Below are 70,441 nucleotides of genomic sequence, written 5' to 3' on the forward strand. Positions count from 1 at the left end.
GTTTTGAAATGGTCATCGGCAGGGCAACCAGGGTGTCGGATATCGCCCGTCCTGAGGACCTCATGGCCTCCACTTCTAGGTCCAAGGCTGATGTTGGGACATGCCCAGCGTCGTTGCAGGTGCCCCTCCTGTCTGTTTTACGGGCCTTGATGGGCCAACAATTTCCCTCACAAAAAGCAAGGCACAAGTGGTCTTCATCATGCAGAACAGTTTCTAAAATGCATAATAGAAAGCAAGTCTTCTGTGTGGGACCCTCCCCTCGTTGGATCAGAGGTTGGCCATGAGGTTGAGCAGTGCCCGTTTTTTTTGTGCCCAGTTAAGGCCTTAACAGAGTACACCTGGTTAACAATGGCCATCATGGAGTCTGATCAGCTCTTCATCTGCTCTAACCTTAGGCATTTGGTTAGACCCTTAAGTCGCAACCATCTCACTTGGTTGAGGATGCTATCCAGCATGTTCCAAAAAGTGTGTGCTCTTGGGTTTTCCTGCCCCATAGGAATTCAAAGTGTGGCTGCCTCGTGGGCAGCTTCCACACGGTCAAGTCCACACTTCCTGGGTTCTACTATCTCAATTTGGCCAGCCCCTCCTCTGGTAGCGGCCAACCCCTCCTTTGTGTAGGGTGTACCTCATCTGTAGACAAGGGTGCCTCCTTGGTCAGTCTGGCGGCTGCAGGTTGCCCCAAGTAGCCTCTCTGTTCATGGGCTGGTGGATGCTTTGACCCGTGTTTTTGGATAGGCCTTGCGCCTTGCGGACCAACTAAAGCAGCCCCTCCGCCTATCAGGTGTGGTTCTTGCAGCCTGCAGGGCCTTACCCTTCTTGGCACATTGGTGTAATGGATTTTGGGCGCCAGCATAGGTGCTTTATAGATGAGCTGTGGGGCGTGACCGGGCAAGCCGGAATGTCTTAAAGTAATATCCACAGATTCTGAGCAGGGGGTTATATCCCGTACATGTAATGTATCTGGGTGGAGAGATAATCCCTTCACCCACAGAACCAAGGCTACAATGTAATCCTACATTAACATGAAATAAAAAATATTTTTCAAGCATATATTTCTTGCATTTACTGCGCCCAGCCTTTGTGACAATGACAAATTCCGACGTTATCCTTAATGGTATAGTGGATTTTTTAAATTTCTTGTCTATGGTTGCACTTGAGGGCATGTACTAATTTTTCAACTAATGAAATGCTTTATTCAATCTGTAGTCACACCCACATTGACACTTATTTATTACATTCATAGTCTGAAGCGTAGGACCTACCAGCAGATTAAAATTCCTTGGTTGCTAAAGCATTTGGTTTTCCTTCACCTTGCCTTTCTCAAGGAGTTTCAATTCCCAGAAATATTTTCCCCAACTTAAAGAAAGTCCAAAATCTTGAAACTGATGTATGTTAGATAGTGTTGTAGTCAAGACCACACTAACCGAGACCAAGACATACCTGAGACCAGAATTCTCAGAAACCAAGACAAGACCAAGACATTTAGGGATCGACTGAGTCAAGACTGAGACCAAGGCAGGGTGAGACTGAGACGAGACCAAGACCATAAATATCAATGAAAAATCTTGTGTACAGCAGGCATGTCACTCACTTAGATCATAACATCGGAAAGGTTGCAGCCGTAACCGGGGGATAAAAATCTAATTATGAATGGATTGAAGTTATTCGTTCTTTTTGAAAGGGGCGTTTTCTTCTGAGGAAAAATAGCCTGTCAGTTGTGGTCTTGACCAGTCTTTAAATAGAATCTGGAGTCCGCCCAGTCGGAGACCTACAGAGACTACTTATTCAACACATTTATCCATCCGTTCTGTTTTACAGTAAATGTGTAAATATGATTAATAAAATAGCACTTTTCCAGCCATTTAAGGGAAACTTCTTGTCGATATTGGCCTTAAAGCTGACATTGGTTTGACAACAAGGTGAAGCGTGATCTATGCTCAAACTTTAAACTAGTGGAATAAAATGTTTATCTACGAACTCTTGGTGAGCTCAGACCCCAAGTTGAAAACCTCTGCCAAATAAATATTCAAGGATAATATGTAGACCATTTTTGACAACTCAGAACGACGGTCTCCCATAATTTGACAACATCCTAATTGAGCATTAGAATAAATGTTTATTTCGGATGTTTTTCTAACAGATAGTAGAGACGGATGAATGTAATAACACTGATCCTAAAATGCAATTGGATATAAGGAAATGGGGCACAGATGGCCTAGTAGTTAGGTCACGCCCCATGTACAGAGTTTATATTCCTCCAAGCAGGCCGCCCAGGCTCACTCATATCCCACATGGCATTTATATACTATGTATGTGTGTGTGTGTATATATATATATATATATAGCCTATATAGCCTACTAAAAATATGTAAAATGTTCTTAAATTGCCTCTGTCTTGTTAGTGTGATTTGACAACAAGGCGCCAATCTGAGAAAAGCGAACTTTTTCAATCTAAAAGAGGGCACTGCTCTAATGCATTGCAAATACAAATAGGTATCGACCCACTGTGTAGAGAAGAGAGGGAGAGGAGGGAGAGGGGGAGGGAGGGAGAGGGGGAGGGAGGGAGGGAGATGGGTGGATGATAAAGGTCATAGGAGGTGTGTGCTGCATTCGTTCATACCTTTTGCCAAGAGTCAAACACACGTCCCATACTTAACCGCATTTGTGTGGGGGATAGAGGATGGAGACAGTCAGGATGCCACGAGACACGCTCCTCTCTCTTGCAAGCAGACAAACTGTTCCCCAAGCCCAAGGACAGCCATTACCTGAGGGGGGAGAGAAAGGCGGCATGTGTGTGAGGGGAAGAGATGCTTATACTAGCGCTGATCTTGAAAGGGCCTGGCCGATCGATGGCATTAAGCTCCCTGCGAAAGAGAGAAATCAATATGTTTTTAAAGGCGAAGCAGACTGCATGTGGTGTATGCGTGTGGGCTTCATTGATACCACCAGACATGTTCAGGGAGAACTGCTCCTGAAAAAGAATGATCACATTTTGAGGTCAAGTGGTTTTGTTTACAATACTTATCTACAAAAAAATGACACTTATGAGAGCTATATAAAGTGTTTTTGTATCCAAGTTTGGGTTTACATTGTTTACAGCAGAATACTGGTCAGTGCATTGCAAACAGTCTGATACATACTGACAGGAATTGCTTACAGAGGTTCTTCACAAGAAGATTGAGTGGGAAGGAGGTCAACAACAGCTAAAGAAAAAGAACGAAAGAAGGGAGAATAAAACTAAGGAGGCAATTTAATATCCATCAATAGTCAAACACTGCTAATCAATACCAAAGACACCCACTCTTGAACACTTCTTCTTCTCTCATCCCACTCAGGGCTTCATTTCTCTATAGCTCTCTTTATCTATCTCTCTCATACACACTCACAGCAATAATTTACTCTTGACTTGGCATCTGGGACAGGGAGAGTGATCTACTAGAGGCAGAAGAGAAGAGGAAATCCAGATCTGACACAGTGTCCTCAGTGTACCTGCACTGATACTAACACAAACCACTGTAGCTGTTAAATAAATCAGTGTTTAAGAGAAAAAGAAACATGGTACTGAAAGTAATAATGAAGAGAACAAACTCAAGGGGAATAGGAGATCCGAGAGAAACCACTGCATACAGAATACAGATACAAACAGATGATACCACCACCAAGATAACGACTTGTTCCTTTAACATTTTTAACTGACTTAAATGTTTTATTTCTTCTTATGTAGCAGCCGTATGAAGCTCAGGAAGTTCTGGTAAATGTCCTAAAAAAAAAAAATTAGATTCAATAAAATTGTAGTAAATATTTGACAAAAACACAAATCAAAGTAGTGTAGTAAGGATAGAGAGAGCAGTGATTTTTGTCTACTTTGTTAGAGAGCAATGTGCTGCAGAAACATGCAACCAACACTTTGAACTGGATGAAATCTAAGAAAAGAACCCAGCCTGCCATCTAGTGGTCATAGGGAACGACATAAATTCATCATACTTGTTAATTGCTAAAAAGCCATAAAGAATATTAACTCAAGCACTGTACTAAAGTGGGCGTACAGTTCTGAGGGCTTGTTTTTTAATTGGATGAGTGGACATTATTTACTCTATACTTAGATTCCCCTTTGATTAAAGACAAAATATTTACAGCTTTACTCAGCACATTATGATTTTAAATAAACACACATGTGCAGTTGTGTTGCTGAGATTTGCTGGTATTATTGCTTTATTCATGTTAAACACAATCATTGATTGTTCGCTATGGCTGGACTTCTGTGGTCAGAGGAGCACTGTGTGTAATACAGAACTACTGAAGTATTTATTTGAAAAACCTAAGCACGGATAAATCGAAATATGATCACTAGGCCTGTGTTAAAAAAGGAGCATATACCAGAGATAAATTCTGAGACATTATGGGAATTGTTAAACCACTAAATCTTTGAAGTTATAGTGTTTATTTTTACTGTGAAAAACAAAACTGTAAGGTGCCCTAGCAGCCAAAGGACATGACACATTAAAAGTAGTTGTGGCATTCCATAATGTACATTATGAACTTTACATTTCATGGTCATTTTACCTCTCTGACTCGAAGTGAATCTGAAAGTAAGTGTAAGGACTTTGACTTATAAAGGAGACTTTTATGTTGTTGTATTAAAACATTCACTTTTACTTGAACAAACTAAGGGGAATACAACTAAACGTTTGAATAGACATTTAAGGAGTTAACCATGGAGCTACTGTCTAAATAAATGATTTAGGCGCTTCATAAGAGGATAGCACATAAATCTCTAATCATTTATTGCTTTATGATTTTTTTTTTGTCTTAAGATAAATCAGCAAACCTTTTGGGTTGCCAGTCTGTGAAATAGCCCTTGAATTTATAAAAAAAAAAGAAGTATTTACTAAACAGGAGAAAAACATTCCATTGGGCAGAACATCAATTAAAAATGATATGAAAGGTCCATATAATTGATTACCAACATTTAAAACTGCATTACTTATATTCTAATGATGGGTAGTGTCTGAGTAAATGTACAAAAATGTTGTAACCAACTTGAATACAGTTTCAATGAACTTAAAAGTCACTTTCGTATTAACAGTGTTTTCTTCTTGAAAGGGTACTTATTTCTATACATAACATGAAACAATATCCTAAAAACATGTTATCATCGTATTGAATCCCATATAATCAGCCTACACACATTCAGTGTAGAGGGATTTCTGTCACTTATAGACATTACTATCATCATTTTCATTGTGAAATAGGCTACTATTCATCATAGAATAGAAATATGTTCACATACCAATGCATCAACATTTAGGCTATAGCCTACTAGTTCACAGTAAAATGTTACAGATACGTGTCTGTTTTGATAGCCCTACTGCAAACCACTTTTTGCTTAAAGGTGCACTATTTGGAGCTTAGGTAGTGAAATTTGAAAGTTGGAGAAGTGAAAAAATTCTATAGCCTACTATATATTCTGAATCAAATAGCCTACACAAACTTTATTCAATGGAAAAACGGGTCTCTGAAACCCTGTTTGGAGCTAAAAGCTACCAGAGTTATGGTTTCACTGTGACATGCCCCCCACCACAACTTCTCCGTAGCATTTTATCTTCAAACTGTGTTCCAGGGACCAAATTTTCCTCTGAGGACAGTTTGTGTATCGTTAACATATAACACTGTACATTTCTCCAACTTTCACATTTCTCTACCAAAAGTAGGCTACATTAAATACAAACTTTCAATGAAGGGCCCCAGTGCGGGTGTAGACTAATATGATAGTTTTACATTGCCTTTATGTAGGCTGAATTGTAATTTAAACTGCCATGGCCACCAAAAAAGATGTTCTTATTAGCTTTGAACTAACAGGCAGCCATTTCAAATATAATCTGCAACCATTGATTGAGTTATCAGTTTCAGCACATGTTCATATAGGTAGGCCAATACGTTTTTAAAGCGTGCCTTGCCAGAAAATGGCCACAATTGGTAGACTACGTATAGACAGTTAGGTCATCACTGTTTTCTATCACACATTGTCAAGACTTTGACAAAAATAGCCTCTGTGCGAGGTAAACTTGGACATAAACACAGTTATTATATGATTACATCAAATGTCATCATGGGATAGTACAATTAGCCTTTGTGTGGACGAACAAGCCCAGACCTACTGTAGTAGTAGTAGCAGTAGCAGTAGTAGTAGTAGTAGTAGTAGTAGTAGGAGGAGGTAATTCTTCCAGTGAAATCCTCCACTCAGCTGTTTACCTTGACTGCCCATATTTGGGTCGGGCGGGGTTGTCTCTCCGGATGGGAGCCAGTCAGCTCTTGCTCACGTCGCTGAGTAAAGGAAGTGAGTCACGCTGACGGTAATGTTACGTCTCTGTTGCAGCAGCACCGAGAAAAGATCGGAGAACAAGGAAGCAACATGTGCTGACCATAATAACTCCTACACATCACACACCAGCACAGCCAGGAAAGCACGAAAAGACACAGCGAGCCGAGGACAATCATCGCCGAGTCACACTGTTTTAAAACTGTAAGTAGCCTACTATTTCGTTTACTTCGTTTTTCTTATTTTGTAGAATTTTATTAGAATTTAGTTTTCCATTTATCTTCTTCTAGCGCACTCTTAATTGGTTAATATGTCGATGTTGTGTTTATAATGCTTTAAATGATCACTGGTTTGTTGGTACACATTTGAAGTGTGTCATTGTCTTTGTTGTCTAAGTTTAATTTGGATGTTTTATTGTTGTTTCACTCGTTAAACGTGTGGGTCAAAGTGGTTGTTCATACCTGTGAAAAGTTGTTCATACCAACCTTTTATAGCCTAAATATTGTAGTTTGAACACAATGTAACACAATGGCGCTAAATTAACTTTATTAACTTGGAAAAACTCGAGAAGTCATCTTCCTTTATCGAAATTACACTGAACACTTTTAACTACTTATTTCCACCGGGGGGTTTCCGCTCTGTCGCAAACCAGAAAGCGACATTTCCAGTAGCCTATGCAATATGCCGAGTGACGTTTCCTTCATCAAAGAACACAGAAAGAAAGTGAAAAGTGGAGAGTAAATTCAGCTATTCTTCGGTCTTGAGTCTTTTGTTCTTCTTCTCTCAGTATTGATTGGATATACATGAGCATCTACACACCAACACGTGTCCTCTGCTTGGGTCACACACGGTGAAGTCTTCGTGGCTTTGTTGTGTCTCATTTGTTGCACGCAGGCGCGAAAACAAGTTTCGTTGTCAGCCACAGGGAATATAGACGGAACTAAGACAGAGGACCTCAAAGGGGTCTTAAATCATCACATGTGATTGCCTGTCAATTACATTTTTCAGCTTTCTAAGTCATGATGACACTGATTATGATGGCACATGTCAGATTTGTAGGCCTACTTTGGTCAACATTTTGAGGTAGGCTAATAACAACAACAAAATTATAGGCTAAATGACACAGGGAAGAAATGATGTGCTACTTTTTTCCTCAATGAGCCCAAATACAGGTACAGTCATAATGTGTAGGTTAGGTTCGACAGCTGTGACTATTCATAGTCTGCAAACAGGTGAAGTTGTTGTCTGTCTGCACACATCCAATACAAACATTATGGCAGTCAGGGATAATGGCAGTAGGTCACTGTTCAGAAAAACATGGGAGCTTTTTAAGGCCGTCACTGAACACCCTGATTAGATTAAAGAAAGATACACTTACGGGTGGAGTAAACAAACATCATTACTATCTAGAAACATTTCTCATTATGATGCAAGCTGGTTGTAAACATGACTCTTAACCACTATCTTTATCAGTATACATTATACTCGCTCAGATGAAAATGCATGGGATGTTACATTTTCAATGAACTGGACACAAGACGTGAAACGACTTCATAATAATCAGATTTTATAATGGAGAAAATCACAAAAATATCTTCAAATCACTGATTTCCCCTTCTTATATATTTACATGATGTTTTACCTTTATTTGTAAGTCATCTATAATAGCTTTCTTTTGGTGTATTTGTTAGTTGTTGGTAGCTTGTAATTATGGCTTTTAAAAAACATTTTATTGATCAGCTCTAATAATTAAGAATGGGTCAAAAATATCATCAAATACATTTACATGAGTTGCAACCTTGGTTTATATTTTTTAAGAAACTGGCTACACGTAACTTTGATTTTGTTTACAAAAGCTGATCATTGAAGATCAAGAGGAAAATTTATCATTCACTGTCCTGGAAACCCAGAAATACGATAAAGACTGAAAGCTCAGTCAGTCAGCTAAAACACTTTGTTTGTGTTGAATTCCTGTTGCCTCTTTTAGTGTTGAAGTTGGAGGAGTTCAAGTACAAAACAACTTTAACATTCTTAGCAGTTGCGGGAGAAATTTGAAAAATGGAAAACTGACCAGAAAAACCTGTGTTCTCGTCTGTGTCAGGCAGCGTGACACTGTGCAGGTCAGCATGACACAAGATTCACAACCTCTCGCTGGTGGAGACTGTAGGATCAAAATGTTTATTATCTCAGTTGAAGAAGCCAAGTGTTGTCATGAAATACATACATTTGGACCCTGTTTGCAGAATATCAAACCTTTTGTCTGATCATAAAGCCGTTATAATAAGGATCCCACAGTTAAGTTCATGGAAAATATAGACTATTTGTTAACAGTTAAAAAGTAACTTCTACTTCATTTGCGAGTTGTGTGTCATATCCCCGTCACTTCTCTAAGAGCGTATGCTGTGGCTACGTCTAGCAGGGCAAACAACAATTTTCTCACCAAACACATTACACAGGATGAAGATACAGTGGTGTGTTTAAATCCAAAATAACAAATCACTGTCAAGCCTAGAAGTTAAAAGCACGACTCTCTCTTGCAGGGCCATCAGCAGCATGTTGGCATGCTGAGCGATAAAAGTTTGTATTACCTTGGTTTTTACTGAACACGCTCTTCTCTCTGGTCAGGCTGACCCACACAGAAGTGCTATCAGAGGATAAACTGTGTGATGACATCATTGATTTGCATTTGAAAATACCTACATGGCAACACACCAGCGCTAGTTTGCATCTTGTTTGCCTGAATACAAACTCTAGCCTTTTGTTATCTGTGAGCCATGCCCTGTAGCTGTAAAATGCCTGGTACTCTCAATACACAGCTTCGCTGAAGGTTATAAAAATAGAAAGCTCAGGGACAACTGCACAGAGAAGTGCTGCTATCACCCCCCCCCTCCCTCCTGCCAGCTCACTGAAGGGAAGTCAGCTTGTAACCCAAATCTTAAATCACTCTACTTCTCTGTATGTTGTTTTAAAAAAAAAAAAAGGAATGCCATATTTGTGATTTGCCAGAAACCAAAATGACATTGCTGGCTGCTGACCTCAAGTTAATTGTTTAATCATTTCTTCTTGCAGTCATAATGAAAAGAGAGGTAAAGGCTGGAGTCGACTTCCTCAAGCGCCTGGTATTGGCTCGTGGCAAGCTTGATGAAACCAAGGTAGAATTGTTTGCTGAGAAGCTTCAGAAACTCTTGTGTGACAAATATGAAGACCACTGGTATCCTGACTACCCCAGCAAAGGCCAAGCCTACAGGTACAGTTATCAAAAAGTCATTTCTGTAATTTGTAAAATTGATGGCGTAAACCCATGGATTGCAGAGTAACCAATCTTTAATGCTTAAACCCTCACAGGTGTATCCGGTTAAATAACGGAGGACCCTGTGATAAAGAGGTCCTGAAGGCATGTGAGGAGAGTGAGCTCACACACAGTGAGCTCGGCCTTCCACATGAGATCACACTGTGGATCGACCCACTGGAGGTGTGCGCAAGGTGAGTCACCGGCTTGTCTGCTGAGTCGGAGGCAGAGAATGTAACAGACAGACACGCTGTAACAACAAAGAAGAACTTCTCAGTCTAGTATTCTGTGAACTGACAAAGTGTAAAGCAGGAATATTTGTGGCAATTGAATTAGAAATAAACTGTGTTGTTTGGTAATAATCCGCTTATCTTTACAGAGCTGGGGAGAACAGCAGGCCCTTTGAAATAGCCTCGTTTGATGAGGACGACACGGAGTGTGTGAAGGGAGAACATGATGACTCCTCAGTGGCATCTATAAACCTGGACACGTCAGACTACCATTCTGCTACCTCTTCAGATTGTGGCTCCACTGCCTCGAGTGACACAGAGGAGGAGGCAAAAGAAGGCGAGACGGGGAGAGAGCAAAAAAAAGAGAAGGAGGAGGTTGTCAAGAAGAACGAGGCGGCAGAAGACGACCCCTACCCCATAGTGATGGTGCCTAGGGTTCGGAAACGGAACGCAGATGGACCAAATAAGGTCAAATACGTCAGAAATATGGTAATTATTGTCACCTAACACTTAAGGGCTGAGGCATGGAATATTCATCATTGATCTTTAAGAAATAAACTAATGTGTATTTTTCAAATAGCCAAAATCCTGATGTAACTTATTGCTCCTAGCTGTAGAAAGTGATGTGATGATATGTCAGTGAGCCATGCTGATGCAATGTAGTGTGTGTCACTCCCACATTCACCATCCTTCTGCTGTTATACTTCTGCAGATTAAATCAAATTAATCTGCAGAAGAAACGGTGCACAACAAATTGACTTGTGTTTGAGTTACGGTTGCTATAAAACAAGGTACCAGCTGATTTGAGAACTGAGCCTGAAGAAAACAATGAAGTGTAATATTTGTGACCAGCTTCTACAGATTTCTGTTAGAAACGGATGCATGGTCCACAGAGAGGGTAGGGCAGTCTGAAAGAAAGACGTGTGCATTATTGATTTAGGTCTTTATATGGTGTGTGTCAACAGTGTGATAAAGTTTCCGCATTGCATGTTCTACAAAGGAAAGAACCATTGATTCCTCTTGTATGGAGTATTTTACCAGTCATGCTAGAAGCTCTTCATCTTCCCCTCCTAATCTCTCATGCTCCTTCCAATCTCTCTCTGTTCAGCTCCCTGCTAGCCTCCAGTACTTCTACCAGCCTGCACCAGTCTGGCCTCAGTACAAGAAGGGTGCTCCCATGTTTCTGAACTCGGTGTGCGTGCCTCCAGCGCCGCCTCCTCCTCCACCGCAGCAGGTATTTGGCTACTACATCCTGCCCCAGCCGTCTCCACAGTTCATCCTGCCTCAAGCTGCCCTGCAGCCGTGGGGGGCTGTGAAGGGTTAGACCGGCCAGGAAGTTTTAGGTGAAGATGGATTTGAGCAATACAAGATCCTTCAACTGAGCCATTCCATGTCAGATCTCAGCTGTGTCAGAGTTTAACGTTGGGCAAAAAAAGGAGAGCTGAAGGTTATGCCTCGCACAACTTCTTTTAATTGTTTTATTTTTCCTGTTTCACAGTTTGTTTGTTTTTTAGAATCTATCAAGTCCGCACTGCTTGTTATTTGTTAATTTGGTTTACAGTAAGGCTGACTGACTCAGGAACTCTTGGAAATATCTTCAAAGCCAAACAAATGTCTATTCAGGGGTTTTATCTCTTATTATAGCAATCTTTGTATGTTTTCTCACATTAAGGGTCCTAAAGTGTAAACATTATAGCTAATCAATGTAAAATGATATTCAGGGTTTTAATCTAATGTAGCTAGAGTGATGATATCTGTATATTAAGAAATATATTTTTTACTAAACATATTGTAAATAACACACAACTTAGACACCATAGACTGATGCACACTTTCTAACCTTGCGGTTTTGTCATTGTTGTAATTTATATGGCCACAACTGGATGGCAATCACCTCACAGCTTATATTTGAACTTTTTATGAAATTGTATATATATTTTTTCATTACAGTGGCAGCTGTATATCCAACGTCATGGATCACAAACATGTTTTTGGATGGCCTTAAGTCTTTCTGCTGTAAAGTGAATTTGTTAAACAGCTTCCTTAGAGCTGTGTTTTTAAGGCTGTAAATAATTTGCTTTATCAGAAATACGCTACAGCTATAGAAAACGTGAATGGATGTTTCACCCTCTGATTTTTATCTGCTTTTATTTTTTGTTTGTGGAATGATATTGATATTTGTTTTATGTCAATGCAACTTGCAGATTATTAAATCAACACAAGCCTGAAATGATCACTTGTGTCCTCTTGTCTTATTTGCTGTTTGGCAAACTCCTTCAAGAGGCAGAACACTCCACTTAATGTCACAGAGCAGTAATGACCGTCACACTTTGAGCTCTCAGGATGCTGCAGCTGAAGGACTCCTGTACGCTCAGTGCGTCATCAGCTCAAGGTCATGACGCTGTTCCTTCTGAAGGACGTGGGGACAGAGTTTGTGCTCTGTACCTAACTCCCTTTTAGGCCTATGGAGGGTTTGCAGGAAATGAAGGAAGTATTGGCAAATCAACTGAATACGTCTAACTAGGGAGTCATTTGCAGCAGTTAGGCAGCAAGGACACACTATAAAGAGAGTGTGCATATTTACATTGATAAATATTCTCAAAAGGCCTTCCTCACGTTTGAAATAAGATGACTGAAATGTGAAGGCCAGTACAATGTATGCAGACCTTGACTTGTGTTTTGAATAGGCAGCAACAAGTCGATGGTTGACAGTTCAGCCACGAGAGGTCACTGTGGTGCTGTTTTGAAACTCAACACCGTTGCAGTAGGTTACCAATACATAAATATACATAGGTGTTAGTTATCAAATATTTGTGTTTGTGCACTATTATTTGAATCACATACATTTTCTTATCTTGTTTGACCTTGACCATAAAAAAAAAATCAACTTACAAGCTCTTACTTGTGCAAATGTTGTAGTCCAAAGAAAAAAAACAAACAGTTTTCCTATTTTATTTTTAACTTTTTTTTTCTGAGATTGTATAGTGCAACAAAAAAACGTTGTGGCAGACAGAGTCATTCTCCAAAAATAATAAGCAATGATACAAATAAGGTAGCCTACACAGCCGACTGCGCCGAGCCCCTGCAGTGTGCAAATGACATCAGTGCTGCGTCAGCACGCCACGCAGGTTAGTAGGAGTGTTAAGGTGAGGGTGTAGTAGAGGCAAAGTGTTTAATTGAACCTGCTACTTCAATGAGCAACCCACGGGAGGAGAAGGGCCTTGAACTCAGAGCGCCCATCGGACTGTGCCTTCCCCGACTGTGGGGGGAAGCAGCAAGGGGAGCGGACAGGCGAAGGACGGGGAAGCGAAGGGGGACCGGAGTGAGACAGGCACAGGCGGCTGCGCTCTCCTCAAGTGCGCTTTGGAGATGGAGATGACGAACCGCAGCCTACACGGAGATTTAAAAGTGGATTGTGTGAACTGCGATGGCTTGAACAATCGAAAAAGTAACGATCTGGCAGAAGTATCCGTGTCGCTTACAGGGAAACGGACAGCTCTCATGGAGGGAGACAACCTCTACAGACTACGGGACCGAAAGTTGTTGGTTGAGCAGAAGAAGCGGCTCTGCGCATTGTCCCTGGGAGCTGCTATGCTGGGGATACTGCTCATGATCATCAACGCCGAGATATGTCGCTATGATCCGGTACGTTTGATACATTAACTCTACAGTAATAGCGAGAAGGTTGAATAAATCAGATTATGACAGAAAATTAGTGTTTGAGGAAAAACTAGTTTTTGTTTACATGCTTGCCTTACAGTGTGTTGCCTATCTACAGCTCTGTAATTCTCATCATGTTAGTAAGTGTCAGTCTCACAAATCACAGAAAACTTAACTAAATTCCGTCACTTTCAAACATGTCTTAAACGTGCATCTGCAAAGTTCAACTTTTAGCACAACTATGCATGCTTTGTAAAGCAGCCATTTTTCTTTTTTTACTGTATTAACAACATTGATTCGTGTTGTTTTGCAGGCTTGTCATAACATTTTAATGAAAGACTACGGGCTTGAACTTAACATTAAAGCTACTATGAGGAGTTTTTAGCTTGTTATGAAACAGACTGAAATTAATCCTGATGAGTCTGTATAAGCTACAAAAACAAACGAAACCATCAGCAACAAGATAGCATTTCTATATGGTCATTTTGAATGCCTGTAAATTCAACGGGGTAGATGTCAGATGAATTGATTATCAGCACCCCCTCTGAAAAAAATCCCACAGCATGTTACCTAATGAGTTTTACATTAGACTGTTAGAAGAAAAGAGGGAAGACATTCTTTTTTTGCTAAAGAAAAAAACTCCTTTTATATGTAGGCTACAGAACACAATCATCAGGAGTTCCTCACAGGAGCTTTAAAAATAGAAAATTGATAATGTCCTTGCTTTCCGTATCATAAAGGTAAACACAAGTGTGTTCAATGATGACAGCATCCTGAAGTAAGGGCTCCAAGTAACTTTTCACCCAGACAATAGGCTACTAAAACAGCTGCAAACAAATGAATATATTTAGGCCTATAATAAAATATGTGAAATAACTTTGAATTTATTTTTCTCATTTATTCCTGCATTTTTCAGTAAATGCAACAGAAGTGCTCCTTAACAATTTCCTTGATTAGCTGACAGCCCCGACACAATCATGCAGCACCCCAGCAGAACCTGCACCTGGGTTTTGACCTCCCCGACCCGCTGATTAGTTCCTCCATTTCCAGACACACAATTTGGTAGCTCGGCCTCATGACATTAACATGCAGATCTCAGTGGATAACAATGCCAGGCCTCACAATCAACAAATTATTAACTCCCCCCTGAGCTCCTCTAGCACAGCACGCGCCAGCTCCACATGTGGAAAAAAGTTCTCATCCGTGCCGCAAAACATCAGACCACCTCCATGCTGTGAAGTCAGTGATTGATTACAGTGTCAAAGAACTGCACATTTCTCACTCAGGTCAGCGAGCATTTTGAGGAACCTATTGAAATAATGCCTTTGTTTAGAGAGTTGGACTTGGAGAAACATGTTTGTGATATTAATGGTGCTGGCATGAATATGACATTGCTCTTCCAGTTTATAAATCCAACCAAGAACAGGTGTTGTCTGAGTCCTCTCAACAACAGGAACAAGCTAAGGTACCATGGAAATGCTGATGCACTGGAAAAGTGTTGCATGCCACAGTTGGAGCATATTATTTTGGAGAGGCTGATCTAACGGCTGTCAGCGTTCATCTTTACACTCAATGTGGTGTCAAAGGCATGAATGTGAGCTGTGCCATCTTCATCCCAAGCAGTCACACAGAGGCTGTCTTAACAAAGCTTGACATCTCTGCAGGGCTTTCAAAGTTCAGGCAGTTCTACAGTTATATTCTAAGCATACCTTTTCATGGAAATGAATGAAAAACAGGGCTATTTATGGAGCCTTTTTCCACATTTAACCTCTTCCCCTACAGCGAGATTGCTGCAAGTACTTCAGGCTATCTTTCCACATCATTTAGCGTCTAATTAGTGTGTTTGCATGGCCAGTCCAAAAGTCTATCTGTCTTGAGTTTAGCTCAACAAGAGGCTAGAGTGTGCACTAGGGATGTTACGACTCACGATACTGGGTTCACGACACGATTCTCTCACGATTTATTTTACAAAATGAGACTGAAGACAAATTATGAGATGACTGAAAAAGATTCTTCTAATTTTTTTCATGAAAACACTAATGCACCTCGTAATCTCTTTGGCTCTTGCACTCGTTTGGGCGAGCGGGGCTGCAAACCCGCTTGTTAGTGTGGTTTGGCGCCTGCTTGTTACAATCAACCACCTCTGCTCTACAGCTGCTGACGCTCACCATATTACTGCAATCTACTGATACTGATTAAATCATTTCAGTCATTTTTTTAATACCTGAAAATGCTGCTGTTGAGTTATTTGAGTTGTTAACAACACGCTGCTGAAACTGAATAACGTTGTTAATTGCAAAGATTGTCAATACAGGGATATATTTGACTGTTAAGACATTAGAGTAAGAGAAAATGAAACACTGCATATAACATGAAGATGTTGCCATTGCTTACAGGAAACGGCCCTGACAGACTGGCCCATAGCTGCAGACTTCATGCTTCTCTATTGTATAAGTTTCACTGATCATTGCATCCACATTTAGTGGACAAGAAATATTAAAATGAGTGACAGAAATTATTTGTGATAACACCAACCTGTTTCCTATCTGGTCATGAACTCCTTCTCCCAATCAAAAGTAACTAGCTTCATCGGAAAGAAGACCAGCATTGTTGTCTCCCTTCCTATCACTGTCTCTCTTGCATGTATAATATTGTTAAGGTAACTATTATTTATTATTTCTTTGTCAGTTTAATACAGGACACATTATGTTCCAAAAGATATTTAGCACATGCGTGTATGGAGGCTAATGAAATCCCATTGACCAACAGCCGAAATTTCAAAACTGAAGTCAGTTGCTTGAATATTTTCTTTGGAAACTATTTATTTATTACGGTACATACAAGCAGACCACCTTCTTTGTTCTGTATTCATTTTTTCTTGTGTTATTTTTTGCTCTGCTCTGGGTGGCCCGTCCTGGTTACGGTGGCTCGTTGTTCATCCAAGACTGTGAGTAACAATCCGTGTTAAGGTTAACCCAAATTGGGTTCACCGGGCTTGAAATGACAGTTTCCGACAGCAAAATTTTTTTTAAAAACCAAATTTAGAAACTCAGCAAGTGATGTTGTTGAAGTCTCTGTTATGGAATCTGCTAATAAGCCCTGGATGAACTACAGGCATGATGTGGATGCTACGTGAGAAACTGTGGAAAGCAGCCCACCTTGCCAACCGACGTCACACCATACCACCTACACGCTCAAGTTTCCCCAAGTTTGAAAGTTTGCAATTATTTGTTTTTACTGTAAACCACATTAAATTGCAATTCCCACTAAAACCTTCCACTGGGACTGGGGTTGCATAAGTTGCTCTGAGTTTTGTGAAAGACGGGTGTAGATGCTATTTAACATGTTGAGACCAAAGTACGGAAGAGTTTTACAAAATGATTCATTTCACTTTCACATCAATGCATGCTTTTTTGTTGAATACGTTATACACAGGTAATCCACAGTGTAGATTAAACAACACACAATCAATGATGCCAAGCACAGTAAGCGTCAAAATGCTTTTTGATGAGAAAACAAAAAAATGTTGGTTACAAAGCTTAACGTTATTAAAAGATAAAGGTTTGTTATTATTATTGAATAATTTGTTGTTTTTTGCCTTATTCTTTGAAAGCTGTTGACTTATATGACTATTAGTATTTTTTTTTTAGAAAAAATGTCCTTTCTACTTTTTTCATTTGCAATGTATTTGAAACTTTGCACAAACCAAATGCCTGGAATTTTGGTGACAACATAGAGGGAGCCATGATTATTTGTAACTCTGCTGTGGTTGTATTTCCTCAACCAATGAATGATTTTCTAATCTGAAATTAATAGCCAACACAACTGGTCGCCTCTAAAGTATGGACTTGATTTCATAAGAACATGACCTTAATTAGGAATCTCCACATCTACAGTAGTCTTCATCATTCAGTGAAAAAGAAAATCTGAATAATAACAATCTACTTCAGTTGAAAGAAAATATCTCTGGGGCGCGCTGGTGGCGCAATGGTTAGGGCGTGCGTCCCATGTGTTGAGACCCTCATCTCGAGCAGTAGGCCCAGGTTTGCTTCCACCCGTGGCCCCTTTCCGCATGTCGTTCCCCGCTCTCTCTCCCTGGTTTCCGACTCTATCCACTGTCCTCTCTCTGCATTAAAGGCACGAAAAGCCCAAAATAAATCTTTTTATTTTTTTAACATTACCTTTCCATTTATATTCTGTGTGTGCTTATGTTGTTTGTTCCTTATTTTAACTTTGAGGCTCCTGAGGAACATCGTGTTGATTTTGGTAGCAATGTCTTCTGACAAAAAAGTCTCATCCTTCCTTCTCTTAACTGTCAAATCGAGAGACATTGGTGTTGAAAATGTAAAAAAAGGCTGCTTCTGCTGCACACTTTTAATCACATTGTCTGACACCGCGGCAGCAGGTATTAAAATATTTTGAAGAAACAATCAGTCTTCTTGCTTATGGTCTCGTTTGCCTTATTAGGTCATGAGGAGTTATCATTATTAATTTGATAATATTAATAAATAATTAATAAATGAACAAATCATAGCATTACTCAAATATGAAATAATGCAATTTAATATTTAAGTAAAACATAAAGTTATAAAGAGAACTGTAAAACACTGCAAGAACACTCCCTTTTCCTGAAAAAAGTCAGACAACATATATATTGGCCTCCAATGACCATTCATCCATCATTTTCTTCAAAGGCAATTGAAGTGCTCATTCTTCAGTACGTTAAGCATTCCTATTTGATTTTAATATTCTTGTATATTTTTCCATCTCTGTCTTAACCTCTATAAGCATTAGAAACTGTTCAGTTTAGGATCATTTTCATTAAAGAGGACATATTATCCCCATTTTCCACCTTTTCAAACAGTCCCCTGTGGTCTAAATTAAACGTCTGTGCTGTGCTTTGGTAAAAATGTAACATGAATCAAGCACCAGAGGAGGTTTGTGACTCCGTATAAACCAGCTCTCTCAGAACGCTCCGTTTTGGTGTGTGTGTCTCTTTAAATGCAATGAGCCCTCTTTTCCAGGTAGACATCACTCCTCTATAGTGAGAATAAAAATGGTGGAACTGCACAAAAGTTTTGCTCTGAAGAATCCCACTGTGATGTCACAAATGGAAAACATTTAAGAAAATAAATCAAATCTCAGCTGTTGCAAAAAGTCTTCCTTTAAGTGTCTCATCTTCCTTTTCTGTTGTTTCCTTCCCAGGACAGCCGATACACCGTATTACTCATCATCAACTCCTCCATCAGCCTGTCCACTGGGTGTCTCCTGGCCCTTATTATAGCTTTCCATTATAAAGACATCAGGGTGAGTGTGTTCGCCTTTTCTCTTTGTTCCAACAATATGGCCGTTGTTATTGTGATGTGAGAGTTTGTGTGTTTGTGTTGATTCTAAGCGTCTGGCTCGCCATATTCAGTGCATGTCTATTTTAAAACAATATTGTTTGTTTTTGATTTAGCTTGTTTAAAGTGATACCTTGTTGGAGATACTTGAGGGCAGTCTTTTAAGATGAAGCTCTCGGTCCACTGATGGTAGCCTTAACACTGATAATCTCTGTTATATTTGCTGTCTACATAAAGAAAAAGAAACTTGGACAAAAAGCTCAGCCCACACAAGCATGAACAATGTTTAAGCTTCTATATTTTTCCAAACCACATGGCTCGCTGCCGCTGTTTGGTAATTTAATATACATGAAAAGGTTTGGATGAAATTAAACAGAGTAAACACTCTTTTATTTGCCCACACACAGCATGCATATTCAATAGAGCACCAGATGGACAACAAATATGCTGAGGTACTTTTTGGGACTCAAACCATCTTTGTCTGTTTTCAGTCGAGCTGCCAGGTTTATACTCTCACACACAATGTTTTCAGTTTGGTTGCAAGTCACGGGTGTCTGATACAAGTGGGGTCCATGCAAGTGTGAAGGGGAGATAAGGTTTTAAGGGTGGAGACCGAAAAACAAGCACTGATGCAGCTTTCATTATTTGAAGTGAGACTTACTTCTTTTAGCCAGGTAGACTGAAATGCATCAAATCATTGGATCAAATAAGAGAAGGAAAAATCTGAGAATATGGTCTTGTTTAATTTAGATAATGGTGGTCTCCTACCTTTCAGGCTTAAAAAGCATTTGTCTTTTCAAAGGCTCTTACAAACATGGTGTTCTCTAGAGAACTATATGTTTGCAATTTTTTTTAACCTTTTTTTCTGTTTTTGCTTGAGATCAAAAACATCTACACACTTACTGTACAGCCAAATCCAATATACCTCGTGATAGTATTTGTTAGATACTGTGAAAACATTATCAGAGGGTAAGCACATAAACAGGTGTAAGAAAATAGACAGCCCCAAAGCTGTAATGATGTCATCAATGGCAAAATAAGAAATTACATTGGAGCGCTCTTAATCCACTCTTTGTATCTTTTATAGATAATTTAATGAAAGGGGATTTCTCCTTTTAACAGAAAATTGTTCATATAAAGATTTGACTGTATTTTTACTTGTGTCTTCCTCAATTAGCACAGTTATCATGTGTTTTTCTTCCCACACTCTCTGTTTCTGTCTTCTGTTCTCCAGCTGTTTGTCATTGATCATAACCAAGTGGACTGGCGTATTGCCATGACCAGCCACAGGATTCTTGCGATCTCTCTGGAGATGTTGGTCTGTGTCATCCATCCTGTCGGCTCATACCGGGAGATCGGACATAATGTCACCTCCTCTTCCCCAGCTCCGCTGTGTGTTTCCAACCAGCCTGTAGTGCTCACGATGGACATCGACCTGCTTTTATCAGTGCTGATGTTCCTGCGCTTGTACCTGGTGCACAGAGCCATCCTGCTGCACAGCAAAGTGCTGCTGAGCGCCTCCTACAGGAGCATCGGCTCCCTCAACAACATCAACTTCACCTTCCGCTTTGTTCTCAAGGTACTGCTGAATGAATACCCTGCACGCACGCTGCTGGTGTTCATCCTCTTCTTCTGGCTCACTGCGTCCTGGATGCTTACTCTCTGTGAGAGGTAGGAGAGACAACTGCATGACGTATCATCAATTCAAACAGACTGATTCTGAAACTGTCACAAGAACGAGCCATAGTACTAGCAAAATGGATATGCAGTGTGTCTTCTGTGCATACTACGATTATAACATGATATTTAAAAACTCAAAGCCCACTTAGAGAGCATGACTTTCACCAAAGCCAAAGAAATTCCAAAAGTATTCTTCTCTCACCTGTCCGGGTATAATCTTTGCGAGATGTGTTGCTAATTTTACGAAAGTTGTTCAGACTGAGCAAATAGACCTCTAACTCAACAAATACAAATAAAAGGCTTAGAGGAAAGCGTATAAGAATGCAAGATTTTGGCTTTCCACAAAACTATTCTGCCCTTTAGTTTTTAAACTAGAATTCCCCCAAATCCTTCATGAAACTGACGATTAACTGCTATCACTTTAATTAATAAGTGAATAAAGGACTTTCCTAAGATATTTTTATTCCAAGGATAATCTTATAAGTAAAGAAAATCTGAGGTTTGTACGTCTATTTCACTGGAAGTCTCTGTCAGGATTTCAGTTTTAGACTTTTAAACCAAAAAGTGAAAATGGCTTATCAAATATTTCTGTCATGAAATTCTGAAATGTGATTTTCTTTCTTCTCATATTATACAATCAGCCAATGCTTAGAATTGTACCTATACCCACACTAATGAGTGATGTTTATGTGAGCATATTTAAACATCTTCTTTCACTGTAAAAGTATGCTTTTAAAACTTTCTTTCAAAGATGTCAACACAAGGACGTCTGCTATCTTCCTTCAACCCTGCACTCCCCGTCACACACATGCGTGTTAGGAACACAAGACGCTCGGTAGTTTCACATTCCTCCATCAATCTTGATGGTCAATTTGACTTTCCTGTTCAGAATGGGTTTGAAATAACTGATGTTATAATCATGATTTTCTCTTTAGTTACTCTAACAAATTGCCTCGTGACACCGGCCAACAAACTGTCAGCGTTCTCCTCTGCAGTGTGTTTGAACAGTATGATGTCATTTGTGCTTTTGGACTCTAATGGGAGGTATTTCCTTCACATGTCTCAGGCTTGTATGTTATTACTTGTCAAAGGTAATAAAAAAGGCTTTGACTGAAAGCTGATAAGACCAACACACTGTTCAACACTTAACTGTTATACACCCGCCTTTTTAAACATTAGTTCATTATCCAGAAGACTAATGAACACTTACATTGCCTTGGTCTCTGCTGCATGTCCTCAGGCTTTATAAGTTTACCCCAGAACTCCTGTACTATACTGCAGAGCATCATCACTGATAACACTGTTTGATAGACGACCACACCTTTATCAAATCCGGAAAAAGGATGTTCAATTTATTTGATCTAAGTCATAAAGTTCTGGAGTCTGCTGAATCATGGTGGATACACAACTGGATGAGTATTGAGTTAGAATTTATTCAATTCTGTATTTCAAAACATTTTTGAGAAAGAATGGGAACCAAAAAACATTAATGGATTGGAAAATGAAAGAATCATTTTGTACAATTCACATAACTTTTATTTCAAAGCTAGTTTAACCTAAAGACTCTTTAAGCGTAAGCCTAAGCTTAAACATGACCAAGTTGTGAAATGTGTCTCTCAGCAAACAGTCATGTATGGAATAGCAGTTTAAAATCAGGTATAGATCAATAAATGCGTCACTGTTGTGCTTTAAAGCTCCTGTAAGAAGTTCTTAGCTGGTTGTGAAACAGCCTGAATCAATATTGAGAACTCTTTATGAGTTACAAAAGAACAAACAACACCGTTAGCGACAAGATTGGTTATTTCTTTAATTTAAAGCCTGAAGCTGCTGCCAGGGGTTAGGTGTCAGACAGTATTAGCAAGGATTTATTGATGAGTGGAACATTTGATTGTCAAAAGAAAGTAGCATAAGAAAATTCAGAAAGGAGATAAGAGGTTGGTTATTGGTTATTGGTTATTGGTTATTTTGTCCATAAAGAGATTTTGGATGTTGGAAGACCTAGCAATTTATTAACCAATAATGTATTATATAGGTTACATGATTATATTGGAAAAATTGTTTCGCAAAATTCGACACGACTAACAAACCTAACAACTGTCAAAACTTTATCTCTGTTTTCTCCATGTTGGATTTAAATACCCGATGGAGAAATGTGACTACCGTGTTGTTTGAAATAGCATTGTTTAAATATAGCTTGGTTATGTATTAATAACTCCAAAACGGACCAAAATGGTCTGATTTTTTGAAGTTTGGTTTATAAATGATAGCCTAGCTATTGTTTATGTAAACACTGTTGTGTAGACATTTCCCAGCTGGTACAGTACATCTAATGTTGGACAGAGATTCAACTTTATTTGGAAATTAAAATCAGGTTCATGTTACAACACAACATTGGAAAGATGTTGGGTGTTAATAATCTAACAACACAAACACATTTTCCAAGTTGAGTTGAGATTAACATTATGACTTTTAGCTGACGTTTGGTTTTGGTTACAATACAGCAACAAGGTTTGTATTAAGTTTTGGATGACTAACTTAACAACACAACCTAAAACCAACAATTTATCAGCATGACCGGTGGGAAACGCAGGGTAACTCATGATATGATACGTGACCCATAATAATGATTATATCATGACACTTCTGTGATGATTGATATATATCAAGACAATCATATAATGATACATCACAATATCTGATTAACAGAAGAATATAAAATCCTTCTAAATAGGTCAAATGCACCACATTTGGTGTCAGTTTTGCCTCTTATCGTGTGTCATCCTCTAACTGTTTTCATTGCTGTCTAATATTATCCCTCGGTCAACTTCTTCTTTGGCCAATTAACTTCTGTTCAGATTGCTCTCGATCATGTCACAGAAGGAGGAGTCAGTATGTGGTATGCCAAATTGGCAGGGTTTTGTGTGTAGAGCAGCATGATTTTAATATAAATATCATTAATTGGCTCCAACTAAGTGATAATTGTATCACAGAAGTCAGGACGTTGATATATTGGGCTGTATTGATACATTCCCACCCTTAGTCAAGCTCAAGATGTTGTAAGTTATCTGCGTCAGATTGATGTTTACATTGGACATTGCCCTGAAATTAAGTTTTGGACACCTGCTGTTGCAACCTATATTCCACCAAATATCAACATCTAATATTATTGATGGCCAGACTTTGCCCATAATAACAATGGTATGCATTGTTCATGTTTTGTTCCAACACAGTCTCAGCTCTGTTTCTTTTCTTGCAGGGGGAACGAAGAGGTGACTGGCCACATGAACACAGCACTGTGGCTCATAGCCATCACCTTCCTCACAGTGGGCTATGGGGATGTGGCGCCCAAAAGCAGCTGTGGAAAGGCAGTTTGTCTCTTCACTGGAGTCATGGTAACGTTGGGTTGCTCGTTAGGAAAACACATTCAGAAAAGAATGGAAAATATCTAATCTTTGTTTTACTTTTTTATTTGTTTTTAACATAACGATCTGATATGTTTGTCTACACGGACCCTGACTCTGTTAAGACCCCCTGCATTGTTTCTGGGGGTCCATGTTCCTCCTACTTTTACGCCAAAGTTCAATAATCTCCAATTATTTTCATTTTCACTCCACTCCATTTCTCCCATATGGAAATAGTGATTTATTATTGCATTTTATTGCCATGTTCCTGCATTGTTTTTTGTTTGATATTGTTCCATAACATCCTCTCTGGTTTGTTTCATTCCCATCTGTTTCTGTTTCATTTCAGAAACTCTTCCCCCACCATTTTCCTATATTGTTTTCTCATTTCATATCGACTCAGTTCAGTTCAGCTCATGTCTCTCCTGTTATATTCCAGCCTGTTCTGCACTATTCCACTAGTTAACCTGAAAACTTTACACCCTCTTTGCCCGGCTGCGCACTCTGTACTGACCGACATGAATGCCTTCATTCCTTTGTGTGTGATTTAGATCACAGCTGTTAAGAAAAATAGGACAGGGCTCCCTCCTGCAGCACCTTGGTTGTACCAGGCAGTCACATGAAAAGAGCCTAAGGGGAGGAGACTGTCGCTGTGCAGCCTGAGGGTTCACATTGTATTGCTGCACATTTTCTTTCTTGATACACCTCATGGAGATATCTTGGAGATCAAATTTAGCATATTTTACATCTCATAATTGATGAAAAAAATTGTTCTATAGTACAGTACAGGAGCAGATAAGAGCAATACAAGTTTGGTTTTCTCTTTTTTAGGACTAAAAAAATGTGGAAGGGAGGGTCTTGAAGATTAGGGAGATGGGGAAGTTATATTTGAGATAAAACATAAAGAGCTACAGTAGTGGAAGATAAACATTAAGCCACTGAAAAAGAGGAGTGGCAGTGATTGTTTAGAAAGGTTATAGACTTTGCTCTCTGGGGTCAAACTCTAATATGAGCATGTAAGAATCACCGGCGTGGTCCTGGATGAGGGTACCAACCTGGTTCAGACACCTCTGTTACAGAGTGGAAAACGACCTCTTTCCATCTCTCTTTCTCCATCTGCTGTGTTTTTATAAGCTGCCCCCCCCCCCCCCCCCTTATAAGGGAAAACTTTCCACCATATCCATTTTTAGGTGGTTTATTGCCTTTGGCACCAGTGCATCAGGAGGGTGTGCCAACCTGTGCCAGTGATTTGGAAAAAATAAAATTCCTACTCCCACCAGGGCAGCTCTAGTCTGGGAGCCGGTCTCTGGGGCTCTCACACCTGTAGTACGACCGCTCAGCACGTCCAGCCTTAACTCTATTCACAGCTGTGTTTAGGGGTTGACAACAAAGTTTGCATCCATGTGGATGGATCCATGGAAAGAGTTTGCACCTCCCAGGTTTCACAGACAGTGTAATGATAGATATTTAGCGGCTTTTAGAGTGTTAGATGAATACATCATTAAAAACTCTGCTTTGTGCTTTCTTATTCTGCTGCTTGATTGCTCTCTCTCCTTCTTTCTCTTTCTCTCTAACGCAAGCTGAAAGCAGGAGCACAGGTAAAGACTGGCTATCATTTTCCTTGTTGGACATAAAAACAGCGCAGATTTCTGTTTGTGTGTCCTATGACGTGTGTGTTATGTGTGGATGTGATTCACTATGCGTACTATTAAAATCTTTACCATCGTTTGGTGGTTTCGTGTCCAGCAATAGCGCAAAGCTAATTTTAAAGGAAAGGAGCTCCATAGTCATTTAAATATAACTTTGATTTATTAGACAGAGCCATATGAGGTATCAGAGTCAACATTTACTTTTCCCATGAGGGGTGAGACGAAGTTTAGGCTAAATCCAGTCTCTAAAAGTGAAAAGTCAGTTTCTCCTCAGTTCTGCCTTGTTGTGTTCCTACAGTTGTCAGGATTAAACTTCTATGCCTACAAGATTCAGAGAAACGTTTGGCAAGAGAGGCAGATGATTAATAAATCAGTAGCATGCCTCTCAATATGTCTGTGTATTGGTTTTAGGGTGTAGCCTGCACAGCCATGCTGGTGGCAGTGGTGAACAAGACGCTGGCGTTGAACAAAGGAGAGAAACACGTGCACTTCTTCATGCTGGACATCCAAATCTCTAAGAGGGTAAGAGCAAAATATGTTTAGTTTGTCATTAAAAGTAAATTGTTATGATATGGTTCACATTTTGTAACCACTAAAATATGTGGTTAAGAAAAACATTCCGACTCACCGAGTTATGATTGAATTTTTGCCTCAATTTTCTTAACAGAAATACGACTTAAAGATGTGCATACGTGAGCACTTTTGCTTTTTTTGATCCTTTACACCGATGAAAGACTTACCTTCAAAGACAATACCACAAATGTTTTCCAGTTTTTACCCTTTCATCACTTTTCATGCACACTTCACATCGCTGCTACCTCATCTTTAAACCGTACTGTGAAGTTTTTTGGGTTTTTTTTCAATTTTTGAGCGTACTTTCCCTTTCATTCATCACTCTGCAGAAACTTGAAACTTGTTTAAAATAGGTAATTTCATTTCAGTGGGTACTATTTCTGTGTTTATTGTTTTCAAAGTTACTGGATCATTGTGTGGTTATTCAGCTGTAAGTGCAGACTGATTAGAAAAGTATGTGCTGCATTGCACAATATCAAAAAAAGAACTACCAAAACAAAACTTCAGTTTGCTCTGGAAAGTATTTTGCAGTTAGGCAGACTATGATAATTGAACTAAATGGGAGTGTGTGCTTAAGATGAAAGGAAAATTTGTGTCTTATAATGTAAGAATTAACACATTCATATTTCAGCTTAGGTCGTATTAATGACTCTTTACTTAAAAAAAGCATCTGATGTGTTGCATCAACTAATCCAAATGACATCACTGGCTTTTAAAGGCAGGGTTGGTAATTTTCGAAAAACTAGCATGATTTTGAAAGTAGCATTCCTTCAGTGCTGAGTCTACACCCACCACCTCCCCTCTGTGCTCCCTCACAAGCCACGCCCCTCACTTACATACACGAGCGCTGTTTCTCCAGAAGCAGACCTCATCTGATCGTTTGCATTGTGTAGAAACTACGTCGTCTGATTGGTTTCTTAAAATTGGTACCTCGAGGCAGACATTGGTCAAAGTTTTTACAGACTTACAAACTGCTACAGAGGACAGATTTTCTTCGTTCCATTTTCAGAGCTCAAGAATGAATAATTTCTTTCAGGACCTAAAGACAATTTCAACCAAAATCTTAATTTTCTTTTACCAACCCTGCATTTAATTCAAATGTCCAATATAATAGGTGTAACTAAAATGAGGGGATCTTATTTTGCAGTATTTTTGAGCGAATATTTATCTATGAATCAACTTCCGGAGATAAAGATTTGATAAACAGTCAACTTCCCGCCCTTCTTTCAGAGGTTACCGACCTGCATCCAGCCCAATAAGAGAAACCCTGAAGCGGATGGAGTGCTCAGGATGGAAGCGTCTCTATTTTCCGTGTTGTATATGTGTGTTTTGGTTTTTGAGTCTTAATATAATTTGTTTCTTTCCTTAAATAAGAGACACCAGAGGATGTGACAGTGTGGGAAAAGAGAAGGGACCTTTTTATAGCATTCTCAAGGTGTCAACCAGAGGAAATCATCTGAACTCTGTCAGGAAAGAAAACGTGTGTTAGTCCAGGACGGTGCAGCGGTGGGGCAGGAAATCGGTGTGTTTGTTTTTGTGGAAGGGACTTACAGAGGAGTAACTCTGTTTGCAGGCTTGGATAGGATTCAAGCAGGAGGTGTCTGATAATCACAAACTTACAAGGAAACAATGTCAGAGGGCCGAATGAGTTTCTTAAGAATATACTGTACCTTAAAGTGTAATGATTGATAGAGGTCATTCAGCTTTAGTTTCAGTTTGTGCTTTTAATACAGCTTCTCATCCAACCGTAAAGCCGTGTGTGACGCCAGTAGTTGCACTGCTTTGGAGGATACAACAATTTCCTTTCTGCTCTTGGCTGCATCCTGTCACAAGGTGCATCTTTATGCCTTTGCTGGTGGTGTGGTGTGTGTTTTTGTGCGTGTGCATGAATTCTTCTGTCCATATTTACTCTGATGGGAACAGGGGAAGACATCTGGATGCCGACACTGAAAAGCCTCTATTAATAACTCACACAACAGCGCTAGCGTGACATCATCACAGGCCTGCGACAGTGATTTGTGCAGGAAGTCAAACAGACATGAATGGGATCAAAGAGAAAAATGTGCACAAAGGTGATCGAGGAGAAATGCTGCCTCGGTTGTTATCTTCAAGGCTTGTTCTTCAAATTCTCCTACAAATCCATTTTCTATTAACAAGACCTCTGTTGTTTCATTTATCTGAAATCCTCAAATGTTTGAACAGGAAAGACTATGTTGATTAAAACAAGTGGCCCGTTGAGCAACGGTTTTGCATCGTTTCCTTGAAATGACTGTTGTGAACCAGATTCTGTAGAAAAACTTAAAAATAAATTCTGCGTGTTTTTGTCAGTTAAAAATGCATTTTTTTTTAACTAATCTTGAATGCCGTATCCCCATGGTCTGATCAATCCATTTGTAATGTTACTTTTTCTTCACCAGATCCGCCACGCTGCTGCTAATGTGCTAAGGGAATGCTGGCTTCTGCACCGCGCAAACCTAGCAAAAGGCAACCGTGGGGAACATCGGAGACACCAAAGAGGCCTGCTGGAGGCCATCAGGGTGTAAGTTACTGTTACCCAAAATGACACCGTCATGCGGGACACACGCGTGTGTGTGTGTGTCCTTCTGTCTGTTTGTGTGGGTGGTCATTCATTTTGTCAATCAGCTTAAACACATTGTCACAGTTTTGTGACAATGTGTTTAAGCTAATTTAGATACTAATCAGATTGGCTCTTTTTTATGTGCAGGGCATGTGTGATCAAAGGCCCACTCTTTTGTCGAACCGAATACAGGCAATGTTGGGGTAGCGTAGTGGTTAGTGTGTGTGCCCCACATGTAAGGAGGCTGTAATCCTCCCTCACTCCCCAAATTCTGACTCTATCCATTGCCCTATCTCTAAATGAAGGCATAAAAAGCCCCAAAATAAGCCTTTACAAAGAATCCAGGCAATGTTAATATGACATGTCATCTCCGCTCCTGTGAGGATTTTTAGGTTTGTGTTTATTTTGGTACCCCCTGTGGACAAAGTGGTATACTGTATCTGATCTCTTTAGTTGTCTTGTTTGAACTGTAGGTTGTGTTTTTGAACAGAAAATGTCTTCCTGTTTTCGTTAACAGTCAAATGTTTCCCTCATCAAGTACCTTGTAAAAAGAAGGCCGTTTCTTCAAAGTGCTACAAAAACAAGGCTCTATAGAAATATTCATTTTATGTGACATTGAGGCATCTATATTAATTTCAGTATTTCATAACCACTTTAAAAAACACAGAAGCTTCAAATTCCTTTCTTTTGTTTAACTACAACGGTATAGTGTGAGAGGTGCACAGCATATTGTACAAACTCTTTTAAGAGCCTTTAAAAAATACCTGCTGTTGAGTTGTGCCTCTGTTTTATTGTGCCCAAAGCTGCTCCTCTAAGAACAAGTAGTTTGCACAAGACAGGAAGTCCAGAAGTGTGACTGAATGGTTCATTATCCTGACAACAGGATCGTGTGTTTGTGTGTGACTTATCCTCGGTGGAAGGGTTGTACTTCCTGCTTTACACCGGGCACAACCACTATAAATAAACACACTGCGGAAAAGATGAGGAGGAACGTCCACACTTTGGGACTAAGACAATTACATGGGACCATCCTTTTTTTTACATCTTCATTTTAGAGAGTGGTAGCCTTATTTATTTTTATTTTACATTGGTTTCCTTGTGCCTCTGTTGTAGTGCTCTTCTTGGAGCATTTAAACCCTGAGTTTAACACAATTTAACATCTTACTGTCTTTTTTAAACAAAGAAAAGGTCTCGCAAAGTGTCTCTGTGTAACATTCAGGGGAAAAGTAATCAAAATGTACGTTTGTTATGAATAATTTCCACATGACTTATTTTGACCATATTTTTTGAATCTACTTCCAGATTTCGGAATTTACGCCTCAAACAACGAAAATTAAGAGATTACGTCAGTGAGATGGTCGATCTCCCAAAGGTAAAATGAAAGCTAGACAACAGTGGAATATCTATTATAGCTATAAGATAATAATAATTACTTCCAAAAAACACTCACTCAGAATGTGTTAGTGCAAGATGCTCTGACACTAGACACTGAAGCTACTTTAAAAAGCTCCATAACAGATCTCTGTATAGTTTTGTGTAAGGAATCTATAGGCCAAAAAAATATTGCCAGGCGGAATAATACCTTAGAGGCATTAATGTATATATACTGTATATTTTTTTTAATGTTTTTTCCTGATTGATTTATGTTATAATAAGTCTGTATTTTTCCAGACCCTTTGTACCATGTCAAAAGTAAACAATACCATGATCCTGTGTATTCATGTGTTCATCTTCGGGCTTATAACCGTCTTGATTGGTTGTGTTTGTTAACTTAAGTTGCTTGAGCTGCCAAAAAATGGAACTAATTCACTTTTTGAGTTGGAGATAATGAGGTGGTTTTCTGAGTCTGTCCCAATCAGTTGTCTTGAAACTGGCACATATCCACAATAAAACAGTCCGTCAGTCAGTCAGAAACAGATTTTACTAAATCTTTCCTATGAGTCTGCAGCACATATTTCAAAAGTGTCTGCAGTTATTCCAGTAACAACTGACAGGTTCATATTTATGTTTGAACCTTCCAGTGTTTTCCCTTGGTGATACAGAAATCCACCATCTGTATTGTGTGTCGGATTCCAACAGATGCAGATGATCATGTGCGACCTCAGTGCCAATTGGAATAACTCTTATCGGGAGCTGGAGCAGCGGATCCTCTCCATGGAGCAGAAGCTGGACGAGCTGAGTCGCTGCTTCCAACAAACATCGGAGCTGCTGTTTCATGTCCTACGTCACCGCAACCCCGATATAAGGTAAATAACCAGGCTTACAACACAGAGTGGGATGTGGTCTTGAGCTACTAAAAAAACGTTTTTGTTTTTTTTGATTTTTTTTGCAGGTGACATGACTTCATACATGTATTACAGAGACAAATACATGTCTTTTGGTGTTTTAATCTACAGTATCTATAAAGGGAGAATGCAAATGCTCTCCACCAGGCGCTGCTCAAGACTGTTAACATGCTGAACCACTTGGAGGACTGGCATACCCACTAAAGACCTCATCTTCTGGCCCAGTGCTCACTGCACTGCACAATGACTCATAGCTGTAAAACTATACAGACAAAATAAGCCCTCCAGTCGTCTTCTCGGTGGGAGAATCACAATGCATCTTGTTATATTTGTGAGAGGATAAAGAAGTGAATAAATCTCAAACCAGGACTGTGGAAAGTCACTAGTCTTATTTTCAATGTTAGTGAAAGGTTTCATTGATGGATTCCTTCACTGCCTTATTCCTATGGAATAAGATGAACATTTTTACATGTTTATTTTATTTGAAACTTTTTGTAATATTCTACAGTTCTAGTCTTATCTTTCTTTTTAAAAAGCTCTCATAAATCTTGATAACCCAGATGTTTGCAAACAGGATTTCTGATTATTACATCATTTCCAATAACTCCTCATTGTACTGCTTTAACTTTAACCCGTAAATTGAATTATGCATGGAATTGTGTCTTGATGCTCTGCAAAAAGAAGAAAACAAAGTTCGATTGGAGTATTGTCAATGAAAGCTTTATTTCATCATAAGAGTCCTTGGGTTTGTATGGCATGTCAACATAAACGCATGTATATTTCAGTATATCATCGAACAGTTTACACCTGTTCTGAGAGCAAACTTGAGTGCAAGATGTCTGGTAAACACGTCCTTCCTTAACTCTACAGCTCCATCTAGTGGACATACATTAAGTTAATCATTTTAAGGACAGCTCAAATTAAATTCCTAAAGTTGAACTACCATAAAAAAAGGAGTACATCAAACAAACAAAACCTTAAAACTCACAAACAAACTGCACTGTGATTAAAGCACTTTGTGAGGGATCAAAAGTGTGGAAAACTGGACTCACTCTTCTCTGGAGGATAAACTGGAGCTTTTTGTGAAAAATATGAAATATTCATGTATGTTGTCAAAACAGGAACATGTGTTGACCTTGTTTGCTCTGTATTATTTGCACGTTGTAGAAAAAAAAAAAAAAAATTTGACATGACAATAACTATCTTGGAGATGCGTATAATTAAAAGCCATTAAAACAAATGTGCGATTGATTTTGTCTTTCCAAAAGTAAAACAACTGCATAACAAGTGTGGGGATTTGTCTGATTTTACTTGAAGCCTTGATCTTAAGTGTGTCGCACAAAGCGAGAAAGGAGTATCTACAAGCATGAGAAAACCGGAGATGTGTTTGTCATTTCAAGCGCTTCTTCAAACATTTTGTTTTGTTCCCGTTTTTAAGTTGGTGCCATATGTAAGCAGAAGGCCTAAAAAAGTGCTGTCCACAGTCACATGTAAAGGGCATTCTGCACTTTTTCCTCACTTTACGTCTCTGTGTAGGTTCAGAGTGGGATTTTTTCCTGGACTTGCCCTCTATGTGCTCAGCTAAAACTGTTGCTCCGGTAAAAGTCTCCCCGCAGCTGACACAGATGTAACTCATGTTTTCTGCATGCTGAACACAATGCCGCAGGAGGTGCAGACGGTGCTTGAAGGCTCTGCCGCACTGGCACCGGTGTGAGCGACGGCCTCGGTGGAGGTAGCGATGACTGATGACGAGGGAGGGCTGCCGAAAGATGGCGCCACACTGCCTGCAAGGGTAAGGGGTTTTTGAGCGCCAGCCTGTGTTCATGCGTTTCATTAAGGCCACATCCTGGCTGTCATTCTCAAACATGGCTAAAATAGTGGGCATTTGTGGAGAGTCTCGTACGGAGGCTGTAGTAGCTGGAGTTGTGTCAGGTGGGAGGGCTGTAGGAGGCTGAACAGATCGGCCTGGGGGGACAGAGGAGGTCGAGAGAGAGGAAAAGCTTGAAGCACAGGCCTGGGTGTCACAAAACTTTCCATTAACAACCTGGTTGGATGCTTCTGGAGGCCTGCTGGCTGACTGGCCTGCTTTATCTGTCAGTGCAGATGGATTGGTAATAATACACACTTTGGTGCTCACCACTGACGTGTGAACCTTGTTAACGTGGTTTAGCAAAGTTTTCTCAGAGGCGTAAAAAGATTTGCATATGTTACAGCATTGCGGCATCGACTCAGAACAAAAGAGGACCAAAGGGGATTTGCTCTTTTTGGGACACGGGTGCTGATAGTATAAGTTCTCATGAGAGAAAACTTGACCACAAATGTGGCAGGAATACAAAGACATGTAATGTTCATTAAGCTGCGTCTCCGTCATAAAGAGCTCTTTGCATAGGAAACACTGATATTTTACTCTTACACCACTGCAGTGCAGTAAATGGAGCTTGAGAGACCGAAAGGGGCCTCTGCCACAGGTTGCACAGACTGAGTTCTTATTGGTAGGATGGATAGCAGGCGGGGGTTTGAATTGTGGACTATAAGAGGAGTCACTTGAATCATCAGTTGAACTTGAGCCACCGTCTAACTCAGGATCAACTGGACACAAGCCGGCAGGTTTAGAGGGTTTCTTATTTTTACCATCCCATCCTGAAACACGTGCCTTCTCACAATAATTATTCATGTCCAGATCATTATCATCTTCACCCACTATATACTCCACACTGTTTCCAGACATCTCAGGCTTCATCTCGATTCTTTGTCGAGGTCTCATCTCGAACATGGAGTCATGAAGGGCTAATTCTGTGCTTCGCAGAGTCACTGTTCTGATACTTGTTTGCAGAAATCAAATAGTAAGCGTTTTGAAACTGCCTCGAGTCCATGCAATCGGCCTCTGCATGCTTGTTCAGGTCCCACACGTTACTGAAAGACTGCTGGCTCTTTTTGCAGAGGAAGGGGACGAGTGTGCATTGTTCAGGGGTGTGGAGAGTGACATCAGGCGTTGGAAAGTACCCAGGTGGCTTCAATCTTGTGTTTTTTCTAGTGTGACATCAAGCTTATTCTTTTGTCTGCAAATAAAAACAAGAAGGACACAATAATTTAACAAATGTTTAGAAATACATCAACTTCACAGATTGTATAAAGCAATATGACATCAGCCCTAGAGGTGGGAGAAAAAAACGATACAACATAGTATTGTGATATTTTGTGTGGCGATATATCGCCTCATGGCGGCAAAGTATCAATATTTTTAACGTGAAGGGGTTGCACAATTCATTATGAACAAGTTGCCTTGTTAAGAATTAATGTTCAAGTTCAATTAGACTGAAATACTAACAGTTCAGATTGTGAGGTGCATGCAGCCTCTTACAGAGTTTTAATATCTTCACAGTGTTGGTCAGTCTGTGGGCTTGACTCACATTATGTAGAAATAAAAAGACTGAAGTGAGATGAATAGACTGAGATTTATTTCTTATTTGACAAAACAAGCAATTCTCAGCATATTGCAAAATGTGGAAAATCGCAATAGAATCGTATCGTGTCTCAAATATTGCGTTAACATTGTATCGTGGGGACTCGTGGTGATTCTCACCCCTTATCAGCAGATCCCATTTTTTAAACTTCAATTTGTTATTTAAAAAGGTTGGTGCATTGTTACATAGTTTCTAAACCGAGCATGACAATCATGTGCTGCAGAAAAAGGTTGCAACTTTTGCTTATATCAAGATTCTTAAGATACAGATATAACTATACTCCTTAATGTATGTTATCTATAAATACATTTTTGACTTTGAAAATCAGCAATAGACATTCATGTCCCCCTCAGGATGAATTGCCCAACAAGGGGTACTTTTGTCCCAGGGTTACTTCTGCAGTTGTAAGAAATGGGTGGAAAGATTGTGAAGTAGCTCAACTAATTACAAAAAATAGAAATTCTGACCTTAAGGGACATAGTGTACCCTTATAATAAATCACCTATTACAACACAATTTCAAACATTACCTTCATGATTACCTGAAAACTAGTAAACAAGTGAACACAGAAGTCTAAACAGGTACAATCAAATTCACATGACACAGGCTTTCCAAACTTTTAGGTAAGGTGAGAGCCCACTGCCAGTAGCTTACTTCCCCCTTTTGTTAAGTGCTATATTATAAATTGAAGTATTTATCTTGTAAAAAGACTAAAGGGACAGACAGGCCAAATAGTAAATTGAATTAACACGTTTTTATTCCAGTCAAACTAACTGTAGCTTCATATTAAGATGAGAAGACACATTGTTCCTTATTTTTTAATTGCATATTCACTTTTTGAAGTGAAGGAATATCACTAAACACTAGACCGAGTGTTTAAGGCTTGTGGCAGAAGTAATACACATCATTTAACCAACATTAAGAAGATGAACTTACCTCTGTCCACAAATACATGACCGGAGAACTGCTGCCTGCCAAAATCATTTCCTACCTTCACATTAGAAGATGACGGTTCAAGTCAGAAACTGTGCGTTATGTCAACAAACATACAGATATCGTTTAGCTTAATACATTTGTTGTTCTGACAAATAACCCCGACTCGTAAAGGTCACGAGAATGTGGAAACGACTGACTAAAAAAAGGGGGAAAATCCTTCAAGTTTCACATTTTAGGATGTTATCATGGTAATGATGGCGTCCACACTGCGAGCAGCTCGATATCCGTTTTTCACCGGAAAAGAGTCGCCTACATCTCCCAGAATGCACCACAGTCCCTCGCTCATCGTCCGTGTACAATGGTCGTTTAACAACGCACAAATGGTTTAATATATTTCAACGAAACACATAAACTGCCAGGCCTCAAGAATAAGCTAAATTTGAGCATATTAGAATTGTATTTTTGTTTTGTGGAAATCTTTGACTTGCTTAGAAAATGTCTCGGTTTTAAATGTTCAACATGCCGTCGCGGAACTCATCTTTTCATACTGATGTTTCTTAACGACTTCATTTTCAATACACACGAGGTGCGTTCGATGTGTTACACACTTGCAGTGTAGACGGGCGGTATTTATCCAGTACGTTGATATCCGACACGGTCGTACTGAAACGGGATACGCCTGAACATAAACAACCAGGCGGAACAGCGGAACGCGTTAGCCAACATTATCCACCGACTTGTTCTTCATGTTGGATGTTCAGCTGTCATAACTTTACGTTAAACTTCAATTACGTTTTTGGCGACAAACTTGCGAGCGAATATTTCTTGTCTCATTAATTAAGAGTAACTTTATCCTGAGCCTGCCTGTGCGAGGACTGGCTTTCAATTGTTAGCTAGCACTCTGTTGACATCAGCCCAGTTGTTTTAGTGAATCAAGTAAGAAGCGAACATGTCCGAGTCCGGCCACAGTCAGCCCGGGATGTACGGGCAGGGACGGCGGAGGAGAAGGCGCCGAGGGGACCGAGATGCTGGACCTCCGGGGCAAAATCTGTCCGGTCCAAGCCGGGATAGAGAATACCAACCAAGAGAACGAAGAGTAATGAAAACAACATGTGTAAATGAAGTGTGGGTTGCTTTGCTTTTTTTTCTTTTTTCTTTTTTACAGTAATGGCTCACTTTTTATTTCTGTCTTTAGGATGGGAGCGAGGATCCACCAGGCCCAATCATTCAGAAGACCCCCATCATTCTTGCCAAACCCCCTGGGGAAAGGGTATCTTACCTGTTCAGTTATTGTAAATCTCTTCATTGGAGAAAAGCATATTTAACGCATCATGATATATGCTGTTATCACTACTATTCACAAAGTATGTGTTGGTGTCTTAAACTCATCTACTTGCATCATGTTGGTGGTGCTGTTTGTGGAGTTCATGTGTTTCTTGCAGTATTTGCACACTGTTTTTTGTCTTGGCTGTTTTTTTTGCCCTACACTCCCACTTAACAAAAGGCTTCTAAACATCAAAATCTGGGAGGTATTGTTTCATCCCTGAAACATGCATGAATAATTACAGAACGATTGGATTTGTTGACATATTTACAATGCTCAAACAAATGAGTTGCGATTAGGAGGGGATTTAGAAAGTACCCTTCACATTTTGTGATCTCCCAGATCTCAGCTTTGGTTTCTTTTGACCTGTTCTGTTTTTGGATCCTTTTAAAGGCCAAACCATCACAGAACACACCTGTCAGTGGAGCTCCGGTCATAGAGAAGCCCATCATGCTAATGAAGGCCAGGGATGATGCCGGGAAGCCGGGTACCCCTCCTGAAACGATGGCTCAGCCCTCTGGTCCTGGACCCTCCAAGATGGAGAAGGAAGGGCAGCGACCCACGCAGCCTGTGTACCAGATCCAAAACAGAGGAATGGGGGCATCTGCATCTGGCTGCACTGTGGATCGTGAGTTGATGTAGATTGTAGATAGACAAAATGTTTTTTTTCTTCTTCTGCTGTACATGTCTTTTACAACGATGCTGAGTAATACTCTACTTGGCTGTTTTGTTAAGACCAAATTACATTCGGGGAAAAAGAAAAGTTGCTCTTGAACCTTCTTATTTGACTTCCAGCCATGGTTGGTCAGTCTAAACTCGTCCCACCAGAAAAAATGAAGCACAGCATCAAGCTGGTGGATGATCAGATGAACTGGTGTGACAGTGCCATGGAGGTGAGTTGATTTAGATTGAATTCAGTTAATTTTAGAGCCCTTATATTGTGACCGTATAACAATTTTAAATACTGTACTGTATCAACTCCATCTTGATCGACATCTGCATGTAAACAACATTTATATTTTACTGTGATGTGTTGCAGTATCTGCGAGACCAAACAGATATGTTGGTAGTTGGAGTCATTGGCCTGCAGGGGACTGGGAAATCCACAGTCATGTCACTGTTATCTGCAAACACTCCTGAGGAAGATCAAAGGTAAGGTTGGTTAGAACAGTGGTTCCTAAAGTGGGGGTCATGAGACACTGAGAGGGGGGTCATGAGATGCCTTCCATAACCAAATAAAAAATGGTAATGCTTTTTAATAGCATATTTTACCCATTACTGTGAAAATACATATAAAAAGAGTGGTGGAATTTAAAATGCAACTATAGTCGTTAAGTATAAGATGCATGCTGATATGAAAGTGATATCAATTTAAGTTTGCATATAACTGCAACAATGTAGGTGTCTGTTGCTTCCTTCAAATGAAAATACGCACACATCACCTGTGTGTCTGTTTATTCAATTATCCACTCAGTCCTACATTATGCATACTTGTACAGGATAGGATCAGCAAAGAGATCAGATGTATGTATAAAGAAATGCTCAGGTACTTGAACCATACTTGTCTTTCTTTTCATCTTGCTTAGTTGCAATAAAAGCATTTTGCCCACGCATCACATGCTTCCCCATTTCAAAATGAAACAACAAAAGCACTTGCGACCAAACGATGCTCTCTTCATAAATACTTTTATCTCTCCCATCTATCCTTTTTATTTGAAAGCTACACTTTTAAGTGATGGTACTGTTTTAGCACACATGGGGGCAATGTTGTACCACCATCTGCCTCTGTGGAGTCAAATTGTTTCAGTTAGATTGTGAATGATTGTATTTAAAAGTTTCTAACATATATTGTTTGAATTCAGTTTGTTGTGTGCTGTTGTACAATGTTGACACACAAAAATTAAAACCCAAAATTAATAAAACAATGTTATTCAGGGCTTGTCATCGTCACCCAGCGCGAGATTGAAAGACTCTGAGCCAGCTGATTTTATGTTCCACTTGTCTGCTCAGGCCAGTTTAAATACTGCTTTAAAAATTATAGAACATTTACACATAATTCTGAATTTCACTGTGATACTGGCTTTTAGTCGGAGATTCTTATGAGAACATCTTGTTTATAACTGCTGCAGATCAAGGGTTTTGTTATAGCCCATGTTCGTGCGCTTGTGTCAAAGTTGTTAGGCAGCCGCTGCCGACAGCTTCACTTCTGTCACTACTGCAAGCGGGCTCACTACACTCAGTTTGTACACTTGGAATTTTGGAAAGGATTGGAGCATGTGTTTTTCTCTCATTAACTACTACGGTAAAATGTTTTCAAAAACACCTGTTCCCAGCAAAAGCAGAGCAAAACTCAACATTTAAAGAAACTAAAATCACCCGAAGAGTGACAAAGAGTGTGAAAACGGAAACGAGAGAATTTCCAGTCACACTGGCAAGATTGCGTGGGTTGGCTGGAAGATTACAATGGGGAATGTGATCTTGAAATTTAAATGAAATTAAAACTAGTTTAACTGAAATTGTATTTCCAGCCACTTTAACCCTTCCCATTAGTCATTTATTACATCATTTTCTTTGAACAAATAAAGCCATTGTAAATTGGAATATCATTATTTTAGAAAATGAAGAACGGTTATAGTTTTGGTATAAAGTTAGAGACATGTTAATAGAAGAATAACTGAAGTAATTATTGTGTCCCTTGTTTGGAATAAGCATGCTTCTCTGTTTTCACAGAGGTTATGTATTCAGAGCCCAGTCTCCAGAAATCAAAGAAAGAGGAGGAAACCAGAGCACAGGCATCGATTTCTTCATCACACAAGAGAGAGTCATATTCTTAGATACACAGGTGAGGATGGCATACAGTAAATTAAGTGAAACCTTCTCTCTTTTTATCTTTAGTATTTTTGGTTTACTTTCAGAATTTAAAGTAAGGCAGAAAGTATGCAAATTGAAATATCTCCTTGGATTAGAAGGATGCCAAGATTTGACTTACAAATACCGGATTTGTTTCTGATTTGTTTCTGTAGCCAATGCTCAGCCCGTCTATTCTGGATCACCTCATCAACAACGATCGCAAGTTGCCTCCAGAGTACAACCTCCCTCACACATATGTAGAGATGCAGGTCAGTGGCTGTATCCAATAATGTGCATTATGTCCAGGGTTCAAATACTGCATAAGAACTTGGATGTTGTTTGGGGGTTGAAAAAGTAAAAGAGATGTTGAAGCTACTTACTTACTTAGCTACTTACTGTTCGGCCAACTGCAGTATGACTGCTTACTGGTCATTTAACTTTTTCTTTACTCACCATTGACTGTATATTAATATGGACAGCACGTCTCTGTTTCTCCCCCCCCCCCCCCCCCCCCGTTATGTAAAGTGAAGCCAAAATACCCTGCAACAAGTGCAGACCTATTGCGCTTGTGTTGAGTTTGGAGCCAAAGCCAAAACATTTGCAGTAGTGAGTTGCCTGGTGGTGCCGTTCGATTGGCGTCCCAACACTTCTCTAACCAAAGAACACTAGCTTGCTCATAAAATACTTCAGGTCGTTACAGTCCACAGCAGAAACATTTCTCATGTCGGTTTGGAGCATATACTCACGCAGTGTTTCCCCTATATGCATCTAGCAGCAGCGGTGCACATTTTTAACGTTAATCTCCCGTACTCCAGAGCAATTCCCTTTAATAGTTAGCGTCCTCTCTCTCACTCACATAGCCCAGCGCTTTATAATTGCGACGAGCGATATAGACTAAAATGACGTACAGGACTTGTTTGTGGATTTAAAAAAAATGGTCTAAATCCATCAATATTTGGGGTAAAAACAAGCTGTAAAAAATATGACAATCACCCAGATCTGATCCACTAAAGAGGAAGATGACTAAGATGTATAATGGCACCAGAAAGCCCTAATGTTAAACCCTTTTCACACATAGGGAAAACTCCTAGATTAGGCTACCCAGCCAGACCCCTAGTATTTTTTCCGCAGAAAGTCTGAGTGAGCTGATGTGAGAACGCGGCAGCATATACTACGGAGATTTCAACTCGAGCCAATAGAAAGAGAATGACGTTTATATACAGTGACCGGCTAAAGTGACCACTACGATCTCCATGCACGTAATTAAACGGCTGCATTATGTTTTCTGTTGGTCAGTATGTTGTTCTCCTCTCTTTTGTGGATGTTGTCATTCCATTGGATTATACATAGCATTGATATAAAGGCAAATAATCTCATTATAGCGTTGTGTAGCGGACTCTGTTGCTTCGGCTGCTACTTCCGCGTTGTTTTTTTTCATCACGTCTTACCTCAGGAAATCCCCCTCCCCTCTGACAGGGATAGTCTCCCGCATTCGGAGTGCATATGTGAAAATGGTTTGCTTCATAGGATGGGCTTCTTTTTTTTCCTTCTTTTTTATGAGATTGGCAGTTAGTGATGAGAACAATTAATTGACGGAACAAACTTTCCCAAAAGCACTGATATCTGTATTCAACAGTGCAGCACCAATGCTGTTAGGGTCAGAGGATTACACTTCAGAGTGTGTCTGAAGAAGTGTAGTAGCCTTTATTTTCTCTCATACTCTGCTAAGTGAAAAGAAAAGAAACCTAATTCTGCTTTACAATAATTAAGTAGGCTAAATGTTTACAGTCGAGTAGGCAGACGTATTACCTTATGAAACATTTAAGATTAGTTTGAAAATTAAAATGTGCCAGAGTCCACGCAATTTAGGCTTTTACAGCCAAAACTTTTGGGTGGTTGTTGGTTGGCTATTCAGTCCAATAAATGTAAAGAGATTTTTTTTAATTGTTCATCTTCACCTCCGCTGCTACAGCTCCATCCTAGGGGAAACACTGCTCACGGTTATGGAAAGTTCAGTAAATGTGTTGTTAGTTTACGTCACATTTTCTCTCCCCTTTACCTCCTCTACTCTGCTAATCCTGTCTTCTATGCAGCCGATAACTTAAAACAAAACTACTCAGAAAAGTGAACACTGGACATAAATCAGCATGAAAATGAATAACAATCCAAAAGATTCACTCCGGGTTTCACGAAAAATTATTGGTATGTTTTAAGTCCAACAATCCCACTCCCCCATGTAACTTCATTTTCACTTCCTGTTTAATCTTTCCAAAGTCTCTTCAGATCACTGCCTTCCTGTTTACCGTTTGCCATGTGGTCATTGTGGTTCAAGACTGGTTCACTGACTTAAACTTGTACAGGTAGGTACTTGTTTATCTACTCCGGTTCTCTTTCCGTCCAGCTTCTTTTTTCTTTTTTCTTTTTTTGGGGGGGTAAATAAAGCAGGTATCTGCCTGGAAGGCTCTGACAGTCACTCAATGGCTCCTCCTCCCATAGGAATGTTGAGTATTTCATCTTGTATCTTGAGAGGATATTTGTCTTCTGTTTTTTCATTAGCTCAATAAAGTTGTTCTTTCAGTTGGTCTTGTAAGACAACAAATGCAGCTGAAGCCAGACCCACTGAAAGTGACTGGCTATGTACTCGCCTTAAATATTTTCCCATAATGATACCAGCAGGTTCCCCAGGGTACCTTTTAAACTGTATATTTACAGTATTATGCAGTTCTACCTACTGACTGGCTACAATATATGTACAATATCCTGTGTCTTACACTTGGAGAAGCTATTATATAACACTGTAACCATTGAAATTACCCAGCCTTTTTAAAGCTGTACCTTCATGAATAAAGATGTTGTTATCACACGGAAACATTAATGTCATGTTTGTGAACAGGTTTCTTCAGACTGCTGAGATGTTGAAACCTTCCACTCCATCTGCAGGCCATGACAGCACCGGCTCTTCAGGCACTGATGATGGAGCAGAGTACTATCCTCATATAGGTGACTTTTTAATCGCAGACACACAGTGTCCTCCTTGGTTTCACAGACCAAGGAGGTTAAATTAATTAATATGGAAGTGTCTGTTCTTTAATTTTCTGCCTTATCCAGTGTTCCTCCAGAATAAAGCCAGACGGGATGACTTCTGCCCAAGAAATCTGAAGAACATGCATATGGTGGTGGACAAATTAATGGCCCACTCTCATCTCAAATACAAAGGTGAAAAAAAACTCTTAATGTTTTAACTTTAGATGTTGTACGGCCAAAAAGGTGTAAAGTATATTATTGAAAGTAGTATTTTGCATATAGAATTTGCTTTAGAGATTTGTTTATTTAAATAGTTCCTCCAGATGTTACGTCGCAGCTAAAGTCATCCTGTAACATGTGGTTTGTCTTTAGGTACATTGTCCATGCTAGACAGCAACATCTTCCCTGGCCTAAGGCAGGACTATCTGACAGCTGAGGTCAACATGTTCCTCCTTCCTGTGCAGGAGAGTGATGGGGACGATAACCTGTCCAAAGCAGGTTATAAAGAATTTGTCCAATCATAAGGCAGAACAAGATTGTCCTTTTCTATATTGTGTAAACTTGGAATTAAACATTTGATCATGTTTAGGGTCGGGAACATACCCGCTCTTCTCTCTGCTCCCCGGCTACAGAGGACACCCTTCCTTCTCCACCATGGTTTCAAAACTCCGCAGCCAAATACTTGCCATGCCCCGCTGTCAGCTTTCCCACACCATCCTCACTGAGAAGAACTGGTAAACATCATTCCCTTCTCTGCCGACTCTCTGTTCATCTACACTGAAGTTGGGGTGCCATTAAGGATTCTTTTTTATTAATGTTTTTATGGTTTAATAGAGAGGGACAGTTAACAAAAAGTGACATGCAGCAGTGGTCCGTGAGAGGAGTCATGGTTATGTGCCTCCGTTCAACTATTAGGATGCATCTCAAAATTCTATCCACTTTCACAGTTTTATTTTGTTTGCTTACTTAAACTCCAATAATCTAGAAAAGAGAAACTTTGAGTTTAGAGAAATGGTGTAATGGGCATCATTTCCATTGGGGGCTAACATAAGCTACTTTCTGTTCAGCTGAGAAAATTATTGTTTTAAAGGTGTTGATTTTACAGCACAGAGCTGGGAGAGGTCGGCAGCACACAGGGTGTGGTGATGCTTTGTCGTCTTACAAAACAAATACACACATTTAATTTGAATGCCTAATGTCATCCTGGGTCAAACACAGCCGAAGAAAAACGCCTGCAGACACCTCTCAAGGGTGAAAATGTTCTCTCAACTTAATTACATTTTTTTTCTTCTGGAAATTATGATTTAATAAGATTATTTGCAAATAAACCAACTATTACATATTGTTCTGATTAAAGTACAAGAAAGTAGATGGGAAAAAGTTTTAATTTAAACTTAATAGTGATAGTGCTCTGTGTCACAATGATTTAGACGCTAAGCCACACACCAAATATACTGTAGTGGCCTATGTTTGATACATGCCAGGGACCTACATTTATATCAAAATACCAGAGAAGTCCTTTGCTAATAAAATACAAGCTCTCTGATTAGAAAGGTGATTACAACATATGTGTTTGTTTGTTCTGTTTTTAAAGGTTTCACTACGCAGCTCGTATCTGGGACGGGGTAAAAAAGTCATCTGCCCTCTCTGAATACAGCCGCCTGCTCAGCTAACACCTCGGCTGAACTGCTGAAACATAAAACAGCTGTGAAAGCTCTTATGTCCCTTACTCTGGTCACATAAAGAGGATGTGACCCTGAAAGTGGAGAGCGATGTTTGCAACGTGCTCGAGGGACAGGACACCCCGTCAGTGACGAGTCGGATATATTGTGAGAAGACATCTTCTGCAGACTCTGGTGGGATTGAACAGCGTTGAACTGCTGGTACTGTAATTCAAGTCATAAAGTTGACTATCTCTGTCCTAAGGAAGTGCAGAGTTAAACAAACAACGATGCGATTCAGTTACATCAGTTGTGAGAAAAAGAAAGACAGTTGTCTTTAAAGCAAAATGTAAAAAATTTTCATTTGCAGGCCATAACCGACAGCTGTATGTGATGTTGGAACTGCAATTTTGATGCACACTGAGATGAAAATATTGTCTTCTGTAAGCTATTGTTTTGTTTCTTTTAACAATCAATAAAGTGAGTAATTTTGATTTACTCAGACATAAAGATAAATGGACCTATGTTATATGTGGTTCTTTTTATGAATGGCGGATTTCATTCTTTCATGCAAAACTCTCTTTACAGGGCTAGGACTGAGTCCAAACCATCCTACATACTGTATTTAATTGTTTTAAATTGAATTGCCTTAAAGAAAGTATCCATACCACTCCATTCCAATTATACATCTGAGGACGACCGTGAGTCACTGGAGCAACAGGTGCTTTGCTATTTGGAAAACAAGGGCGTTTCTGTTGACAGCGGTTACATCGAATGCTGCCATACACTGCCCAGTAAAAACAAAATTGACAGCACCAGCAGTAAAAATCCGGTTCACCAAGAGGAACAAAAAACATGCACTCATCACACAAGAAAGGAAATTAAAAGGGACCGACGTCTACATCAATGAACACCTGACCAAGAAGAACGCAGATATCGCAAGGAGAGCACGTATACTGAGAAAACAAAACAAGATTCAAACAACATGGACTTCAAACTGCAAAATATTTATCAAACTGAATCGACCCACACCAGAGGCAGCAGAAGTGCTCATCGTCAGGGACATCACCGAGCTTGATAAGTTTGAGGTATGAACAAAGAAAATCAACACAAAGTAACTGAATACACACTGAACTGAATACACCTAGAACAGTGGTGTCCTAACTTTTTTTCTTGCGGGCCAAAATTGTCGTGTTAGAATCACTCGCAGGCCACAGGTTTTGTTTTTTAAAATAATATAGTAAAAGCTGTAGATTAAAAAAAACAACAACATACATGTTACTGAACTGAAATATTGTTCAGCCCTTGTTAACATGAAAAAGAAAAATAAGATAACATGCCAATCTTAATCAAGGCCTCGGGCCAAAATCTTCTGATTCTTCTTTTGAAGTCACGGCCGCAAAAAATCCCCTCAAGGGCCGCAAATGGCCCTCAGGCCGCACTTTGGACACCCCTGACCTAGAACATCCATGACAAGCTCGGACAGAAACCACCTTGCTCATATGAAAAACTGGACTCAAAATGTTTTGAATTACAATTTGGATACTGTTTAAGCAAAGACATTGCAGATGAAAGGTGCTCTGTGTACATTTGCATTGCAAGTGAGATCCCATCAAGAAGTCATTGAACACTCACTCATTGTCCAGGTGTGAATATCTCTGCTTAAAGCTATAATATCTGATAAGATCACTCAGGACACATTACCAATACCAGGTCTGAAACCCCCGACCAGACCATCAGATTGAAGGCATTTTGGCCCTTAAAAGAGAGTTCCTTGAAATCTTTGTTTTTTAAATCTTAACAATAGTGCCAAATATCTGAACTCATGACCCTTGAAATCAGTTCTTGAATGCACTCTTTGTTAAAATATTGAGAGTTGAAACAGCATTAATCAGAGGTGTGGACTCGAGTCACATGAGTTGGACTCGTCATCAAATCTGTGACTCGAGTCCGACTTGAGTCACAGATTTCGAGTCGACTCGACTTGACAAAATCATGAAAGACTTGCAACTCGACTTGGACTTCAACACCAATGACTCGTGACTTCACTTGGACTTGAGCCTAATGACTCGAAAATACTTGAGGTTTTAATGTTATTTTAGGTCCCATATATAATTTCCGCGATGCGCAAAACACGGACGGAATCACGGAGTTTTACAATGAAAATATAATGAACTGTGAACAGAATATCGTGGGATTTGCCTTGATGTGGATTTCCTTGTTGTTGACATGTTTGATGATGAAGAAATTCTCCGTTGACACTGACTTGCTTACATAATGATCATTTTATTGACAAACAAGTTACAGCATCGCCAGGCTCGCCATGGTTCGACCTGGGAGAGACACAGCCAAAAGTGATCTCTCCCCTTACACACAGAAACTCTGGTATTTATGGACACACCTCACAGGAGAACAACATAGGGACATCTGTTTGTTTTCAGGACACCCCTCTTCATACAACTGCAGGGGTTTCTGTCTTAGTCATATGTATGTCATATGTATGTCATAAACTCAAAGGACAACTCAGGTCACAGATACAATCTCTTGTCCAGAAGTCCCTGGGCAACTCTCTGGATACAGGGGCCCCATTGTATACATTCCACTGAGAGGGCTCCTAAATCTCCTTCAGATACTCCTGATGCGCCCATTGTAAACTTATAATACCTCTGTCCTGATTACATCAGACACTTCATAGTCCCCCCTAGCGAGACTATAGTCTCGCAAACAAGAAATTATACAATTATGATGTTAATTAGCCTCATACGAATCACTTCTGTCCATGCTTAACCTTAGTAATATAGTAAAATTTTATTTGTGGAGTGTGAGAGCGAAAAACCCATCAAGCAGCTATCTTTCTTTATTATCCATCAAACAATCTAGACAGGAAAACTCTCTCACGGTCCCTCTGCCCCAGGCAACCACCTATGGTACTCCAAACCAATTAGAAAGAAAAGGGTTATGAAAACTTTTTAGGATGATATATAAATGCACACATTCAAAACCTCAGAAATAAAATCTAAAAATTGTCCAAAGTCAGGCTGGTCGACCCATCGCACCTTCCAATGGACCTCTCCCTACCTAACACCACTTTCCCTAAGGATCGATAAAGAAAGAAAACACCTGAGGTCCCAATATATGCATCTTATACAGTTCCAGAAAAATATGTCTTGCTAAAAATATCTACTATAAAGTAAAACATACAAAAATATTTATCAATATTACAAGTTACATTGTAATAAACCCTCAATGATTTTTCAATCGAAACCCCTCATCATGATGTCTTCATTCAGGTTTCCGTTGTCCATTTCCATCCTCCATTTTCTTAAGTTTGGTTGTTTCAACTCCATTAATCTGGAAGGATCTCTGGACAATCAGCCACCCTCACATTGGTCTCCCAAATATCATCCTGGGAAGAAAAATCAACAGCCAGTATCTTTGTACATACAAAACCATCAAAAATATTCATTTTTGTATCATACTTTCACATTATTCCACTACATGATTAACATATACATGATTAATATACATGATTAAAATATTCAATTCCCCCCTTTTATCAATTCACTTCCAGTTCAAAATAATAGTGAGTCAATGTTGAATTCAGATATTCAAAAATGGATATTTCTCTCCAATCTCTATGACCTCCTCACCTTCACTTAGGTCATTACCACTCAGTAGCGGCATCTGAATGTTTTCTCCTGGCATCACAACTCCTACCCATCTCAATATCATAGCCTTAGCAAAGGTCAACAACAGCGTACAAAAACAAAACATCACACACAGTGATAGAAGGGTAGCCACCAAAATCTGAACCACTATAGCTCCTACTGGTCCTAATTGGTCTTGTAACCAGGTATTCGCAGACCATCCCGCTCCTTCTGATGGACCAAATGAATCCCTAATTAGTTTCAAAGCATCTATGACACTAGTCATATTGTCAGTGGTATCAGGAATCAAAGTATAACAGGCTTCTCCAGTTAGATTCAAAGCTACACAGAGGCCACCTTGTTTGGCCAAAATGTAATCAAGAGCCATGTCATGTTTCAGCAACGTCAATCGATGACTCCTCTGAGTATTTGACAAATATTCAAAACCTTTTATGGTCTCGTTTGCAAAACTTTGCAGGGTATATGTAATATTATCAATATGATCAGCTAAGTATGTAACACCATAACATGGAAACAATCCTATTCCCCATTTCTCTCCCAAACTTATCCTCCAATGATAAGACTCCAAGTTGTGAAATTATGCCAAATCTCTTTTCTTTCTACTGCTAGAGATTGTCGTAGAGTTATCCTCATCAGACCCTTTTCCCTTCTGAATAACAAAAACATCATACGGAAGTTTCAACTGTGCCATATAACAACATCCAATCCAACCATAAGGTAAAAATAAGTATGCCTTATCACCACAAATCCACCAGATATCTTTAAATGTTCCTATGGTAAAATTACCCTGTAATATCTTCATACTGATAAAGGAGATTTATATATGATAAGTTCTTCAACCAAGCACAATTCCCTTGAGGTGTAAATAGATGCACCGACACGGCCATCCAATAATCATATGGTGCTTGTTGCTTAAATACCAACCATGATAGCGCATAATTTTGACATTTAGAAGTTAAAGGTTCTGGTACCGTCTCTAGAATTGAAGGCCATGTGCCTGGTGCTGGAACTCTCACGACACACGGACCACTCAAATTACTAGCCAATCTAACAGAGTGAGTCAACTGTTGATACCACATATTTCTACTTGCCCACGGGTCTGCAATTTGCAACACCGAGGAATCAAACCCATAAGCTTTCCATTGGGTTTCACGCTTCTCTAATGCATGAAGATTTTCAGTCATGACTTCTGATGTCCCGTCAGCATCTACAAAATCACCAATCAGATTCGACATATTCATCTGAATTGTTTCAGCTGCCTTAACTAATGTAGATGTAGCAACAGATGTCAACATCATACCTACAGACTTTGTAGACACCGAAGAACTCATCATTGTTTCGTTGATAGTAGATCCCATCTTTACAACCTCACTTGTAAAATTACTCACAGCTAGAGTAGTAACCAAAGTTGATACGTTAATACTACTAGTTATTCTCTGAGCTACAGTAGTAGACATCATCTGTTCATCAGTCACCCTTGGAGTGACTAGTTGCTTTTGAACCTCTTTAGCCACCGTAACTACTTCAATAGGATCTAGGCCTTCTACCACAAGCATTATCTTACGAATTCTATACCCTTTTACCCAATAATTGTGATATGGTACAAATTTAAACTCTGGATCCAAATAAGTGCATGTATATTCTCCCTGATCTTCCCCTGTTACATTGATTAGGACAAGTGTACAGTCGTCTACAACCCTAAACAACCTTATGTGATTATACAAAATATACTTTCTTTGATCACGAGGCACACTATTAATTTCAGGTCCTGTTAGCACTATTTCTTCACCACGAGCATTTTTCCCATTAGGGGAATTATTACCATCATTATTCCATTTTCCACATTTACATGGAAGGCGTGCTGAATTCCCTAACGTAGCTTTAATCACAATGTTTACAGGAAATTGAGTTGTAGAAATCATTTGAGGCTCAGCTGTATTTAGACGCAATATCTCTGTGACGTCAGTAACCTTCAGTTTTGAAAAGGTGGATGTCTGCTTTATTTTCTCAATCAGCGGAAGAGTTGATATGGTAGTTGATAGTTTTCCTACTTCAACAACCAGGGGTTTTGCAATTCTAGTTTCATTTAGTACCACTAAAGTCACAATAATGTTTCTGTAACCTAACCCCAATTGGATACTATGCTCTCCCATATTTACTAATTTTGGGTCATAATATGTACACTTATAGTCACCTTGATCTTCAATCTGAGATCTACGTAAATAAAGACTACAGTCTCCCTCAATCTTTGACCTTCTTCGGGTTGGCCTTGGACTCCTTGGTCCAACTGGGTCTGTGAATTTTCCTGTAGAGGCATCACAGCCCTCTGGAGTCTTTGACTCATGCTCCTGAAAAATAGACTCTGTTGTTTCTGGGACATGTTGTAAATCAATGTCACCAAATCGTCTTTCTTGCTCATGGACTGACAAGTCATCCCTGACATCATCAAAAGTGTAATCAAAATCATCATGTATAGCCCCAACATGGTCAATCCCTTCTTCCGGATCTTGACCTTGGGGGTCTGCATGAACCTCTGCTGCTTCTGCAGCTTCTGTTGGCGCTTTAACACAATGTGATAAATGATACCAGGTAGGAGACCCTTTAACCTGGACTGCAGTTCCCGTACTGCGGACTACTTCAAATGGTCCTTCGCAGCGTTCATTAAACCACTTCCTCCTAAATACCTTCACGAATACCTTGTCTCCAGGTTGCACTGCATTCGTCTTTTGTTCATCAAGTCTCTCTTGCACCTCCTCTCGTTTTTGTCTATCAGAGGCATATGTGTATATTCTCTTATGTAAAGCAGCCATGTAATTAACATACACTCGCATTTCATCTTCTAAAAGGGCTAAACTTGGACCCTTGCCACTTGTACGCAAACAAGGTGTCGGCATCCGTCTGCCCATTGCCAACTCATGGGGTGTCATGCGCAAATCACGGAGCCCACTTGAACAACACACCATTAATTTTTTCACAAGCACCTTGGCTTTGCTGATGATTAACAGCTCCTAGACGTTGTTTAATTCCCAATTTTTGCAGAATTAGTCCTACTGTTTTATTCACGAACTCTTTCCCATTATCTGAGGATATGCGATCTGGGAGTCCCCACCTGCTTATAACCTCACAACACAAAAACTTGAAAACTTGGCAGCAGACTGAGCATCTTTCCGCTTGGTTGGACAGGCCTCAACCCATCTTGAAAATCTATCCACAACAACTAGCATATAGGACTTATTGGCGTCCTAACATTGTTTTTTTAGACAAATAGTACACCTGCTTATGACATAATCAATCTGCTCATGCAAATACAGTACCCAAAAACCATACTTTCTCTTAATCTTTCTCCTAACTCCCCCCTTGCACCATGGGCTAACCCATGTGCTTTCTAAATCATCAGACCTAGCAGGTCTAACAATTTCCTTCACTGAGCATTCACTTATCTCTCTACTTCCTGAACCTTCACTATTCTACCTTACAATTCCTTCAACATAAATCTAACTCCTTGACCTTTCCTGTAAACAACAGAAAAGTCCTCTCCAACCTCAACATCTCTCTATACTCCTCTGAAACCTCCTCTGTTCTGTAACATCCACAAGCAAAGTGGCTTAGCTGTCCACAATTATGACAGACTCCTGAAGACTGTTGGAAATTTCCTCCTCTGCCTCTTTCTAAACTTCCTATCTGTGGTTGGTCAAAAACTGACTGTGGAAAAGGTGCAGTGGGGATCATGGATAACAGCTGAGATAGCTGAAACTAGATCTGGTCATGCTGCGGCTGTGGTGGTAATTGATTTGGTTGATGCTGACTTTGCATAACCACAGCTTGTTTCATCTCCTTCTTCTTATTATCCACCAGCTGTAATTGGTTAAGCTTTCTAAGAGTCTCCTGGTCCTGTTTCTTCTGGACTGGTAGATTCACTTATGTTCACAAGGCATCTATTTATAGACCTCTCAATCTCTCTTAAAATCCTGCATCCATCATCTTCCACCCCTGCATCGGCTGCTAGCTGGTGAAGATATGTAGGACCTTCTCTCTCTGAGTCTCCATCACTATCACTCTCATCTGTGACGTGATAGTTGCCCTCCTGTCTAATCACTGGGAGCTGAGGATAAACATCAGTAAACTTCACTTCCTTCTCATAAGGCGGGCGCTTCTTTACTGATGCAGTATGTGAGAAGGGTGTGTTAACCTTCTCCATTAACTTTCCTGCTTCCTTATCATTTTTCTTTATTTCTTGCATACTTCTGTTCCTTTTTTCTCTTGCAGCTTCTAACAATTTCTGTCCCTCATTTTCAAACAACTGCAGAATGCCAAGTTCAGTTTGTCTTTTCTCCATACGTCTATTTCCCCTTTTTCTGCTTTACCTTGTATATAGACACAAGTACCTGTATTGTTTTAATCACATCCGGGTTCAAAGTCCCCTCTACTGGCCAAGGCTGGTCAATGTCAGGCCAACGCTTACTCCATTTTTCTTAATATTTTTGGAATATCTTTAACAAGAGGATTAGTCTTCTGTACTACATCAACAGAAGTGATTGATTTTGTAATTTTGGTGTCCATCTTTGACATTACAATGACCCTCTTAGTTCCTCGTATTGTAAGTCAAACTATGTAGTCAAACTATTTAGAAAGTACTGTTACCACACTTGAAAGTGAATGAATTTGCCAACCCCAAAGGAGACCTAAGCCTTCTTACTATAAAAGCAAAAGCACTTGTTTATCACCTAGTGCATCTAATCACACTTATTTATCTTAAAATTATGGAAATAATGTCAATGTTCCATCTCAAAATAGCCCAGGTCAAGCTAGACCATACTCAGATAATGAAACCAGCATTCACAGCACTCAACTGCATTTGAATCAAATCAACTTTTCCATAAATGATCAATCAAATCAAAAATACTCCATTATTGACCCAATGCTTCAATTAGTCAGTCTGTTGCCAAGACTTCCTCCTATATAATTGTAATGTGATACATAGAAGAAACAATGTAAGCCTCTATGCGAAAACAGACTAAACATGTATCAAAGATGTTGACTATAAAAAATGTGTATACACAGATAGAAAAGTTCAGGTGTTTGTTGAAAGAGTTTGTGGATAAAACCGCACTGGCCTTGATCAAGCTGGATTCAGGATCCCTACATGCTGTCATCCGCAAGCTTCCAGTGTTTGTGAAGTACCCCCCAGGTCTCTCCTCATCTGCCTTTTTTTTTTTTTGACTGATCCAGTTCAGACACAATCCATCTCCTCCAGTTCTCACACAACATAGTAAAAACAGAGAAGACAGAAAGAAAACAAAACAAAAGTTTAATCACTCTGAATCCATATAGACAATGCAATAACAATTCAGTGAAATATGCACACATTATCTCTCATCTCTATCTATTTTTTTTTAATCTATTGCAAAGGCTGTCTCCCTACTGGGGGTGTGTTTTCCTTCCCTCTGTGTCCCACAGAGAGAAGAGAGAGGAGGAAGGGCTCTCTCTCCACTCCTCTTCAAAAGGAGTAATCTAATTGGCTTTCTATGTGAGGCAACGCCTCTTGGACCCGCCTCCTAATTTTAGCAAGGGCTTCCAGTCTAACCTGGCTGTCAAAGGGTTAACATCGTCTCCAAACCCTATGGTCCAAACCTAGTGCATTTAATGCACAGACAGGCACATCTCACCCGTGGGTGTTGTGGGTGCTGTGACACCCCTACTTTCACTAAAATGTACACTTTTTACTAGTGGAGTCATTAAAAGAAAACTTATCGGTCAAGTAAGATTTATTAAGTGACAACTAAGCCAATCATATCTATTTGATTACAGTTGAAGCACGGTAAGGTTATATTTGCATTTAATCCTCCTGTCACTCATCACTGAGTCAGAGCTCAGAGCTCACACATGGAAACATGCTGCATGTAGCATCCTTCTGAAAGAGAGTGAGTCACCCAAACCGAGGTTTTTGAGATAAATCCACCTCACAAAACAGCATAAGTGTAACATTTTCTCCTCTTGGTTGTTATTTTAGCTGTATGTATTTACTCCCATAACTTTACGATGTAGCAGAAGTCCCCTTTGCAGTTTTTCTAAATAAAAGCACATTTTATGTGAAGACCGGAAAAAGAGACTGAGGCGTAAGGCAATAAGAAAAGCAAAATAATGGCATCACAAAGAACCATTTTGAATCTGGTTTCTAGAGCTGACTGGGTTACTCACAATGGATGTTCATAAAGTTAGTGTCTAATTATCTTTTGTAACTTTGTCTTGTTATATGATGTTTCAGCTAAACTTAGTTATTGGACATTAAATGAAACAGAATGTGTTGATTTCCTAGAGGGTGGTAATATACTAGCACAGAACACACACACTTTTAAGATCACTGCTCCACCCCTGTGCACAGAGTCTATGCACACACAGAAATCAGCACAATATCCTCCCAATCAACAGCCAAATAGAAAATATATTCTCTCCACCTATTTTAATGTGAACACACACATACGCACAAACAGACAGAAAGAGAAGTTCACACTCCAATCAGCCGGCAGTTCTAAACTTTATCAGGAATTTTTCTGTTCTTTTCTCTAATCTTGCTACCTGAATGGGTACAGACTATCCTCGCTGGTCTCTCCACTTCTTAAAAACAGATACTATATACACTTATGCTATGTATAAACGTCCTTTATTAGGCTCATGTGTATTTATCAGATTAAACAAACATCCTCTGAGGGGCTCATAGATTTTTATCACTGATGAAGATCAGATAAGTAAAAGTCCTCTGAAACAAAGGCTCATATTTTTTATCACTGATGAAGCAAAAATGTCCCCTCTTATACGTTACTAAATCGCCTTTTAACCAATCACCTGCTACATATGCCTATTTATTAATACATCTATTCTATTTATCAATCACACATATACAAGAACATTTCCGGATCAAATACACATCTTCACACCACACAGACCTCTCAAAACCCATCCAAATCACAACACAAGAGACAAGACACAGACATAGACAGAGCCCTTCAACAGCCACACACACTTCAGTTCAGGCTGTATAGAGCTTGCGCGCACATACATTCCAAGAACAGCTGCTCCTCAGCGAGCGCACACATATTTCAGTTCAGATTTTGAAGTCGACTCATTTATAATTTTCCTCTATCAAATTTTTACTTTGGCCAAACTTTTAACAAATTGTCTTTTAACAAATTACTTCACACTGCATGCTTCAATGCACACTTTTTCCTTTACTTAGCGCTTTTTTCCCACTTTTCTCAAAACTCTTATCTTTATTCCTTATCTTCACTTTTCATCTTTTTACTTCTCATCTTTACACTTCTTATCTTTATTTCTTCTCTTTTATTTCCCTACATTATACGTTTATCATCTATTCAAATACCCTGGCCAGGGATCCCCTTTGTTTTATTTTTACTCAAATTTGACTACTTCTTAAAGCCAACTTTCACTTCAGTGTCTAATTTACACATGACTTACTGTTAAGAGGATACGGGCCCTGTCCTTGTTAAACTTGCATAGTTTTTTAGCTAACTGGTCTCGTTACTAGTTGCGCTTATGCTATCATTACCTTTCAACTTTTTATCTCTTCTTCTCTTATTTATCTCTTCTTTATTTTATTCCCCTTTATCTATATACTTTTTAACTCAATAAACCCCAATTTAGACAGAGAATTACTCCAACATCAACACATCATTGCACTTCAGTTCTTTGACAGTGCGGCCAAAATTGCCGCTAGACGACAGAAACAGCTCCGCAATATATGCAGCAAAAAAAAGAAAGAAACACTTACGAAGTGATGGAAATAATAAACAAGCTGTGGTCCCCTGCAGAAGGCCCCAACTGATCCTTTTCCGTGACGCCAAAATTGATGTGGATTTCCTTGTTGTTGACATGTTTGATGATGAAGAAATTCTCCGTTGACACTGACTTGCTTACATAATGATCATTTTATTGACAAACAAGTTACAGCATCGCCAGGCTCGCCATGGTTCGACCTGGGAGAGACACAGCCAAAAGTGATCTCTCCCCTTACACACAGAAACTCTGGTATTTATGGACACACCTCACAGGAGAACAACATAGGGACATCTGTTTGTTTTCAGGACACCCCTCTTCATACAACTGCAGGGGTTTCTGTCTTAGTCATATGTATGTCATATGTATGTCATAAACTCAAAGGACAACTCAGGTCACAGATACAATCTCTTGTCCAGAAGTCCCTGGGCAACTCTCTGGATACAGGGGCCCCATTGTATACATTCCACTGAGAGGGCTCCTAAATCTCCTTCAGATACTCCTGATGCGCCCATTGTAAACTTATAATACCTCTGTCCTGATTACATCAGACACTTCAGCCTCAATGTGGGTGTGATTTATTAAAAAACCCTACGTTTTTATACCAAGTGTTTTTATAAAATATATGAGGAGTTTTACGCGCGTTTGGTACCTGCAGCTTCTCACTGCTGCTCCTCTTCTGTTTACATGTTGCAGGCGCGAGCTGACACATACACATACAAACACACACGCACGCGCACGCACACACCGGAACGCCAGCCATCGCGCGCACCTATTTACTTTTAGCGCAACACAGTCCGTGATCTGTATGGACCTTAATAACTACGGTCAATATTGACCAAGTCTTTATGCTTTCCCCGTTCTCTCTCACTGTGTCTGCATACTGTATTTATCAACAATCAGCACATTGAAATTGGTAGGCTGTTATCTAACAGCCTGCTGTAGTCTGGGAACGTCTTCACAAACACTGTAAAAAAAAGAGGGCGCAAGGGTGGCCTTGGCACTAGGCATACTACTTTTTTTAAAATAAATAAAGGCGAGCTAATTTATATTTTAAAATGTCTCAATTTCCTGACATGATCTAATAAAATGACCCAAATCAGTGATCTGATCTAATGGAACACACCATTAAACACAGAATTCAGTCAAATAAAAATGGAATAAACAAAATTAAGAAAAATAAACAAAACAGAGTCAGTCACACTGGTACTCTTATTTTATTTTAAGAAGTAGGTTAAATAAAATCATATAAGCAATCATGATTTGTGTAACTGTAACAAATTATTACTCTGTTAAAATGGCATTTAATTCGGTGAAGAGAGCTAATGACTTGTTTAGGACTCGAAATTCAAAGGTTAGGACTTTTGACTTGACTTGAGACTTGCCTGTCTTTACTTGGGACTTGACTTGGGACTTGAGACCAAAGACTTGAGACTTACTTGTGACTTGCAAAGCAATGACTTTGTCCCACCTCTGGCATTAATCCACCAATGAGAAAGCACTTAAAAGTGGCAAGAAAATACATCACTGAAGAATTTCACTAGAAACAAAACTATTTTGTGAATAGCCACCAGCTGTGGCTGGCACCAAGAGACAGACATGGAGACAGAAAATGAAGGCGTGGTCTGAGGCTGAAGAAGACGCCTCCTCATGAGGGCTACTTATAGGTGAGATTGATGAAAATACAACTCACTTGTCTCCAACCATCACACAATGAATCTCCTCGTACTGGTATTTGGGGTTATGCTTCTGCATGAAGGCAAGTGTTTTGTTCTATTTTCTGCTTTTTCAACAGTTTAATCTTCTAGGAAAGGGGGGTTGTATCTTTGTTTTGCTGTTATTGTGTTACATAGTTACTAGTCCTTGCAGTTTGTACTGTTTGCAATATAATCCTCGTTTAGGGGCAGTTCTAATTTGGACAAATTTACTCCAGAGTTAGGGTGTAAATATTTTTGTGTCCATCCCTCTTAAATTTTTTTGTCTTTGACTTGTGTGTTTTTTAGCCTACACTCTGAAGTGTTATGAGTGTGTGCCTGGGTTCCAGGGAAACTGCACTGACAAGATGATAGAATGTCCTATTCAGGGACAACAGTGTGGAGCAGTGACGATCCGGTATATCGCAGGTATTTTTTTTTTGCATTGTTTTTATTATAAAACTACTTTTATGACAATGTCACAGGATTAAAGTTCTCTGTTGTTACGATGGATTTCCATCAATTTCACAATTGCAATAAAGTCAGTGTCAATCAGACAAAAACAAAAGTCGAACAGAATAATGGTTAGTAGCCTAATGTCAGGCTTTTATTCTGTAACACAAGTGTAGTTTCGCGTTTGTGTGACATTTCAAATATACAGTCAGAACTTTTAGCTGCTACGTGAAGTCTGCTCGGCATATAGTAGGCTAGGCTTGTGGTAGCGAACATCAGCGTGCACCGCCCTACCTTACAAAGCAATGCAACATGAATCACTTTTAAACTGTACTGTTTGACAACACAATTCTTACATGTCATATTAGCTCAACAAGCTATCACTAGTTTACTTTGTTACACGCGACTGAGTGGGTGAAAGTTATAACGTAGGCTACAGTACATTACACATTTAAAGATGCTTTCTTGTACCTGTCTATTTGCTGTTTCTTTCACTTTGACTAAATTTCATAATTGTGAAAATTATTCTTCTTACTCCACTGAATCTATAGAACATTTTAGTTTGTTTGCTAGTTACTTCTCAGATTTAGATTTTTAAGGCAAAATAGGATGAATACATTATTTGTCAAAATATCTTCATTTTATGCCCTGGAAATTCACAAGGTATTCAGATATATGTAGGCCTATGTAAATAATTAAATAAAATGTATGTTACTCAAGTGGGATTAGCTCCAGATGTAGCACTGATAGCAAAATGAGGCTTAATTTTAATAGCTACATTTTTCCTTTTAGGGAGAATCCCCCCAGACTCCCCTAACTTATTTTACACCTGCTGTGACTGTTAATTTATATAGGCATACAATGAACTTGACTGTAGGTCACATTTGTTAAAAAGATGCAAGGTCATATCTGTCACCCTAGATCATGAGTTTTTAAGAAAGAAAAATGTGTCAGTTCAAATTGGTTTGCTTTAATCCCTGCAATATTAACAAAGGCTTTTTCAACAGGTATTTTACAAACTGAAAGCAACATGAAGTCATGTTTCTCTGCTGATCAGTGTATTGAAGGCTCGGTCAACTATGATGGCAGCAGGACTGTAATCACCAGCAAGTGTTGCACCACTGACCTCTGCAACACTGAGTTTGCCCCAAGTAATTACTTCCTTTGTCTATTGCTATTTTTTTCTCTTTTCACTGAAGCTATTTTTCATATTAAAAGCTCCTGTGAGGAACTTTTAGTTTATGTTGATCGTGGCAAAGAAAGCAAGATTATTTTATTCCCCTTTTGTTTTAAACATTAGTCACTCTCCTCTTATCTCTTTGCTGATCTGGTCCAGAACATGAGTGAGTAGTATTTGAAACAAAAGGGGGAAAAAAAACCTGCTTTCTTTTAATTGTCAAAGGTTTTATTTTATCCAGTATCTTTGCCTTGAAAAATGTATTTAAAAAAAGTTGAATACAAAGGCTGATTCTGCAGCGTGCTGTTGGTCACTTCGTCTGGCATCTACCCCCTGACAGCAGTTTCGAGCATCGACAAATCCCTATAAACTTATAACCATTCTTGTTGCTCATGGCCTCTTTGCTTTTGTAGCTCATAATCAATCAATATTAAAGTCAGTCCGCTCCATAACCAGTTACAAACTCCCTACAGGAGCTTTAAAATACTGGTGAAAAAACAAATGAATGTAAAGAATACTCCTTTTAAATGAATGCTGGAATCATTGTTAGCTTTTTCTTATAGTTTTGTCAAAAAACAAGTCTGAAGAATGATTTAAGAATTATTATTTTTTTATTCATGTGCCTGCATTATATTGTAAATATGAGTGTTGTAGGTTGCTATGCCAATACTATATCAGAATCTGTGACCTTAATTCAGAAGCCGACATGGTCAGAGATACAAAACTCAAATTCCCAGACGAGTGAGGAAAAAAACATTTCCCTCGACCACCAACTGCTATTTAGAAGCCCATGGGCATGAAACACCCAAATGCCACAGTGGAGATGCTGCACAAAGCAAAATGTGTGTGAGTGAGAGAGAGATAGAGAGAGAGAGAGAAAGAGAGAGAGAGAGAGACAGAGACAGAGAAAAAACAGAGGGAGGGCATTTTCTGGCATCCAAGTTTAATCAGCCAGTTTGTTTTTATTTGTCAAACCAACAGCTCCCAGCACATCCGTCCCCAACGGTAGGAAGTGTTTTGGTTGCATTGGATTAAAGTGCACTTCCACTGTAAACTGCCAGGGGACTGAGGACCACTGCATCTCAGCGTCAGGTAACAGTCCTGAATTCAAACATTTCTGATCCTCATATTTCCTCTGCTCAGGTTATGAAGTAATTGTAGGAGGTATGATAAATCAAAGGTTGCACACTAACATTGTTTTCATTTTGTCAGTGGAAATAGGAGATACACCGGTGTTCAGTAAGGGCTGTGCCTCCAAGCAGATTTGCACAAATCATCCAAAGATGATAGAACACTTGGGAGTAGACATAAGCTGCTGTCAGGGCGACCTCTGCAACAGCGCCAGCACCTTAAGAGCCGGTCTCCAGCTGCTGCTGCTGCTGGTGCCACTGCTCACTTCTGTCATGTTGTGTTAAAAAACAGTACGACACAGCCAAACACTTCTCATTTCTCCCCTCAACCCTCTTTTATTCTTTCAAGTAAGGAGTGAGAGAGTTCAAAGTTAAGCATTAAGTAGAGCTTGGATCTTTAATTGTGTGCTTAAATACATTACAACTGACTTATTATCTCTTTTTTTGGTGGTGGCATAATCATTTTTGTTTTTCACTGAATATCTGTCAACAAACACCCCTCTGTTGTTTCTCTTTAATGGCAAAAATATATTGTTAAAAAATATATTGGTTTTCTGAATAATATGATAATATTTACAGTTTTTTCAGAAATATTAAGATGTTATTGTTAAAAAGATAAACAAACCGTTTTCCTAAAATTCTGTGTTTCGGTGTTTTCTTTGAATGTTCTCAGTTTATTAAAGGTCTGGTTTGAAATGAAAAAATGTTCATGTGTTGCTGAAATTTAACCATTTACAAAACTTATATCTAATATTAATTAATGGAATAGTATACAGTAAATAGAGATTAAGGTGCACAAAAAAGAAATCAGGTTCCTCCTTCTGTATTTGCTGATTCCAGAGATTTTCCGTTTTTAAACTGTCGAAATACTGAAAATAGTTCTAATAAAAATTAGTATAAAATATACTTTGAATCGGTTGATCAGCAGCAAAGAGACCATTTTCAGGTTGTGTACGAAATCACACACTCATTCACTCCCTACTCGCTGTATGGGGAATTCAATGTAGTGTGGACTACTGTATATATTGCACACATTCAGCACAATTAAAAAACAATTACACGCCTGCAGTGACGTCATCGATGTCACACAACTAAATCGCACAGCTTAACGCTGGCCGAGGATCAACAATAACGGTCATTTATAACGGCATGAGTTTCTAAATAATATTGTACTGTCAGTATTTACTTAAAACCTTTTGAAAAATGAAATACTGAATAATTAATCACATATTTTCACACCAAAGCTAATTTATTTGTTCTTAGCCTACAGAACCTATAATATGGTCTCATGCCTGCATCATCATTAGAAAAAACTAACGTTACTCCGTTAATTCTTTAATCTTTATTAGAACAGCTTCAAGATTTCAGTAAAAATGCCCCGATACTGTATATATGATTTTATTTGTTGTTTATGTGTTGTGTGTTCACGCTGGTCGCTCCTCTAGTCTGCCTGGGAGCAGTCAAAAGTCGCTTTCTGCTGGCAAAAAGATTTGAATTGCAATGCAACATGGTATATAATGCTTGGATAAAGTTGTACACACTACTTTTCATAATGCAGTGTGGGATACAGTGGACTATAGGGTATGACAATGCTCAATCAGAATTAGGACACCAAATGTGATTTTGGACCCAGACCCAATTACTTTAGTTTCCACTGTTGAAATGTGGTTGTCCAACAATAATAGTAAATACAGAAGTAAAAGTAAAAGCATCGGCGCCTGTTATTAACAGGAATTGAAAGTCAAAAATAATCAGCAGACACTAGTTTTTATTTAGTCCTCAGCAGTGCGATGAATTCTGTGTTCACTTAGGCCTATTTAAATCCAGTTTTAGATTAAGACTTCACAGCAGAAATAGTTCTTGTATTTCACTGTATCAAACAAAAAAATTAAACAAGTATAAAGAGAGATTATAATGTTCGCATTTTTGTTGGGATGGTCAGATTACATTTTGAAAAGTCTAGGGGGATTTCTGCATGCTTATTAGGACCTCCCTAAAGATCAAATGAAAAGGCATTCATGCACAAAAGTAGACAAAAACAGGTAAAATAAACTAAATAACACAAGATATAATTAACAAAAAATTAATATAAAAACAAGAAGGAAATCAAGAACATATAACAAAAATAACATATAACAAAAGTAAAAATGAACAACATTGCTAACATGAGCACAGAATCTTCTACAAATAACTAAGAAGTAGTTCTGACTGATAAGGTGGTTTTTGGGACCTTTTAAAGAACTAAGATTTTTAGAAGGGTATGTACTTTCCAATGCGATGGACCTTAGTAATGTTTGACCTAGAGTGGGCTTAATGAAAGCAGTGCAAAGAGCAAACAAGACTGGTAGAGTAATTGTGAACTTTTGAAGTAACTGTGACTATTTAGAAGATTCATTCTTCACTGAAACACAAATGAGCAAACCTGGTGCACATTTATTTTATGAATATTAAGCTATTTTAGATTTTTGAACAAGGGTCCTCAGCTGACAAGTGGATCACAAAATGTCTCCATTCTTACAAAGAGTTTCTGTGGGGTGACATTTGTTGAAGGTTTGTTTTGAAGGTTCTTTGTCCATATTGCATTAAGACAGAAACAAAACTATAATTATTATTTTTATAATTAAGTTTTTTGTCAAAATGAGAACACCCACAAACATAATGTGGTTAGAGCGTGTTTAGATAGAGCAAGATTAAGGCTTATTCCATGTCTGTTCTTGTGCACTGACAGCATGCAAGTGTTTTCACATTGAGAGACAGTTCACAACATTTTCCTCTCGTGTTCATGAGATACAAATCTCCATGAAGTTTACATTTTGAATCAACAAAACAAACTGAACAAATAATGTACAATCTGAGAAAAGCACATTTATTGTGTAAACCAAACATGCACAAATTCTATGCTGAAAGCTGATAAACATTCAATTAAAGAAGTAAAGATGTTTGAATGCATGTGATGGAAAAATACTGAAACATACTGAGTGTGTAACTGAGTGCTGTGCTCATCTAATGGTTAAGTGTCTCAGTGAAAATTGAAATTTGGTGGTAGCATTTGAAAGATGGAGAAGTGAAACAATTCTATGCTGTATTTTCTGGACTGAATACACAAACTCTACTCAAAGAAGAAAGCTTACACTTCTTTTAAGAGTGTTTAGAGTGTACACTTCTCCAATTTTCACAACAGAGGGATGTTTTGTTTAGAGTGTACACTTCTCCAATTTTCACAACAGAGGGATGTTTTGTTTAGAGTGTACACTTCTCCAATTTTCACAACAGAGGGATGTTTTGTTTAGAGTGTACACTTCTCCGATTTTCACAACAGAGGGATGTTTTGTTTAGAGTGTACACTTCTCCAATTTTCACAACAGAGGGATGTTTTGTTTAGAGTGTACACTTCTCCAATTTTCACAACAGAGGGATGTTTTGTTTAGAGTGTACACTTCTCCAATTTTCACAACAGAGGGATGTTTTGTTTAGAGTGTACACTTCTCCAATTTTCATATTTCTCTATCAAAACTCCATAGCATGCACCTTTAAAGATCAGTGTGAGTAAGCAGGTTTCTTTGAGGATGGCGGAGAGATGGTACAACCGAGGGCCTCTGGCATACCAGAGAAGAGGTAACTTCTCTGTTGCTGAGCAGTATGACGTATGTTAAGTGAAATCTGTAGAGCTTAAATACTGAGACTTCCCTCTATTCGGGGAGATCCTCTCCCACCACTTTGTGTTGCGTGAGATCCTGTGCACTGCTTGAATAAAGAGACGCTGACTTCAAAGTCCTCATCGGGAGTGGGATGTTACTTTTTCAGCCACGGCATGCCTGACCAAATCATTGTATTCACTGGAAATCTTTTATAGCCATTAGCCTTGCACAACCACTATTATATATTAATTTAAACACTTTAGTTATATTAAGATTCACCTCTGTACAGTTGTCATGAACAGCAAAATATTTACAGACACCAAAACCCTTTTGTGTAAGCAGGCTGTATATTTTGTATCATCTGCTGTGAAGTTGGGCATTTAAATATGGAGATGAATGGGTATTGACTCCTTTTTGGAGCAAGCCTCAAGTGGCCCCTCAAAGGAAGTGCAGTTTTTTTCACGTCATCATCATGTTGGCTTCATTTCTCAGCCTGGGAAGATGTTGCTTTCCTCTAATCATCAGAGATCCACTCTAGGCGTTACAGCGAGTTAAGTTCTCCTGTTACTAGATCACAAATGAAACATAAAACACATCAACTACATGAAACACATAGAAAGTCACTTTAGTACAGGTGGCTGTGAGAGTAAAACTCACTTCTCTGGGGATGGAAAGCGCTGTTTGAAGATTTGAGTGTCACATTTAACAGTGGATGTGTTGTTTCTGTAAGAGGAGGACAGAATCACACAGTATCAGGTTTTGGCTGTGTTTTCATCAGGAGTGTGTAATGTAGTGAAAAAACTGAATCAACACTTACACAAATCGGACACTGAAGTTTGAAGTTTCCCTTTGTTGTCTGTAAGGGAAATAGTTATTTTACTCAATTGATATTTTCAAAAAATGTCTGCTATGTTGAAAGCAGATAGTTATCAAATATGGTACCTTGAAAATCGGCTCCAAAATGACTTCCTAGAATCAATTAAAACAAAATCAGACGTTTTGACAACTTAAACAGAAAGAATGTGAGTGGTCAAATCTAAAGTCATCAACTTTGTTCAACATCTACCTAGGGTTCCTCTCGTTTTGCCATCCGACACGCTCATCCTTTTCTCCCCTGGAATTATAGCAGTCCAAACATGAGGCACTTAATCTGATCATTCAAATAAATATAAAGGCTACTTTTTGGTGAACCTACCAGGTCGCTGGTCTTGCTGGTCTATCGAGGCCTTCATGATGTCTAATGAGCATTTGGGCAGTTTATTATTAAGTAAAACAAGGTTAACAAGCTGTACAAAGAGCGTGGCAGATTAGTGATTTTATTTCACATGACAACACGAGACTCTAGCTCTTCAGCCATTCAAAAAAAGGCTTGCCTGGATATTCGACCCCATAGTGATCTCCAAGGAAAATTGTAAAAGCAGAGATAGAGATTTATGTTGCTTTTCAGTAGAAGCAGACTGATATCTGAAATAAGAAATAATGTCACACCTTCTCTCAGGTCGAGGTGGCGGTCTCAGCTGGTCATCAGAGTGCTTCCTGTTGGTGAGAACGTATTTTCATTAGAACCTTATTAATGTTAATTTTGACATTGTCTTACCAAAGAAAAATATCTTCTATAGCATTGATTTTTCCTATACCTTCTCCTGCAGATGATGACTCCAAACACTGTAGCTGTTATGATTAAAATCAACACCAGAGCTGAGACTGGAGTCACTACTGGGAGAGAGGCTCTCAACTGGTACATCATTGATCCTGGAGATGTTGAAATATTTGACATGTGTGCAAATGAATTAAGGAAAATACACAACACAGTAAGATATAACAGCTGACATATGCAAATGTTTTTTGGGCTCCTACCCTTCACAGTCAGCTCCACTGTGCTGGCCTGTTTCTTGCCCCGCCAGGAGATGGCAGTACATGTCAAGTTTTTGACTCCGTCTCTCCCTGCAGCCATGAAAGTGATGGTAGAGGTCGTCTCCCAGATACCCTGCTGTGTCATTGCGTGCGTGACCTTATTTGAGATGTCAGGGACACTCCATGAGAACAAGGGAGGATGTGAGGGACATGTGTGCTTCACTGAACATGAGACAGTGATCGTTGAACCGGCATCAACTTCTGCTGGAACTGGAGTCATGACTGTTTTTTCTGGGGAAGCTGTGCGTGTAAAACAAAGAATAAAACCTTCGATGACAGACCGAAATTATTTGATACAAATAAATGAGCTGAAGAGAAAGTATTAACACTAGACCTTTCATCACAATAAATACGCAGCTATTGTTGAATTTGTATTTGACATTTTCTTTCTCTGCTCGGAAACAGAAGGGCCCGTTGTCAAAGGGCTTGATGTCATCGATCTCCAGAGAGCAGTTTCCCTCACTCAGATCCCCTACAATTCTGGTTCGGTCCTTGAAATGGTCCAACACAAGACTGCGACCATTATGGTAGACAACTCCCCCTGTTTTTTTAATCCAGATGCCGCGTGTGGGGGCAACATCCCACTGGTACTGGAAGCTACAGGGAATCACCACACATGAGCGGGTCAGGGCGTAGAATCTGAATGGGACGTCAGCAGCCAGAACATGCGATGCTGGAAAGAGAGAAACCATAATGTTTTGACAGGAAGGCTGTAGAAATAACAAAGTTGAATTTGACAAAACAAAGAAGAAAACGCACCGCCATTTTCATCTGGATCCATTTCGTCAACTGGTCTCTCATATTCTGTAAAAGAAATCCCAATAAGTGTCGATGCTACAAAACAATCAAATCTTCATCTAACTTTGACATTTAGGCTAAATATTTACAATTCTAATAATTGCTTTCATAGTTGCAAAAGTATGGATTCTACTTTCATATTTGACTGTTAAATGCAAAGCTAAACCACTAGCAAATAATGTTTGATTAGCTTAGCACAAAGACTGGAATCAGCCTGTGCAAATTAATAAAAACAAACAAACAGCCTCTCTCTGCGTTGGTGCGTGAAGAACCAGATTTCTCTGTGTGCATGTAAACATCATATCCTGAATCAAAACCGGGATAAGGCTCATAATATGCTAAGCTAACTGCCAAAGCTTTATTATGGGAGTGGTGTTATACTCTCTGCCAGCAAGCGTATTAAACTTTCCTTTACTGTCTAATGAGCCACTCCTGATTTGGTTGTTGTTTACATATGCACCTCATCTCACAGGAGACTAACCCTGTCTGTTGTAACACTGCAACATCTTCAGCTAAGACACTATAATGAGAATTTTTGCTTTTAAATCGGTGTTACGTGTCATTTGAAAGGATCGCAAAATCAACAAAAGAGCGGAGAAGAACATGGTGCTGCAGTTTAATTCCTCTAAGGGGGCTGGGAGAAACTCTAGGTAAAGTCCAGGTTAAAAATTGAGCTTTTGCATTCACACATGCAGCTCAACTTCAGGAGTTTTTAGGAGTTTTGTAGAAGTGTGAACAAGGTTATTGTGTATGACATGTAGGAACTCACTTTTTATATGAATGTTTGCAGAGGCTGAAGTCTCCCCTTTAACAAACTGAGCAGTGCAGGTCAAAGAGTTATTGTCATCCCTCAGAGAGCCAATAAAGGTTAGATTTGACACTGTTTTATAAGTGTCACTGGAGATTTTGTTGGTTTGTAAGGAGCTCTGCATGTCTTTGTAGTTCCACATGATGGTTGGGGTATTTTTCTTACACTTGTAGGAAACAGAACAAATGACACTCTGTGCCACACCCTCTGTTTCATTGCCAGGACGCTTGATCATTGAAATGCTGTTGTGAGGACCTAAGCAAAAGATAATATAGAGGGTTACATCTGTACAGGAGTATTCTCAACATGATTCAAAACACAATCTCATATCGTTCTCACATTCGACATTCAGCTTGATGTCACTCGTAGCTTCCTGACCACCATGATAGCTAACAGTACACGTCACACTCTGGTCCTCTTCTTTCACAGTCCAAATTCGTTCCACCTTTCTTTCCCAAACACCATCTGAAACTTGCGTGTCTACGATGACGTTTTGTCCAGGTATGTTGTTCAGAGTGAGGTGGGGGGGAGCAGAGATACATGCGTGGCGCACACTGCAGGACACTCTGCTCTGCTCTCCCACCCGAGGAATACCGATGATGTTTAGCTGCGGTTTCTCTGCATGATCTGTACAAACAAAGCTTTGTCACTGTAGGAGTTTTTTTTTATTGAATGGCAAAAAGGAAGAATTAATGTATCCAAATACTTACCTAAAACAATAATTTCAGTGGTTTTGTCATCAAACGAGAACCCCAGGGTGTGGTAGGAGGTGATAGGGTTCTGGTCTACCCATGGGTAAAGTCTGTCCTGGTTGTGGGACATCTCCAGCCTATCAATCTTCAGACTACAATTCCTCTCTCTCACAGATCCAATCAAGCTGGTTCTTCCACTAAACTTACTGATAACATCTTTTCTTTGGTCAAACACAGGTGGGTAACTATTTCTCTGCGACAAATACCAGATAACTCGGAGGTCAGCAGGCTGAGAGGAACTGTAGGTGAATCTGCAAGGAATGACGATACATGACCCCCTCATGGCTGTGATCCTCTCAGGAGTAGTGAAGGACCAACCACGAGAGTGCATGTTTCCTGTTAATGAAAACAAACATTTAAAGGAAAGTGTTTAGTCAGTTTTAGGCTTCTGTGCCTTTGAAATGAGGCAACTTGTGGAACTATGAATGCAGTGAATACATCAAACAGTAATGATGATGGCCAGAAAAACCAAGTGTGGGAGCTTAATGAGGAATAAAACTAGAAGGGATACTGGGAAGTCCGTGTGTAATTCTCTGTGTTTTTTAACTACTAGATTAAACATTCATGTTGCTTTTAGTTATGTGATCCATCATCATAAAATATAATTTAAAATTACATCAACCATAGCCGCATAAATGTCAAAATACATTCAAAGCTTTACTTCCATTATTTGATTAAAATTATTATTTGATTATCAAATACAAGTAAGCACTGGGAAAACCTTTTATTTTGATGAGACATGTTATTTTGGAGACCCTGTGATTGGCTGGCACCTCTCCAGGGTGTAACCCTGCCTATTGCCTAATGACGGGACACCTGGGATTATCATTGCTTTTTAAAAATGTAATAACCTACTAAGAAGAAAATAATTGCACCACTGACAGAGGTTTTCCAAAAAGTTAAAATTTCTATTATTATTGATCTTCTGCAATGTGACAGCTTTAATTCTGAAGGCCAACAGCATGGTTGAAAAATAAATAATAATCATTTCTACTCACTCTTTACACTTAAGGTGATGCTCTCTTCCTGCCGCTGTCCCTCAGTGTATCGTGCATAACATGTCAGAGATCTTCCATGGTCTTTGGATGATGCTGTGAAGGTCAGCGTGGATACAGTCCTCCACTGAGCAGTTTCACTCTTGCGGGTGTCAGATGAGGCCGGCATGTTCCCGTAGTTCCATGTGAGAGTTGGGATTTGATGTTTGCATGTGTATGAGGCTGTGCAGGTTATTTTGCTAGCCTGTCCCTCATTCAATTCCTCTGATGTAGACTGGATGGTCAAGGGTGAAAAGGAGCCTGGGATACAGAAAGTAAATGTTAGTATTCCTAGGTAAGACATAACAGAAAAGCTATTTTTATTTTTGGTTTCATTGCCACACACATTGTGCATTTAAGGTTTTAGAGGCTTTAGCAGTCAGGTCCCTTGTGTATCGTACAGAGCACTCCACAGTGTGGCGGTCACTTTCTATGTTCAGTGTGGTTGTTAATGTGGTCTTGGATGTGCCGTCAGACAATGTGCCAGGAGAAAGATAATGGTTCAGCAGAGGGATGTTGAGACTCAGAGTGGGTGGACGAGTAGGACAGGTGTGATAAACTGTGCATTGCACTGTCACTGACTGTCCAACCTTCATGCTTCCAAAGATCATGATCTCCGGTTTGTCTGCCTCATCTGCACAATAGAAAAGTGAAAAATTATAAATGAACATGCTTCCTTTTAAAATGTATCTTTTAAAGCTTACAGTGAGAACCTACCCACTACTTCAATTGTTACAGTTGTATCATAGAACCGATAGGTGCTTTGTCCGACATGCTCCGGATCTACCCAGGGGTAGATCTTCTGTCTGTGGTGAGACCACATCACTGGGTAGATTTCAAGACTGCATTTCTTTTTGAATGTAGAAGTTAATACACGTGTTTTCCTTTTGAAGATGTCAATGACGTCATTCTGGTACCCGCTGTCACAAACCAAAGGATATCCCCACTTCACATACTGGTACCAAACCACACGGTCTGGTCTGCGAGGCGGATTCTCAAAGTAGTCAAAGCTACAGGGGATGACGAGGCAGGAACCCAAAATTCCTCTGATGTTACTCGGCATCTTTACATGCCAAGCCCTGGAAATGTTGTAAAAGTGTCCTGCAAGAGGGCCAGCAAACAAAAAGATAATTTGAACTGTAACAACTAAAAAGATTGCAGATTGCGGATTGTATGTATGTGTGTTTATCAAAGAAAGATTAGTGCTAAATACCTAGAACACAGAAGCTCAGGAGACAATGGCTTAGCGGAGACATCTTAAGAATTTTGCCTCAAACCTAAAATAAATGTGTGAGAAACTTTTTATTATGCATCAAATT

The 70,441-nt window shown here is 39.4% G+C and overlaps 5 protein-coding genes and 1 long non-coding RNA gene across 11 annotated transcripts in view; 4 read left to right on the forward strand and 2 right to left on the reverse strand.

Moving 5' to 3' along the window:
- Positions 1-6,364: 6,364 nt before the first annotated feature.
- On the forward strand, positions 6,365-12,071 carry si:dkey-79d12.5 (protein BTG3). The gene is made up of 5 exons (XM_020637329.3): positions 6,365-6,523; positions 9,389-9,566; positions 9,665-9,802; positions 9,988-10,327; positions 10,947-12,071. Exons 2-5 carry the CDS (start codon positions 9,394-9,396, stop codon positions 11,160-11,162), a joined length of 867 nt encoding a protein of 288 aa, XP_020492985.2. The 5' UTR covers positions 6,365-6,523; positions 9,389-9,393; the 3' UTR covers positions 11,163-12,071.
- An 875-nt stretch (positions 12,072-12,946) lies between these two features.
- kcnn4 (potassium intermediate/small conductance calcium-activated channel, subfamily N, member 4) lies at positions 12,947-31,375 on the forward strand. Of its 4 annotated transcripts, none has more exons than XM_020637361.3 (10): positions 12,947-13,483; positions 18,704-18,805; positions 20,075-20,511; positions 23,777-23,912; positions 25,502-25,519; positions 25,982-26,092; positions 28,561-28,682; positions 30,024-30,093; positions 30,801-30,967; positions 31,118-31,375. In XM_020637361.3, the coding sequence occupies exons 1-10, from the start codon at positions 13,208-13,210 to the stop codon at positions 31,179-31,181; spliced, it is 1,503 nt and encodes a 500-aa protein (XP_020493017.1). In that variant the 5' UTR covers positions 12,947-13,207; the 3' UTR covers positions 31,182-31,375. The 4 variants fall into 4 exon arrangements, with proteins under 4 accessions (XP_020493017.1, XP_020493018.1, XP_020493020.1 ...); XM_020637364.3 differs by having other exon boundaries at positions 12,949-13,483; positions 31,054-31,375; XM_020637365.3 differs by having other exon boundaries at positions 13,344-13,483; positions 18,709-18,805.
- A 335-nt stretch (positions 31,376-31,710) lies between these two features.
- LOC109986638 (uncharacterized) lies at positions 31,711-35,691 on the reverse strand. The gene is made up of 2 exons (XR_010666774.1): positions 35,407-35,691; positions 31,711-34,065 (listed from the first exon to the last, which is right to left on the reverse strand). It is a non-coding gene; the product is annotated as an uncharacterized lncRNA (long non-coding RNA).
- Positions 35,692-36,084: 393 nt separating this feature from the next.
- smg9 (SMG9 nonsense mediated mRNA decay factor) lies at positions 36,085-44,785 on the forward strand. Its single transcript, XM_020637306.3, has 13 exons — positions 36,085-36,502; positions 36,602-36,676; positions 37,124-37,358; positions 37,526-37,623; positions 37,770-37,882; positions 39,461-39,572; positions 39,754-39,849; positions 41,855-41,940; positions 42,474-42,580; positions 42,689-42,796; positions 42,977-43,102; positions 43,194-43,338; positions 44,199-44,785. The coding sequence occupies exons 1-13, from the start codon at positions 36,356-36,358 to the stop codon at positions 44,275-44,277; spliced, it is 1,527 nt and encodes a 508-aa protein (XP_020492962.2). The 5' UTR covers positions 36,085-36,355; the 3' UTR covers positions 44,278-44,785.
- Positions 44,786-57,393: 12,608 nt separating this feature from the next.
- Positions 57,394-60,816, forward strand: LOC109986693 (urokinase plasminogen activator surface receptor). Of its 2 annotated transcripts, none has more exons than XM_020637455.3 (5): positions 57,394-57,483; positions 57,728-57,847; positions 58,879-59,022; positions 60,030-60,140; positions 60,261-60,816. In XM_020637455.3, the coding sequence occupies exons 1-5, from the start codon at positions 57,438-57,440 to the stop codon at positions 60,461-60,463; spliced, it is 624 nt and encodes a 207-aa protein (XP_020493111.2). In that variant the 5' UTR covers positions 57,394-57,437; the 3' UTR covers positions 60,464-60,816. The 2 variants fall into 2 exon arrangements, with proteins under 2 accessions (XP_020493111.2, XP_065813996.1); XM_065957924.1 differs by having other exon boundaries at positions 58,879-59,018; positions 60,023-60,140.
- Positions 60,817-63,023: 2,207 nt separating this feature from the next.
- The window catches only part of LOC109986663 (Schwann cell myelin protein), an 11,894-nt gene continuing 4,476 nt past the window's right edge, over positions 63,024-70,441 (reverse strand). For both annotated transcript variants that reach the window (XM_020637402.3, XM_065957923.1), the window contains 18 exons: positions 70,336-70,399; positions 69,840-70,223; positions 69,469-69,756; positions 69,087-69,383; positions 68,047-68,424; positions 67,676-67,963; positions 67,298-67,591; positions 66,490-66,534; positions 66,065-66,403; positions 65,674-65,970; positions 65,454-65,568; positions 65,305-65,352; positions 65,012-65,053; positions 64,883-64,930; positions 64,759-64,785; positions 64,634-64,672; positions 64,474-64,539; positions 63,024-64,383 (listed from right to left, as the gene is read on the reverse strand). In XM_020637402.3, coding sequence (XP_020493058.2) covers positions 64,368-64,383; positions 64,474-64,539; positions 64,634-64,672; positions 64,759-64,785; positions 64,883-64,930; positions 65,012-65,053; positions 65,305-65,352; positions 65,454-65,568; positions 65,674-65,970; positions 66,065-66,403; positions 66,490-66,534; positions 67,298-67,591; positions 67,676-67,963; positions 68,047-68,424; positions 69,087-69,383; positions 69,469-69,756; positions 69,840-70,223; positions 70,336-70,378 — 3,054 coding nt within the window. In that variant the 5' untranslated portion in view covers positions 70,379-70,399 and the 3' untranslated portion in view covers positions 63,024-64,367. The remainder of the gene's footprint in view (positions 64,384-64,473; positions 64,540-64,633; positions 64,673-64,758; positions 64,786-64,882; positions 64,931-65,011; positions 65,054-65,304; positions 65,353-65,453; positions 65,569-65,673; positions 65,971-66,064; positions 66,404-66,489; positions 66,535-67,297; positions 67,592-67,675; positions 67,964-68,046; positions 68,425-69,086; positions 69,384-69,468; positions 69,757-69,839; positions 70,224-70,335; positions 70,400-70,441) is intronic.

Source organism: Labrus bergylta, chromosome 8 (assembly GCF_963930695.1).
Source record: "Labrus bergylta chromosome 8, fLabBer1.1, whole genome shotgun sequence".
NCBI classification, from domain to species: domain Eukaryota; kingdom Metazoa; phylum Chordata; class Actinopteri; order Labriformes; family Labridae; genus Labrus; species Labrus bergylta.

Excerpts from the sequence above, each read along its gene's own strand:
- smg9 (XM_020637306.3), top strand. The coding sequence starts at position 36,356 with ATGTCCGAGTCCGGCCACAGTCAGCCCGGGATGTACGGGCAGGGACGG. Across the intron at positions 36,503-36,601 it reads ACCAACCAAGAGAACGAAGA|GATGGGAGCGAGGATCCACC; the intron begins GTAATGAAAACA and ends TTCTGTCTTTAG. Across the intron at positions 37,624-37,769 it reads GGTGTGACAGTGCCATGGAG|TATCTGCGAGACCAAACAGA; the intron begins GTGAGTTGATTT and ends GATGTGTTGCAG.
- kcnn4 (XM_020637361.3), top strand. The coding sequence starts at position 13,208 with ATGGAGATGACGAACCGCAGCCTACACGGAGATTTAAAAGTGGATTGT. Across the intron at positions 18,806-20,074 it reads TCCATTATAAAGACATCAGG|CTGTTTGTCATTGATCATAA; the intron begins GTGAGTGTGTTC and ends TCTGTTCTCCAG. Across the intron at positions 20,512-23,776 it reads ATGCTTACTCTCTGTGAGAG|GGGGAACGAAGAGGTGACTG; the intron begins GTAGGAGAGACA and ends CTTTTCTTGCAG.
- si:dkey-79d12.5 (XM_020637329.3), top strand. The coding sequence starts at position 9,394 with ATGAAAAGAGAGGTAAAGGCTGGAGTCGACTTCCTCAAGCGCCTGGTA. Across the intron at positions 9,803-9,987 it reads CCACTGGAGGTGTGCGCAAG|AGCTGGGGAGAACAGCAGGC; the intron begins GTGAGTCACCGG and ends TTATCTTTACAG. Across the intron at positions 10,328-10,946 it reads TCAAATACGTCAGAAATATG|CTCCCTGCTAGCCTCCAGTA; the intron begins GTAATTATTGTC and ends CTCTCTGTTCAG.
- LOC109986693 (XM_065957924.1), top strand. The coding sequence starts at position 57,438 with ATGAATCTCCTCGTACTGGTATTTGGGGTTATGCTTCTGCATGAAG. Across the intron at positions 59,019-60,022 it reads TCTGCAACACTGAGTTTGCC|CCAACAGCTCCCAGCACATC; the intron begins CCAAGTAATTAC and ends TTATTTGTCAAA. Across the intron at positions 60,141-60,260 it reads CCACTGCATCTCAGCGTCAG|TGGAAATAGGAGATACACCG; the intron begins GTAACAGTCCTG and ends TCATTTTGTCAG.